Genomic DNA, 71,842 nt, shown 5'->3' with positions numbered 1-71,842 from the left:
AGAAGAAAACATATTAAGAACTTTCTGAAGTGACTTGTGGCAGTGCTTCATTGGCAGGTTCTTAATTCAAAATAGGTATGTTGGCATAGGTGATGACTTGCTCTTCCTCACAGCAGACATGTTGACACAGTTTACCAAAAGCATTGAAAAGACTGGCTAAAATTGCAGAGACTTGGTGAAGGAAAACAAAGACAATGGCAAGTGTGTGAAGCAAACAAGGTAAGAACAAGCACAGACTGATCCACATGAGGAATTTGGGCTTTGTTGGTGGCTGCCTGCCACCGGGCTGTGATGGTATGTGAGCAGACAGCTGTAACAGTAACAGAATAGACTCTGTTACTGCCTCAGAACAGAGAGACAGGCTCTGGAGATGTGACCTGCTGACAGAGATGGTGATGTTGAATAGCTCTGAGCCTAAAAGCCCTCCTTTCCAGACTGAAAGTCTGTTTTCTACTGGGAATGTCCTCTCTCTTAGCTTTGGTGGAATCAATGGTGTAGGAAGCCTCATGATCTCAGAAGAGTGCAAGTAGTTTATAGAGTAGGCTCTTCTAGGTTGAGTCTAAGCTACTGAGGAAGATAAGAGGAGGATACCAATGACTTGCTAGGTAGTAGAAAATGAGGGTAGAGGTGAAATGGCAGGTGAGATGAACCTGGATGGGCCTGGGCTTCTGAGGTGCAATTGCAGTGTGCTATGTCTTGCCCTGTGGAAGCAGCTCTCTGGAAGGATGGCTAACACTAGAGACCTAAAAATTCCATTTCTACAGGCACAGCTGGTACCAACCCTTGGCTTGAAAGCATCTTGTTTTGCAAGCGTAATTTATTCTTGGAATATGTTAAAAAAGGAGATCTCGGCTCCTGGTGTTTTCAAGTAGGCACGAGATCATCCATGCAAGTTTAACGTCTTTGAGACAGAGCTGTGTTTTTGCAATGGAGCACCACAGAAATACCAGGCTGTGTTCCAGCTGGAGTGGCAGTTTCCCTTAAGCTGCAATCCTCTTTTTTTCTTCAGTCCCCACTCAAGTCTATCAGTAATATGTTGCTGTATTCTACAAAAATAGACTTGCTTCCTCTTAAGTATGATGAGTCTGCCAACAGCAGCATTGTTAGTTGGTTTGTAATCCAGCTTTATTAAACCAAGGCGCTAATACCCTTTGATTTATCTGTTTGACTAAAGTGAAAGGCTTAAGACAGGAGGCTACAAAGCTCTGCACTGGATTTGTTTGTAAATGTAGACACTTAATGGTGAAAAAAGGTATGCCATCGCTCCAGAGCCTGAAGAGGAGTATCTAAATCTGCGCCCTCAGCACTTACAAACTGTAATTGAGAGTTCAGGCAGGTTTGGCTGAGGAGGCTTGTTATCTTGGCAGGGGAGGGGGGATTGTTTTCATGGTCATGTTAAAGACTGAGTCCTAATTACCTAGTTGAACATTTGGTGTCATGCATGCTGAGTGACTGAATATAGTGGCTGAAGATACAATTTAGCTTTTGGGAGATGCTTGTAATTGCTTGGCCAGCCAAGTACCTGATGTCGTCACATTTTGCCGCAGGGACACATTCAGATCCTGGAGATCCCAATGTCTTTTCTGCAGCGTGGGAAGGAAATGAAAAGCAAAACAGCAGAACTGCTTGTTTCAAGCATTCCTGGGCTGTGCTGGCTGCTGCAGTATCCCAGCACCATCCCAGCAATGTGTTAGGTGATGTAACATTTATCATGTGCTGTTTGTTCTTTCATCCTCTTCCCAGGGGTGAGCACTGTGCAGTGGCCTTGTTTCCAATGTGCATGCCTTTACACATTTGTTAAAGGCAGGAGGGTTACAGAAATGCATGTCCATCCATAGACAAAGCTGCTCTTGGAACTGCGATGGATGTATTGAACACAAATGCTGTTTACTGGAGAAGGATAATTTTGTGGCTACTGTTACTCTAGCAGAATTTGATTTTGCTTAGATTCAGTATGTAATGCAGAGGAGAATTAGACCTGCTAGAAAAGGAGGGGTGTATAGTCAGGTTTATAGTTAAAGAGCTATTACATTAAGATTTGGGGGTGGCTGAAGGAATCTTGTTGAAGTGGGCTCTATTTCACTCTATTGATTTGAATTAATTCTTTTTGTTGTGAGCTGTCAGATATACTTTGACAAGCTTTGCACAGAATCTGTTGGAGCCATCCCTGGCACAGTCCCTCTCGTTTCACAACCATTACCTTAGTGGGATAGGAAGATATTAAGGCAAATCCCTGCTAGGCTGGCAGGTTGCCTGACAGCTGACCCTAGCCAGAAGGAGTACTGCCCTGGGGATTTAATTGGCTTGTTGCACCAGGGTGGCTGTCAGGCAAGATTGATCACTGAGCTGGGGAGTTCATCAGTTCATGGCAAGTAAGATGGTCCTGTGAAGGTGAGCTAACGTGGCCTCATCTGAGCTCCTGTCAGGAGCTAAAACGCTTCCTAGGAAGGGTGTCTTCAGAAGCAACCTTGAGCTTTTGGCCCTGTCAGCCTCTGAACAACATGTGTGGAGATGAAGGCAGCAGGGACCAGGATTTCTCAGATGGAAGTGATGTTTTAGTCATGCTTTAGTCCAAGCATGACTGCCTTTGGCAAACAGAAGTGTGTCATTTAGGGATGGTCTGAGGCAATTCCTGTATACTAAACTGAAGCTTAAACTGAATAAACTCTAACTGAAGCATACTGAGGTTGAAAAACTTGGGTCAGTGAGTAGTGTGAGCAGGGGGCAAGCTGGGGGGGCCCCAGCAAGGCAGTGCCCTCACCCCCAGGCTGTGGTCCTGCAGTATCTGAACATGGCAGGTTACTACCTGCTAAAACAGGTTCTGTTGCCTCAGACAGGGTGAGGGGATGAACTGTGTCAAGCTGTGAGCAGTAGGAGATGGGATCAGAGACAGGGCTGGAGACACAGACAGTGTGGGTCCAAGAGGTTTGCCCAGGAGATGTGCTGGAGACAGGCACAAGCCTTTGCTGTCATTCAGGCCAGGACTATCTGCCCTAGTTAGAGTGGACATCCTGGCCTGTGGGTGGAGATCCCAGGAGGGGCTGCTCAGGGCAACAGGGGACTGACACTGACCTAAACGCTCATCCATTTGAAATTAACAGATCTCCACCAAGTGAGGAAGCTGGCTATTGCCAGTACATAGTTCAGTGTTAATTCTTTAGGAACAGGCTAATTGCCAAAGGGGTGCAGCATAGCACTGACATGCACAGGAATCTCTATTGCAACTGCAGTGATCTTTCAGTGCTGAAGATAATAAGGTGGGTTTTGTTTTGTTTTGTTGTTTTTTTTCTGGGTTGTAACTTTATCTGAGACTGTGCTACAAATATTCGTTTGGAAAGCTCAGGGATGAAATATAAAAGTAACGGCAAGACTAGACTGTCTTTATTTAAAAAAATAAAAAGGTGTAAAGGATATGAAAGGGAGGTAATGACACCTGTCTTGATGGACTGGGTCTGAATGGGATGGAGTTAATTTTCTTCGCAGCAGCCTGCATGGTGCTGTGTTTTGGACTCGTGACTAATGCAGTGTTGATAGGACAACAGCATTTTGGCTGTTGCTGAACAGCGCTTGCACAGTGTCAAAGATTTTTTTTTCACTCGGTCAGGGAGTAGGCAGGAGTGGGTGAGAAACTGGGAGGGGAAGCAGCCATAACATCTGTCTTGAACCAACCAAAGGGATATCCCATGCTGTATGATGTGGTCAGCAATGAAAGCTAAAGGAAAGTAGGAGGAGGGGAGGATGTTCATGGTTATGGCATTTGCCTTCCCAAGTAACTGCTACATGCACTGAGGCTTTGTTTAGGAGGAAGCAGCTAAACATCTGCCTCCTGATAGGGGGTAGGGAAAAAAATCCCTTATTTTGTTTTCCTTGAGCACGTAGCATTTGTTTCACTTGTTAAGCTGTATCTCTATCCACGAGCAGTCATAGATTGGTTGATGCTGGCAGGGACCATCTCAGGACAGGAGCTGCTTGTCAGGCTGCTGTGCAAGGCCACGAGAGCTGAGTTTTCCCAAAACAGCTGTGCTAATTAGACTGGTGCCAGGTTTCTTTCATTTCTTGGAAGATCTGTTTCCTTGGTAAAACAAATGAAGCTGTGGAAGCATTTGAGCAATCATTTTGCGTGGTTTTCCCAGGGGTAAAACTCGCTTCCATAGGATACAGCTTGAAACTTTGTGTCTAAGAATCTATATAGCTATTTATTACTTGCTTCATACCAGAGAAAAATAAAGCCGGAGTTACCTGCTGTACATCCCTTCAGCTGTTTTCAGTTGTGCTAATGAACATCTACCAGAGTCTGACCTCAGATGCAAGCTAAATTCTTCTGTGCAAATGTTTGCTGTAAACAATGTCCTTGTTATCAGGGAAGTTAAAAAGAAGCATGCTTGATACCGAAGGGAGTGAACATTTGCCAGAAGATAAACACACAGCAGTAGCTGCTTTCCATTCCTAGATTAAGGAAAAAACCCCTCCCTGCTGTATCAAAATATGAGTTGTGTTAGCTAGTGCATGTAAATTATTGGAGGGGGGGTGTGTGGTTCTGAATTTATAGCATCCTGCTTCTAGCTTTTTTTTAAAAAACAAACCAACACAACAAAAACCAAAAACAAACAACAAAAACCCCCACACCAACGTCTTGGTTTGGTATGCTGTCCACAGCAACCAAAAACATCTTGCATAATTCAAAATCCTTCATTGAATGCAGCTGCAGTGAAACCTTAACAACTGGAGGTGACAACATTTTTTTCTGACAGTAAAAAAAAAAAAAAAAATATAATAATAATGGGAAAGAGAGAAGAGGTGAACAAAAAGGAATGAAAAAGTATAGAAAGGGTTCTTATAAAAGGGAATTGATTATCAAAGTGATTCAAGGAGCAAAGAGTAAGAGGAGACATTGCCTCATGGGAGAATTTGCATGGAGAGTGTAGTACTTGGGGGGCTGGCATTGCTACCTGGAAGGAAAGAGCAGCCCCAAAACTGGGAGGTTGAACCTGTTCATTTTTTTTATATTTAGAAAGGTGGGAATTGCTCCAGTGGCTGGACCAGTGTTAGACACTGGGCAGTACCATGGAGACCTCTGTGGAGCTCAGGACATCTGCTGGCAGCTCACATCATTGTAAATGATACCTCTGTGTCCTGCGGGTTTCTTGTAACTTAAAAACTCTGTTTACCCAGTTTCAAAATTGGAGGCTAGGCCACACTTGTGGTCTTGTACCATAGACGGATGGACTCATGTTTCAGTGCAAAGAAATCCCTTGATTTAAGCAATTTTCATCAAAAAATGGGAAAAATATATATGCTTTCATGTACATGTTTTTTTTTTGAGCTTTGAGCTTGAGTTCTTGCTTTGTAGACTATTTGGTGGAAAGGAAGGGGTGTGCATTGAGACTTTGTATGCTCAACCAGCTAGTTGGTCTGTTCTTGCTGCTGCACTGGAAATGTATGAGACATAAAGTGTAATTTGAGTTGGAATTACTGAAGGTACTTCACAGCTGAACAGTGAAGGAGCTTGTGAACCATTTCAAGTCTTTGCTCAAATCAGAAACTGAAGACTGGGAGCACCAGCAGCCTCTGGTGTTCTGCCTTTTGCTTGCTCATGTCTGGTTGCATTTTTTTCGCTTGCATGGAAAAGCAGCCTGGCAAATTAGAAACACTTAGTTGGCATTATGCTGCTCTTAATTATGAAGGAGCACAGACGCTATTCACAACAGTAATAAGAAAACTACCAAAGCAAATACAGCAGACTTAAATGCCAAATTATGATCTGAGCTCTTGAATGTAACTAAATTTTAAAGTCAATACCGTACACTGTAAGCTTGGGGGTCCACATGTCCTGAATAATCCCCTAGCTTTATCTAGTGCATGCAATCCCAGGATGAAAACAATCTTTGTAAGTGGGTTTGTACATGAACTGAAAGCCAGGGGTATAATTAGACTTTGCATTGAGATTTGGTGACATGCTTCTGGATTTCTGTTCTCCCCCAAGGAGCATGTGAATTTCTTCTTTAGCACCAGACCTGCGCATAAGTGGATGCACGTTTTGCTGTCACAGTGTGACTTTGGCTTTGTAAAAGCATATATTTTGTGGCTTTAAATTGGTCCAGGCTCCTGGAGTTGCCCCTTGTCAGACTGTTCATGCAGTTTACCAAGGTTCAGGAGGGGACTGCCCGTGGACTGCTCCTGAATTCTACCAGTGAGAGACCCAAGAGTCAACGAGAGCAATCACTACATAATAAGTCTGAATAAACCATTTTGACCACATCTCAGATTTGTGCATGTTTGTTCTTCTTGTAACATCTGTATTATTGTTTACTATATGTTACTTAAAGCATAGCCAGTGTTGGAGCTTTTAACAAGGTCTTGGTGTGTGCTTGCTATTGTCTGTTGAGGTGTTTTTGGTTTATAGCACTAAAATAGCCACTTCAGTGATTTTCACTGTACAATTATGGCATTGACCAATTTTCTCATTCACTGGTGTTGGCTCTGTTTTCATTTTGTGGCCAAGGTCCATAGCAGAGAGAATTACCTGGACATAGTCCTGGAGTAAATTTATTTTCATTCCAACAGTGCCTGCTGGGATTTCTTAACATGAGGGCTCCACAGTGGAGTGTAATTTCTGTGTTATGTATCTGTAATGAGACTTCAAGTATGACTGAAACAAGAGTTTAATTGCTAAAATGTTTCATGGCAAGCTGATGGGAGAATATGTGTTAGATTTGAGGTGCATATGTCTCTAGTGTGCAGCTAGGCACAGGTACCAGGACTTTTTGAATGGGAAAACATGAAGTAGCTTGTTATTTTTTGAAGGCATTAACTCTGGTAATCCTGAATGCCCAGGCTGCTTTTCTGTAGGTGCCAGGGTATATGTATCTTTACAGACACCTGTCGGGTTTTGGATGTGGTGTGTCTAATCCAGGTGAATGGAAGCTGGCATGAGATGGTAGCTCAAATCCTGAAAAATGAGACTTGTCTTGAATCCCAGTGGACAGACAGACATGGCTTGCTCATGTTTTAGTGGTCAGAATATACACCCATATATTTCTGGGTTGTCTATGAAAAATAACTTCAAAAGCAGTGGAAAGAATGTAGTAAAGCAAGCTCACAACAACAGCTAACTTTACTGCCTGTCTAGTCCTTACAATTCCAGGAAATGTTTTCAAGTTTATATCTAGCTGCTATCAGGGAACCTGTGTGCAGGCTTATTTAGTTGAGATGAATTCTTTTGTTGAGTTTCATCTTGAATGGCATGCATTTTGTGTGCAGTTACCAGCTCAGCCGATGGGGGCTCTGGATTGTTTTGTGCTGATGTGTGCAAGGCTTCCTTTGTCAGAGAGGGGAGCTCTGCACCTGGGTATGTGTCAGAGGATTCCCTTTGGCAAAAAAAGAGCCTTATTTTTAGAATTGGAAACACTATTTTGCTCAAGTCTGGTCCATCTTTGAGATTCTCGAACTCCCTCAGAAGGTAACTACACACCTATTTAATTCCTACCAAGTTGGCCAGGAAATGCTGGTTTAGACAGACCAAATTCAGCAGTATCTCATAACAGGTGAATGAAAAGTCTTTGCCTCTGATTACATTGGGTCAGTTTACCCTATTCTGCGCAACAGAAGCAACCTGTAATGTTGGGTGTGGGTTTCTGGCTCTGATGTCTGGTTTCATTTTTATCTCAGACCATTAGGCTCCTAGTGCGAGTAGCCATAACATCGGTTTCAAAGAAAGTAGGTGCGACTGGCATCTGGTTTCTATTTTGTCCACTGATAACATCATACAATTGGATTTTTAAAATACTCCTAGGAAAATAATGTGGCTGTGTATACTCAAATTTTCTTCCTCTCTTTGAGCAGAGGGAATAATAAAAAGAAGGCTGAAAATCCCTTACCGCATGAAACAAAGCTCTGCAGACTTCTTTTGCCCTTTAGAAGTGGAAGTGGACTTGAAAGTATATAGTTCGATTCAAAGGTAGAGCACTAAACAGGAATACATGATTATTAAGTGTCTTTCTATGTATTTTTTTTCCTCTGCTTAGTTATTGCTATCACTGTTCTACAAACATGGAAATTCCTTCATAATAAAGAAGTGCAGATGAGGGGCAGTTGTCAAATGATTTGTGCATTGGAAAAGCATCTCTATCAGGGCCCTTGTTAGACAAGCTCTGAAAGTACCTTGTTGTGTTTCAGTCTTATATATGAACATAAGGCTTGGTATTTCAAGAAGCACTTTCTTGTGGGGTAAAGAGGGAGAATTAAAAGGACTGAATAATAGCTCTATAGGAACACAGAGCATTTATTGCTCCAGGCACAGCTCCCTCTGGGACAAAGGTAAACCTTGCTTCAGCCTCAATTTCCTATTGGGGAGGAAAAAAACAAGCAAAAACAAACAAAACAAACAAACAAAAAAGAAAAACACCCCATACTTTTTCAGCACTTTTAAGTATTATGTTGCCTTTTTTCACCATTTGAAAGGTATGATTGTTTTTGCCACTCCTAGTTCAGCATCAACGGTTTTGTTCAGCTCTTAAGGTAGACCACATAGTGTTAAGAAATATGAATCTCCCAGGCCCTTGCAAGTGTGTGAGCTGCTGGTTTCTAGGAGATGAAGCAAGTTGTGGAACCCAACTGCTTGTCTTATCTGGCCCACTGGGCAGGTCTTTCAAAATCTCTCTGTAGTAGCTTCTGAGCTGAAAGAGGTGGAACTCTAGGAGTTGCTGCAAGATTCGTGTTTTCCTTGGTGGATTACGGATTAGAGGGAGGAGGCTGAAGTTGGCTGTAAGGCTTTTGTGGCTACTGGGCTTGACCCAGTGAGACATCTGCCCTCAGAGAAATGACACCTGTTGTTGAGATGGAAATCAGAGCTTTTTGAACTGATGTCTGCTGTGGTTTGTGCAGAGCTACTTTGGCAAAGCCATGGGCTTCCTCATTGTAGTTGCAAATGAATTATTCTGCATTTAGCTTGTTTCCTTTTCTTCTGCTTTGCCTAACCTCTGAAATATGGGCATGCCTCCATGCTAGATGTGACATAGCCTGGCAGGGCCAGCACTTGCCTGGGGCTGAACATGGGAGCTCCTGGCTGGAAGGGTTCACTCAGACTGGTCTCATGCAGCTCTTGTTTTCCCCCGGTGGCTCTTCAGCTGGGAGGAAAAGACTATTTTTCTGCTGACGTAATGTCTATGTGGTGTCACACTTGCCAGCTGTTAGCTCCACTGCTGGTTCATATATTTAAGCTCATGTTTTGATTTCTTAAAAGCAAGTGGAGCAGTTGAGAGTGGCAGTGTAGTATTGCTAGATGAATGTTTGCTGTAGCAGGTTTTACAGAAAACTCTGTTGCTTGGTTGTCTGTGATTGAAGAAATGTTTTTGTTGTTTTCCATGGGTGATTCCTGGTAGCACTTCTGCTGGCAACTTGGATTAAAGTTGATCACTTGGCCAGCAGTGCCACAGGATCCTGTTCTCAGCAAGTTTAGGTAACCATGCAAGTGCTACAGTGTACAGAAAATTCAAGAGGATCCCGACTGAGTTGTTACTCATTCTTGTGCAGTACGGAGCCCCCCAGAAAGATCAGTTACATATGCACGTTGTATCAGGCTCTGGTCAGACATCCCTGAAGCCAACTCATTCTTGCATTAACTTTCTGCTTTGACTTTTTTTTTTTTTTTGTTATTTCTGAGCTTGCAAAACATATGTTCAAACAGTTTTGGCCTTAGATATCCTGTTATAAAGGTATAATTATCTATACAGAGATAAAATATGTTGATTTTTTTTTTATTAAAGTAATACAAGAAACCTGCATCTTGGGTGTGAGGGAACACCTTTCTGTTTGGGTCAAACTTACTGGCGCTTTTCTCCAACAAAGTGCTGTAAGCTAGGGAGCAGACTAACTAGGGTAAGATTCTTCTAGGAGCAAATGTGCCACAGGATGAAAATAGCTGTCATTAATATTGCAAATGCATCTTTTGCCAGAGGGTGGCAGTGTGAAAGGGTTTGCATTCACTTTCTGGGAAGGGGAAATGCCTTTTGTCTCAGCTGGGGAAAAAAAAAGTCATCTGCTTCACAGGTGAGTCAGTACATGTACCTGAACAGCTCCAGCTTCAGCCAAATCAGGTGTTGAACAAATCTAAAATAAGTTTTGGGGTTTGTGGGTTAAATTGAATTAAGCTTAAGGGCTGCCAAACCCGTGACCTTCCCTGACACACTGTGCTATCTTTGAAGGTAAAATAATCCACTGAAAAAATATAGTTTTAGTTATAATACAAAGTGTATCTGTTAAAGTGTGGGGGGAGAGGTAAATGTATGTAAGATGATCAAGCTTTTGGGATTCTAACTATAAAGCACTTGAACTCTTCTGAACATTGGGTTTTTTTTTTAATTAATTAGCAAATCTGAGGTCCTATTACTGTAGTAATGCATAAGGAAGCAATAATGCAAAATACATATTTTTTCCTATTTAAATGTTTCTCATCAGGTTGTGTTGGTACGAATTTTAGACTACTTATAGAAATTTTTGTTGCCTGCTTCTCTGTTCAGCTTGTAAAGCTTGTGTAAGTCTAGGCAAGAGTCACTGAAATATGTATTCAGTCTGCTCTTATTACCAAATAGTGTTTTTATTCTGTCTGTAAGGCATTGATCTAGTACTTATTATGTGCAGTGCAAAAAACCCAGACAGTTTTCTTAGAGCAATTAAGGAACTGGACTCCAGTAGGAGCTCCAGCTGTTGGCCAGTCCCCTGTTATGCTCTCTTACATGGGCCCAGGGAAAATTTGGATCACCAGACTGTCAGGGTTGGGTGTTTGGCTGTCCCTGATGAGGCTGCTCAGTGCACTTAAGACCAATTCGTGTCAGAGTCCTGCTGGTTTGTAGTGCTGATCTCTGTGGTTCTGCACTTGGACAACCTCTTCCTTCTGATAGTATTTTTTTCCTTCCCCCATGCTGATGCTCCCCAAGCTTGTAACAATGGGAAAGGTTTTCACAGATAAATATTGATTATGCAATGAAGTCCTGGTTTCTGAGTTTCCACATTCAAGCAAAGTTCTCAGCATCACCTGGAAAATCAAGGACAAGATGTAACAGGCAGCTTTTCTGTTGCTTACGTACATCAGCATCCCAATTTAATGAAGACTGAGATTTCTCAGAGCTTAACTGTGTTTTGGCACTAGATAGTCTTAGGGAGGGCAAAGCTCCTCAGCTGAAGATGCTTTTGAGTTGTTTATCTACTATAGCCAGGATTCTCAGCTGAAGATAATTGTTGCAGAAATAAATCCAGGTTTACTGAGTGAATTTGGCATCTGCCAGCTGAGTCCTGGCCTGAAGCTGGCTTCCTTGTCTACTTTCTCATCTAATCTTCAGCTGGTCATCTCTTATAATTGGATGAAACAGCTAGAATACAAAAAATACAGAGCTGAGACGAAATTCCAGCCTGATAATAGATCACATAAGCCTTCTCTCAAACACTGGTGGTGCGCTGTTTTATCTTCTGCCAAGTTTATTGTGTAGGGGACTTGTGAGGTATTTCCATGTGAGGTATTGCCCAGCTCAGTGCCTGGAGATGAGACACCTTAACAGCAACAGTAAGCTTTCTCAGAACCCAGCTGGGCTTTGTGCTCATAAATAAAACATTTTCTTCCTTGTTTTATTTATGCATGTTGTGTGCTGAGACACGAGTGGCAACAGAAGTAAAATCAGAAGACTGTTCCATGAAATAAAAACAGGTTTTATTTCTACAACTGTGAAATGATTGGTGTCCATGCTGCACTGGAATTATGCACTCCTTGTTGCAGAACATCTCTGCATGCAGGGCTGCACAAACAGTGGAATGTAATGCTGTTGCCTTATGACAGACTGACCAGTTCAGTTCAGGTCAGGCATGATTGGTTTCGAGTCTCTTGTGGATTGAGTTGGGGTTGAGCTTTCTGCTGTCACTTGGGCTGTATTTTCCATTCTCTCTCCTGTGGCCCCTGGGGTCCACTGAAAGACACACAGAGGCCACTAGGATGCTTGTGGGGCTGGGCTGAGAAGCTTTTTGTCTGGGCAGGGCACTACCATTCATTCTCAGTGCCAGAGATTGTGTCCCCTCTTCTCCTTTTTTTTTTTTTTTTTTTGTAGTAGTTTTTAAGTTGTTTTTGTTTTTATGGTACAGCTTGACTGAAAATCCAAATTACCATTAACTTACTGCTTAGCTGTTCTGATGCTCCTGTAGAATAGCTCCTTAAATGTGCACATGCTTTATGTTCGGGACAGATACAAGGCTTTTAAAAAAACAAACTAAATGAAAAAACCCAAACAAACAAAATAACGAACATACACACAAACACAAAACAAAAACCCTGCAAAAAAAAACGAACACAAAACCCCAAAACAACAATAACAAAATCCACAAATGAAACAAAATAAATAGAAATAAACCAAACAAGCAAACAAACCCCACAGCAGGCTATGTTTTGAAGCGATGCTGCTCATTGAAGCTTGCTACCTATTTGGGAAGATCAGTTTAACCATCTGTAACTGTATGTATGTGCAGATTTCTACACCAGGAATTTCCATCATGTATTCTCTATACTGTAACTGCAGTGTGTGAGCCATTAATTATTCAGGTAATGTAAACACAGCAGCAGGTTTTCCTGATGAGTGGTGGTTGTTGTGGTAGGTATCAGTTGAGTATCAGTGTCTGGCTTCTCTTCTTACTTGTGAGACATCTAGTGGCAAAAAGGAGACTGAATCTTAGAAATCGAAATGACATTTAGAAGAGTTATTCCTGTTTTTAAAAAACGCATACTGAATCCTTTTTTTTTCTGCGTGTTAGCTTACAAGGTTGAAAGAACTGCGTGGGTTTTAAGTATTGACATTTGAAAACACTTTTGGGTGCAAGTCACAAGAGTAGTTTGTGTGGAAGCAGCAAGGGAAAAACCGCAACTTGCTTCTGTTGACACTTTTGAGAAATAGCTTCAAGGCTTGCTGAATCAGTTTTACCTGAATAAGATTGTTCTCGGTTCCCACTTAGCTCTGTCTCATTTATGTCACCCAATTTCTCCTTCCAGAAGCTGTTTTTAGCTTTTATTAGACAGTGGTGTTTTTTTTTCTAGTAAATCCTGCTGTTTGCCATAAGGGTCTAAGAGCAGATGTGGAGCTCCTCAGCAGCTGGAACAGACTTCAGCCCAGCTGTAAGCATTGTGGGAATGCAGGTGAGCAGCAAAGCAGGGGTGCAGAAAGCTCTGCTGTTCACAAGTCTTGCTATACTTGCAGAATATTTAAGTGTATTGCTGGCATAGCCTCTGTTGGAAATGCTTTGCAGAAAGAAGCTCAGGCTTGTTACTGGCATGACATGGGATGGTACAGCTTCCTTTTCTGTTCCTATTCCCTCTCTCCAGGCCAGGGAGAGGAGTAGTACAGTCCAAATGAGAGATCCAAGAGGTGCCTTCTATTATAAAAGACAGCAGCCTTGGGTTCTGCATGGCAGTATGATGAGCTTGCACAGCAAGAGGTTTCTTGGGCATCATTTGGCTGATCCGCTTCTTTTCTGTGACTCTGTTAGAATAATTGTGGGAGCAGTAGAAGTTGTTCTTCCTGCCTATGCAAACTTCCTTCTTTGTAGCTGGAAGGGTTAATCTGAACTGCCATACCAGTGTCAGATATTTCATAGCAGAATCAGATCTGTTGAACTATGTAGCTGCCTTCAAATCTCTGCTTTAATGGTGTGTTTTTTATCACCTTTCTAGTAAATTACCTGTTTGAGGGGTTTTCTTTTTTTTTCTATTATGCTCTGTAGCTTTCAGTGCACAGAATCCATTTAGAAAGTAAATTGATATTCCTCTGACCCTAAGTTTTGGGGGTTTATGTAACAGGGTCCTAATGGAAAGATAAGCTGAAATTTCTGAGAGCATTTCTGTGCTTTATCAGTAGGTTTCTACATTTGAAATTCTGAAGAAGGTCATGGCTCTTCCCCTTGCAAAGAGCATATGTCACGTAACACTATGGAATGTGGACTGATGTGCACTTAGATGCTGGGCAGCCTCTTTAGAGAGGATGGAAGACCTGGGAGCCTGATGAAGCTGTCTTCTGGCTTGGCTCCAGTAGGTGTCTGAGCACCACACACTCAGTTCTCCTTACCCCAGCAGGATGTGGAACAAAATAGGAAGAGCAAGATATTCCCCTTGCATTTTATTGCTGAGCATGATGTTACATGGCATGAAATATCCTTTGGGTCAGTTTGGGCCAGTTGTCCTGGTTGTCTCCTCCCAATTTCTTGTACATGTGACTACTTACTGGGGGAGCAGAGCTGGAAAAAGAGCGAGCCTTGATGCTGAGCAAGCAACACCCAAAACACTGGTCTAGTCACAAATTCTAAAGACAGCAGCATATGGGGTACTGTGGAGAAAATTAACGCTGTCCCAGTCAGGCCCAGTGCAGGTTCTTAAGTGATCTAGCCACTCCAGTTCAGCAGAACTGGGCTTACTGGTTGCTAAGCTGTTCAGGAATGAGGTGGGAAGTGCCGGCGCTGTGCAAGGCAGGATGTCAATGTGTGAAGCTGTCTGTCTCTATCTTGATATTCAAGGGTATTTGCCACCCAAGGGACGTTGGAGCAATAATTATTTCAGTTTCTGTTCCAGGAGCTGAGCTGATGCTGTCTGAGGGGAAAGGGAAGGAACTGTGTGTAGGACAGAGGTGTCGTGCCTGGGAGACGATGGCTTGTAGGAGCAGGAGTGGCTGAGGTCTGGTGGCAGCAGTTCTGACTAATAGCTCCTGTTTGGTCTACTGAATCTTTTTCAAAAAGGGAGTCTGGTCTCATGACACCTTATGTTGCTAGTGTGTCACTGTCACTTATGCAGCTGATGTGCTTGTGCATCACGTAAGACTGTAAAGATCCAGTGAGGAGAAAGCAATGAGATGAAGGCTGCAGCAGACACATTGCATATTTTGTTACTTGATTACAGAAGAATAATCAATAGCTGAAGTGACCTCCTTGGGTGAGAGTGGTAACTGAGATGACTTGGATGGTTTTCACTGCAAAACTTAAGTGAGTGTTTCTGAACTAGAACCTCAAAGGTTTATTTCTTCAATTTTGTCATATTAATTGGGCTCGTTTTTGCCAGGAGGCTGATGTGTGCATAAGCCTGCTGAGCTCAGGAAACCTCTGGGCTAGAGAACAGCAGGATTTCATGCAACAGCATACATTTATTTTGGCTGCAACAACAGTGTTACTGGGAATCTGTAAGTGGAAAGGGAATTTCTGTGACTGACAGCAGGAGAGGCACTTCAGCAAGCAGGAGGGCTGATGGAGCTGACTGCTGGGAAGGGAGCAGAGTGGTGTGTGTGGAGGGGATTTGGGTAACCAAAAAGGTCAGCACAGCTGCTGTTGTGCTGAAAACTTGCTTTGGAGATGGGCTTGATTTTCAGAAACCAAGTGTTAAATGGGTCCTTTCACTATTTAACCTCACTGTCCATGTGATGGAAAATTACTGCCCTCATGTACTTTTTGTCCTGTTGTAATACTAAATACTCTGAGAGAGATGCTTATCCATGCTGTTAATGTGTAGTAATGGGATTGCTATTTTAAAAATCAATACAAATATCACACCAAAAATGAAAGGCTTATAGATTAGTCTGTCGAGCTGTTTTAATAGATCTGTCTGACATTTGAGGCACTTTCCTCAGAAGTACTTTTTCAGTTTCAAATTACTTTTTAAATGTTACTGGTTGCAGATTCCAGGCTAGCTAATACAAGTTGTTAGTGTGAAAGCCTCTCTGCAGTTTCAGAGAAGCTGGAAATCATAAATGTGTTCACTTTTTTTTCAATTGATCAGGAATGTATTCTCTCACAAATTAGGGAGTGGCAGCTCCAAACACATGCTTTGTTTTTGTGGTTTCAGCTCTCTGGTAGACTGCAGAAGCTGGAGAGCTGAAGATGATGTTGAAGTTTAGAACAGATCTTTCTGATACTGCCACTTGCCCTGTGGAAAGCTGAATGATGCTGACTTGATTGAGACTCTTTTTGAGATGCAAAAAAAATTGCTAGCAGGTGACATACACCTTTATAATCTACGTATTTGAAGTTGTCTTTAAGATCCTTTCTATATTTTAACAATTTTTATACCTTTCTCAGTTCCTTCCACAGGTCTGTGTAGAATGTCTCAATGGCCCTAGTGTGTCACTGTACTCACAGCCTTTCTTTCTTTGTGGTTCTTGAAGGCCTGTTGGTTACCATCAAGTGCAGTTGTTCATCAAATTCAGGGCCATGTCTTTGGGCTGTGTGTGTTCTGGTGAGAGTGTGAGACCAAAAAGAGTTACTAGTGCTAATAGCTTGAAGACTTGCAAATCTTTGAAGAATTACTGCTATTATGTTTTGCTCCAAGGCTTAGCACTACGTTTCTGTGTTCAAGGGTTGATTCAGGAATATGTTTGATTTGACTCGATCTTAACATCCAGTGCAGTTTCCCCTTTGCAAACAGGGAGGAACTAGGACAATTAATCCTTTCCCTGTGGAGTTCACAGCATCGGCGTCAAGCAAGTAGGTAAATGGAGGGAAGAAGGAAATAAAGGTGATAGACAGTTCTGCTGCAGCTGGGTGGTTCTTCACTCCTTTGGAGTTTCTCCATTATGAGACTGGATAGAAGGTTTTGCTTGTTTATGAGCAACTTTGTCCTGTACCAGGTAGGTAGAAATAAGTTTCACTAGGGATTGCTAAGTGTATTGGTACCTTGGTGGATCAGGACGCTCTAGTGAAAGATTGGGTGATTGCTAAGCTTTGATACAGCTAGCAGGTTTTGCAATGCTCTCAGTTACCTTTGAAGGTTGAATAAATGGAGCTATCCTGCAATTTTATGTGCTTAGAGTATTTTAATCTATGCAACATATCAGGATGTTTTGTCCTTAATATTCAGCATTTTGTGGAGGGTTGCTATAAACTCTGTTTGCCACAGGATCTGTGTGGAATCACTATCTGGTCTAGGCTTGCCCAATTATATGCTTCATCTTAAAGCCTTTACAGCACAAGGCTCTTGTTGTGAACCAGATAAAGATTCCAATACCTCTTTGAGGACCTTAAACTTCAATCATTGTAGAACTGGACATTCAAACTTTGCGTAGTGGCGGTGAGAATTGTAAAGCTGGTGTGTTTCGTAACTGCAGTGAAAGAGCCAAAGAATAGATTTGGCTGTAGGTGTGTGCAGGGCAGTGAGAATGAGACACCTTGGAGAAATGGCAGTAATCCATTGAGCCTTGGAAAATCTGATACTCTTTGAAAGACTGGCAATTGTAAAGAAGGGCCACTTTTAATAGCCTTACTCTTATTCAGGAATATCTGTCTAAAATTAGTCCAGACCTGATATTATTTAACTCTCCATTCTTGATCTTTTCTATGCATTAGGAAGCACAGCAGTTTGTGCAGAATTCAGTAAATGAGCATTTAAAAATCTCTCTTTGGCTTAAGAGCCCAGATACCTTTAGCCTTGCCCTGTTCTCATTTTAAAGTTTGAGTTCAGAGATTTACTGTATGGTTTAATGGCCTGGAGGTAAATTTAAATCAGACAGCTTATTTACCTACAGGCCAAGTCTGCCCTCAGGCAGATCAAGACCAAGCCTAAAGGTCTTAATGCTTGGTGTTGCAGGCAGGGAATGCTTGGTGTTACACCCATATTTTGTGGTTTTATTTCTAGTCTGTTATTTTTCAACAGTTTTCTTACCAGTCTCACTCATGCTGATCCCCCTCAGTAGCTGTTTTTCGGGACAGGTGCCATTCCTGCCTCGTGCTGATCTTGCTGGAAGTGGTGCCTGTGGTTTCTGGCCAGCCCGTCGGTTAGCGAGAATGGTGAGGCTTGTTTCTTGTTGCTGTCTCCATGGTGGTTTTGTCAGGTCTATGTCTGTATATTTTGTTTCTGGTTTGCCCTTTTTTCCCTTGGTTTCCTGATTGACAGGGTCCCCAGTCAGATAACCAGGCTGGATTAAACATTCTCACACTCTGACATGCCCGCATCGATTATCCCTGTCTGTCACTATCTCACAGAACTGCTGCTAATTCTCTCCCTCCCTTGTCATTCCTAAGTTAAAGCCTTCTTTACCAGTTCCCCCACTCTACTGCAAAAAAACCTTTGCTTCAGTGGTGAATCCTGTCTCTCCCACACAGAACCTCATGTGCAAATAGTGTCCCATGGTCATAGATACCAAAACCAACACCAGCTCAGCAAACAGTTGTTGACCTGTATTGGAGCTCTCTTGTCAGTCCATCATGTGGCCCAGATCTGTGGCTTGAAGGCACATTTGGCTCCTCTTCAACCCTGATGGTGGTAAACCTTCTCTGTTCAAGTCTCTTCTAGGTGTAGAAGTAACTACAATTATAAGAAACATTAGGAAAGCAACAAAGTAAACTGTGTTGCCTATGAGAACATAGCTGACAAGTATTTTGTTTAGTTTGTTTTTGGTTTTTTTTAATACTGTGAGGATATTTTCCTTCTTTCAGCCCTTTTGATTGTCCTGCGATGATGCCTTCTTCAGTGTTGTGGCTGTATTGTGAGACTGCTTTCTTCAGGGAATGCGTCCAGCTGGGACTAAGGTTGATAGCAGCACAGAAGACAGAGAGCTGCTCCCAGCTTCACTGTGGGTTTAAGATGGTCTGGGATGGATATAGCACAGAATAAATATATCAGGCTTAAACCTTCTTGCTGTTAGGAGGAAAATTCTGGTCCTGGGATTTTGAGTGATCTTTCACCTTGTAAATATAGTATATTGGAGAGAGAATGAGTGAATGCTTTGAACTGGTGACTTGCTAAAGCTGTGCTGCAAGAAAGACAACTATGATTGAACTGGGAGAAAATGCAAACCTAAACAGAAATGTGTACTGTTGTGTATGCAATACCAGTGCATTCTAGGGAGACATGTATTATTGTTCGGACCAGGGAGAGTAAGAGGGATGTTTCTGGTCCCCTTTTTTTTGCTGGTTGTGACTGCAGCTAGAGATGCTGGTTTTGGTGAAATTGATGCTTTGCATTCTTCTCCACTCCCGCATGTGAAGTCCAGGGGATGTCTCAGAAGCAGCAATGTCTGCAGAAGCTGTCCAGAAGTGTAAATACAGACAGGTTTGTGTACTTTTTGCTTGACCTTAGACTTATGCTGTTCTTCCCCTTAAAGTCTGTCAAAGCTGCCCACCTCCCCAGACACCAAGACCCTTATAGTCTTGGAAAAACAATGAAATGTATAAGTGAGTGCATAGATTTCATGGTTTACTCTAAACTGCTTATTTTTCGTTATAATGCTACATGATGGACATAAAGTGACATTTATAAACTACAGCTATAAAGCACTGATTGCTTAGTGTTTTTAAGTACGTAAGCTTGACAACAGCAGCTGATTAATAATGAATTAAAATAATGGTCAATGAAAGAAATATACCTTTGCTAATCTATTAGTACTTGAAAGCTTCTTCATACATTTTCCATGAGTCTTTTCCTTGTAGGACTCTGAGAAAGTATATTTAGTGTTTACTTGGTTTCAACTGTGGTTTTCAGCGGATATTGACTGAAACAGCATCTTAATCAGTTGGACCTCAGGGGATATTTTTCCATTGACTGTATCTCTTTATCTTCACCTTTCCCTGTGTGCTCAAATTCTTGTCGGAGCTGCCAGCTCTGTCAAGATTTCCTTTATTGCTTTTTATTTTAAGACTCTTTTTAGCTCAAAACTTTTCTGAACATTGCCATCTTGGTGGGCAGTTCTTGCTGACTTTGATCTGAGGTATGTTTTCATGGAAGCAGTTTCCTACTGTCCTCCTACTTTTCTCAAACTGACTTTCAGCAGCAGCTGTGCTGAGAATAAAATACTGAGTGATGTAAAGCATTTTAGGGGGCTTGAGGGGTCAGGTCTTCTGTGTGAAGACCACTCAAATGGGACAATTCAGTCAGGTTTTCCCACCTCAAACCTAGAGTGTGGTTAATCTTTTTTCTTCCTGTGGTCTTGGCAAGAGTTCTTGCATCCTGTTTTGCCTTTTCTGCCTTTACTGCCACCTTTTTTATTTCTGTGACTTCCTATTTCAGCAAGTTTGTTGAATCCATCTTTCTTTATTGCAAAACAAAGGTGTGCTTGGCATTTCATCACTATATTGTTTTTTAGAAAACAAGTTGTTCAGAGTAATCTGGGGTGAGTGGCACAGCTCATTTGAGATGCTTGCAGCTCTGAAGTCCAATTCCTTAAGCAAAAGGCCACTGTAGAAACAAGGTATGGTGCTTCCTAAACCAGGAGCTCACTAACCCAAAGCAAGTGTGAAGAGCAGTTTGTCAAGTCATCCCTTTCCTGGTTTGACTTGTGAAAGATGCAGGGCTCAGGAGGCTGAACAGGGAGTTACTCTGATTTTTTAAATTCTGTCATTTATCAAGAGTCACCATATTGTAAATATGCTATTGTCCAGTGAGGTGTCTGTGTGCAATCTCCTCTTGTCACAGATAGAGAGTGTGATGCTGTGGTGAGGCTGTTGCAGTGCAGAGGTGGCTCATGAGCTGTGGTTGCATGGGAAACCTAATGGGTGTTTGCCAGCATCTAAGAAATGGGATTCTCTGCCTTAGAGAGCCTAATGTGGTTCTCTTTCTCTCCTGTGCATATCAGCCTCAGGTTAACTATAAATCCAGCTTCTTGCTTGTGTTCTGTCTCCAGTTATTGGAATCCTAGAGCATCCTGGGACAGGTTACAGCTTCCTACAAAAAATATCATGGAATTGCATCATTATACAGGAAGGCTTGAGACGGATGCAAGTTAGAATTCCTCCAAACAGTGGCTGAATTGAAGAAAAATGATAAAGAAACACCAGAGGGTCTCTGACAGTCCCAGTTGGTCTTTCACAACTGCTGCATTTGCACCAGTGCTCTTTCCAACAGGCACTGCAGACTGGTGAGTGGATTTAGCCTGTGCCTGCCTCTCTTGTGTGCTGTTGGCTTTAGACAAAATGGACCCAGACTTCTCTGAGATGTGCAGGAATAGGGCAATGGGCACAAGCTGGAACAAAGGAAATAGCAAGCAGATAGCAGAAAAGAAGTATTGGTTTGAGAGTGGTCAAAGACAAGGAAAAAGGTCTTGAGAGGTTGAGGGGTTTATGTACTTTGAGATATTGAGCCGCTTGTAGTTCCATTCTGATTTACCTGGACCTCTAGAGGTACCTTCCCACCTATATGACTCAGATGCTATGATTTCCATGCATTAAAGGCATCTTACTCAAGGTAATCTATTTGGATATTCGATTAAGTGTACCTTTTATGAGTAGGTTAATCAAATGCCTATTATTATACTTTTATCTGTATAGTGGTGTGAAATTTGGATAGGTGTCCAAGGTTTGCACAGTACAGCCAGGTTCCAGAGAACAGAGACTGAAATAGTCACAGGCATGTGTTAATTTCAACTGAATATGATTATATGACTTTGACAGCATATTTTAGTAATACATCTCTGTGAAAACAGACGTACTTGTCCACTGGAGCAGTTTATCTTGATTATATTAAAATTTGTGGAAGCTTTTTCTTCGGTGTTACAGCTTGTCCTTGTGCCATATAGCTTTGATTTATGAATATGATTTCAGTGCATGCAAACCAAACAAATAATATGCATGAAACCCCCTCAAAACTGGACACTATATTGTTTAGCATGTCTTGGTTATGAACTTTACAACAGCGAGCACTACCACTGATTACTAAGGATAATTTTCTCGATCTTACAACGATGTTACAATGAGCTTTAAATAAAATAAATTTTATATTTTCCTTAAACGTTTCTGGGTATATTCAAATATGCTTTATTATTCAAGCATGTACTTCCTTTTCAATAAAGTCATTTTGAGTAAGTTCAGTTTTAATGCAGATGTGAAAAGAAATTAATACTACTTCCAAGTTTTTGGTTTCTAGTTTTGAAAGCTTTTGTCGCTGAGTCTGTATCTTAAAGAACTGCTGTATAAGTGCAGCAGTCTTCCCTGTGATTCTCATCAACTGGGTTATTCCAGATTAATGCCCAGTTTTATTTTGAGCCTAGTTAAACTGAAAGAAATCCATGTATCTTTAGCAAAGCTTGTGAGCGTACTGCACTGAAGCTGGTGAGAGTGAGCCTTCAGCTTCGTGTGTTATTTGGTTTGGGTTTTTTTAACTGATCTGAAGTCTTAGGCTTTTTCTTATCTCTCTGCTCTCTTATTTTTGAAGCTTGATGAACACTTTCTCAGAACATTTCCATCAGATTAAGTGCCTAAAGGCCTGAGGTGCACAATGGCCTACTGACTCTGAACATTCATAACCTGAAAATTACATAATTATTTTGGTTTTATTTTATTTTTAAGGCTTTTACAGAAAGGATCCGAAAGTGTTCTGTTCATACCTATTAATATTTCACACTAAAATGCACTGGGCTAACATGAGTATCAGAATGATTTCACCCGTTGTTCTCCAAATGCAATTCACTCTCACATTTAAAGTACAAGTGTCTGCATTTAGGAATCTAAATTGTTAAAAAGAATTTTAAATGCTTGTGAACAGCAGGGTAGGTAATAAGACAGGACAGGACTACAGCTTTCTGCTCTGTCATAACCCAGCTTTCAGGGTCCCATAATACCAGGGCTCTGTATCTTTGCGAGGTCACATTTATATTTGTCTAGGAGACTGTCCTCTCTAAGTGAGACTAATGGCACACTCGGGCAAGTAAGAGGTAATTCTACTGGATTTGGACTTTGCCAGTCATCTCTTTTCGAACAGTTCAAATACCTGTAATTGCCAAGATATTGCCATTTTGCACTAGGTTATGTTATCTTTAGTGTGCAATTTAGTGTGTCATAGTAGACTTGATAGAATATTCTGTTACATACCTTTGAAAGGCAAATGGCTTAAAAAAAAAAAGGCAAAAAATTGCTTTTAGTAATTAAATGCTTGTGACTTGAGAAGCCAGATGGAAATATGCTATTCTACTAGGTTTTCCATTCAAAATGAGTAATAATCACTAACGCTGGCTCTCTTTTATGAAACTGTGTTTATCTCCAGTGCACCTGCCTTCCTAAATACATGAAGAAATGAGTAACCAGCCTGTTCACAGAAACATTGCTCTTGAGAAGTTGTCTGCACAGATAAGTGCTTTTGAAGCTTTCTTAAGATCCTTAAAAACCCAAGCGAGCTCTGCTATCTGTGTTTTTGCTGCCCAAGTTGTACTGTAATGGGATTCATCTCACCTATGCTTCAGGTAGAATTCTGGTATGGTTTGAATAGTTTTGTTGATCATTCTTGGAATGAAGAATACTTTCTGCCAATGCTCATTTTACTGAGCTTTAACCCAGAAGTTAAACCAACAAAATTCCTGTATTATCTGGAAAGAATGAGGGTTATTGTAGTGGCTGGTAGGTGCATCCCGGTGGTCCACACACACTGAAATAGGAATTGTATCTCTTTCTTTGCTGTGAAAGTGGAAGGGAAGGTCTTTCCTCATCTTTTTGCTCAATTTCAAGAGTTTGCTTTATCTCAATGCTTTTGTGGGGTGCCTGTTGCTAGAATATTGATCTGCCATCCATGTAGTAGCTTCAGATTTCTCCTTAGCCAGAGCTGGAAATGGTAAAAGACACAAACAGGGAACTTCTCACCTTTGCTGAGAACAGCTGGGCATGCAGGGAGCCAGGTGAGGTAGAGATAAGAAGAGCATGGAGTTGAAATAGCAGATAATTATCCTTATTTCTCCCCAGGATTGTAGTGCTTGTGCTAATTCTGTTCAAGGTGCTTTTGTTGATAAGTGATAAAATATTATCTCATAGGTCACACTTAGTCATTTTCATTACTTTTACCACCTTGTTTTTTAACTCTGAGAAATGCAGTACCTGAGCTGGAAACATAATTAAACAATTTTGTTCTCCTCAGTGGTTATGAATCCCAAATCACAACATAAAAAGGGCAATGGGCCACATGAGCTCTTACCCCTGCTCAAGGTGAGTTTCTGCAGTTTAGATAAAAATGGAAAAAGTGGGTGGTTAGCATAAGCAATAAAAGGGGGTACAGAAGGCAGGTCATATGCAGTAAACAAGCTTCGATGTGCAACTGCATCAGTGTCTGGTTCCTGTTCAGAAACAGGAATGGTGTTACCAGCTAGTAGCCAAAGCAAAATAAATCTGGAGGGATTTCTGAAAAAAAAAAAGTCCTTCATGAGCCTCTGTGTAGCACTTTGCTATAGCTTCTGTAATTAGCAAGTACCTTGGCAGTTTTACAGTGGTATTTGGCATTTTGTTCTCTCTAGTTCTCCATGGGGACAATTTAGACTAGGGGTGGACATTGATTAGCACTTGACAGAATAAGCATTTCACCTTTTTGCCCATTTGATCCAGCATGCCTCGATAGTGCTGCAAACCCCATCTTTATTTTTGCTTGGGCTCTTCTCTGAGTTTCAGGTGGGAACAGGTGACCCAACAATACTTTCAGCCATTGAATTCTGTGGTGGCCACGCTGTGCAATCCCACCTGTGAAACACTGGTAAGGCATTGTCTTTAAGCAGTGGGCTAATAATGTGTGGCTCAAAGATCAGCTAAAACTATCTTGTTCCTAATAAAAGATTTAATGGCCCGTAGTGGTGACTTTAATGCTGTCAGCCCATGGCAGTCTCCTTGATGTTAAAAATCCCTCTTGATGTGATTAAGTGAGACTAACATAATAATAATAAAAGAAACCTAACAAAAAAATAAACTAAGTCCCCTTAATAAAACAAAAAAACCCCACAAAACAAACTTTACAAGAGAATTAATAAATTGGTTACCCTAACAGGTACACTGGTCAATTCTGCCTTCACCAATAAAAAGCCACTCTTAAGCTCTTGTACGTCCTGGTATAGAAGGTGATTTACTGCTAACCACTGACATTGAACCCCATAGTACCTGATTTTCTGCAAAGCAGAGGCTGCAGGGTTCAGAAATTCCTGTAGCTCTTCAGGCACTATTTGCTTTAAAATTGCTCTCTTGGTTTATAGGTTTTTTTTGAAAGGATCATAAGGTTTACTGGTGTGCAGAAGCATCTTTCTTCCTTGCAGTCTCTTCTCTGTTCTTGGCACAATGGAAAATGTTTTCGTATCTATGTGAATTTCCATTTCTTAGTGATACAAGTGCTTGCTGTATTTTGATTTCTGCCTAGGTAATGACACTGGTGGTCTGAATGCTGAACCTGAGCATAAAAGTGCTTTTATTTAATTGATCTTAGAAATATAGCTCTTTGGCCAGGATTTGTAGTAACACCTTTTCTGTTGCTCCCAAATATTCACCCCTATTTACTCTAAAACTAGAGTTATATGCTTTCTGTGAATTAGAAAAGACAGCAAATTCTGTGCAGTTTAGCATATTCTCACTGAGATCTCTCTGGAGACAAACCTGCTTTTGCTGGAATACAGTAAATATTAGTGTATTTGTTATCAGTTGGTATCATTACTGCAGGTTTGGAATACTTGCATGTGTCTTCTCAGATCAGGAATGCTGGGAAATGTGAATTATTGCCCGTGGAGGAGCTCTTGTCTGTGGACGATATTGATCATTTTTGCCCAGGTAGATTAAAAACTTCCTAACATGTTCGGAGAGCACATCTGAATTATGCTGGTGGTGCCCACTCTCTTACTGTGGGTAGGGAGGGATTTGCTACTCTTAAAAACCATGAAGTGGCCCCAAAAATCTGCCTGAGCTCCTATTTTTCAAAGTGTAATAGAACCAGGTAGAAGGGCTTGTTTCCCAGCTCTGCAGGTGCTTTTGAAAATGAATGATTGAGCTCCTGATTTATGTACTCATTAGTTTGTCTTCTTGAATGTTATCAGCCACACTAGTTTCACAGGGCAGTGACTGAGGTACTTAGTGCAGGTATAAAGCACAATAAAGATTCATGTTCAGTACTTCAGAAATACTGATGCATGACCAAATTGCTACTGTCTTTTTCTGAAAATTATCTTCTTGTGAAGTCTGACAGAATATGTACACAAGTGATTTTGCTCCCTCTCAGGATTAATTGCATATCTGAATATGTTTCTGCATGTTTCTTAGGAGCAGTGGATAACTTGGATGAGTTATGTTTTGGGCTGAACACATGTGGTAGAGATGGGCAGGATGCTGGTCCCTACTGACTTAAATGAGAGGTCCCAAGCTTATGTTGTTTTAAGAAGAGTTACTCTCGTGGTTGGTGAATGTGTATCCTACATTGTTGGGTCCAGGTTGAGTGAGGAAATGAAATAAAACGTTTTTTGTCTGTTTGGCAGTGCATAGCAAATAAAATGCAGACTGCATAATAGCCTCCAATATTTTAAACTCTTAACTGTTTTTTGCTATCAGCTTGAAGTAGACTTAATGTGAGAATAGGTCTGACAGGACAAGGGAAGTGGAGAGATGCGTATGAAATTACAGACATTATGGCTTTAGTTAAGACTTAGTTTTGTGTGGTTATCTTGTGTTCCTAGTAACATCTAATGTCTAAGCTTCTTCAGTCCATTTGCTACTTATTTCATAGTTGAGCCAATTCTATAACCAAGCCAGGAAGGAAAGATCAATTGGAGCAATGAAGCGTATGGTAGCTGCCTGTTCCTACATCATTAATTGCTGATGTGTGGTGTGTATTGCATGGCAGGCATGGTTAGGTGCTGCAGTGTGAAGTTAAGCCCCTAAGCGAAAACTCATGCAAATGTGGATGTGTATGTGCTAAGGTAATGTGAGATTTAAGGTAAATAAAGCTGTCTCCATCACAGAAGGAAAGATTGCTCTGAGGCCAGGCTGTTGGCTGGAAAAAATTCAGCTCTGTTCCTTCTGCCAATGGCTCTTGGCAGAATGACTTGACTGAGTTGGTTGGGCTCCTGGAACTGCAGGTCCTTGCAGGGCAGCAGTACCTGTCTCACCATGGCTGGAGAGAAAAGTGCATCTGAGGCTTCTCACTCCTGCTCTTGCAAAAGCTACAGAAGTAGCTTTTTTTTTTTTTTTTTTTTTTTTGCTGAGCTTTGGTGGCTGTTCAGTCATATATCCCCGCTCACCGACTGCATGCTGGGAACAGATTCCTGCATGCATCATTCCCTGTATTGGGCTTTTGAGGGGAGAAGAGCCTGGAGCTGGATGAGTGGAGGGAGCCAAGTGCATCGCAGCAGGTTCTTTGGTCTGGATGCTCTGGGATCACAGTTCAGAACACGTTTTTGCACAGTTTGGAGATGCCCCTGATTAGCCAGAAATAACACTGTGAGCTTCTGACCATCAAAAAACTCAAAATGCCTTGGTTTGCTTTTAATTGTTGTGTTTTAGCAGCACCTCTTTAATTACAGCACATACTTGTTTTGTATTGGGCCTTTCGAGCAGCATTGACTTTGTTCTTTCTGTCTGTGACTGATTGCTTAAGGCTAAGAAGCTTCTGCCCTCTACAGCTGGATATATTTTCTCCTTGCATACTCATCTGGTTCAGTGCAAAGTCAAATGGGATTGTGGGGTGGAGTGCTTGAGCTGGTGAGGTGGTGACATCTGCCCAAAGTGGGTGATTAGAAGGATGTAGAAGGTTTTCCAGCAGCACACCAGATGGTTCTGCTTTCTGCCTGGAGAGCGGGCTGGGATTGATGTGGATCTCCAAGGAGTCACTGTGAATATCATAGCAATAGCAATGACTCTTACCAAAGTCAGTAGCAGAAGGCAAGAAGGAAACCAGACTATTTTGATGAGTGTCAGACAAAAAATTAAGGAATTAAGGGTAAGATATTTGTCAAATCAAAATATCAATTATAAAATCCTGTTTCATTATCTTTTGATAAATTTTGTGGGAATAAATAATTGGATTTAAATGTTTCTTCTATTTCTGGCTTTGTAAGAGTGCTGTTGATTGCATAACTGTGGCTTCAGTGTTGTTAGCAGTTTCTGCAGTATACTGGCAGCAGATGAGGCACAAGTATTGCTTTTTTTCTTCCAAATGACCTGTAACTCTTGTTTCCTGTGTCCTGCTAAAGCTATGCCTGCCTTAATTACTGGTGAATAAAGCTGCCATTGCTTGCTCGTGTGCCTTCTCTCGTTTTCTGTGCCCTCCCTTGAAAGGAAAGCATGACACAGATGAAAAAGGTGGGGCTTTGCAAGCTGAAGTATATCAAAACGTTCCTCTTTGAGTAATGATTTCAGTAGGATTGCTGGGGCGTATCCTGGAGACTTTGGTAAGTGCTCCACAGCGGTAGGTGATTAGACATTGGTTTTCTGTACTGAAGAGTGTATACTTTGAATATGCTGAAACTGAGGTGGCTGTGCATCTGAAGTTTGACAACATCCTTTTCTTTTTGGAAGCTTTCACATAAAATGTTAGTTGCTAGAATTATGTTATGCAAATAGTGGTTGGATTTATCTGAAACCTTTCTGAGAATGGAAGCTGGTGTTGCTTATTCAGTATCAGCAAAGTTTTTGAAAGCCTATTGATTAAAGTCTCTTTAGAAGTAGTAATTTTTATCACTTTCTTTTTTGTTAGTTATTTGCAGGATGAAGATTTCTTTGGAATCTTCTCTTTCAAGTGCTGTGGAAGTCAGAGTAATAGTCTTATACTTTGGAGGATTATTCTGGTGTTTATCTAATGGTTATTATGCTCAAAGGTGTTAGTTTAAGAATGTTATGCTTTAATGCACAGATCAGTGCTTTAAAACTGTCTTGCTATATATTTCATGGGTTGGAAATGTGCTAGAAACTGAACTGCGTTTGCCTGTTACATTAACTGCAGCTGTGTCACATCTTTTAAAGTATGTACGATTGCTGTGTTATTTCTGATGCTTATAGAGTTAAACTTTGCTCACACTGTAGTATCAATGCAGCTCTTCAAAAGTTAAATTTACAAATAAGTCCAATGTTTTCAGGGTTCCTTTGCACTTGCTTTTTTTTCAGTTTGCAGTACATTCATTCTTATCAATCATTTACAAAAGCAGTGAGACCAACTTGAAATACTTTAGTGTTTTGAATGAATAATTTAATGTCCATGTTTCCTTTTAATCTTTTTGTTGTACAGTTACATCCATAGTCACTTTTCTGGTGTTAACGTACTAAACAAATCAACAAGTGAAGTAAAACTTTGCCAATGAGCATGTTGCATAGATTCAGACCAAAATGTATTTATTCCTGTGGAACTTTTATCCTGAATTACAGCTTTAAAAGCGTCTTTATACCAAACATCAGTTGTATGAAATAAGAATTGTGTACTGGGTTATTAGGAAATACATCTCCCGATGCACAGTTGACTTTCTTACTCCATTTAAGTAATGTGTGGTGGGGGGTGTGTGTGTGTGTTTACTTTAAATAACATTTTTAGGGACAACATTCTCAGCCATCCTTTTTTTCTTGGTTGTTACCAAAGTTAGCACTTGACAAGGGCAGGATGAGTGCTTTGTGGCTGTAGCCATCTAAGTTCCTCTGGCAGCTTGTCTTTGTAGAAAAGGAACTGCAGGAGCTTCAATAGCTGCTGCTCTGTCTCTGCTTGTGCCTGGGAGCCATCCTTGCACTAGGTAAAATGTGCAAAGCTCGTGTGCTGCCTCGAGAGGGAAGAACTAATACTAAAATGTTTAAGGTGCAGGGTCAAACCTGTCATAACCCCAACACCAAGCTCAGCTGTCTTCTAGTGGCTTGCCCCATTTGGAAATGCAGTGTGGGAGCTACCAGTCTTGTCTTGGTGGACTTTTTCTTTCTGGGGCTCTTCTTGATCTGCTCTGAAGTCAGGGTCATGCAGGGAAGGGGGATGTTACCTGGAGGACCCTGGACTTGTTTGGTGTTTAGATGGTTTGTGAGAAGCCAGGCAGGCCTATAGGTGGGCAACAGATTGTCCTATACTTAAGGAAGGTAAAGCCAGACTGCATTTGACCAGACTATGTAGCCAAACTATAAAGCAAGCACCACTGTGTTTGGTCATCTGTTGGTGAATTGGGTAGTAGCCGAGTCCTGAAGATTTAATGAACAGAAATGGTAGTTTGACTGTTCTTGGCTTCATCGAGTGCTTCACCTGTCTGGAAGGGAGCTGTTCTCTTTGGACCAGGAGGTCACTAGTGCAGGCACTCGCAACACTCCCAGGAGTCCACAAGCATACAGATATTTGCAGAACCATTGAACACTGGCTCAGCCCCTCTGCCTGCCCAGCACCCCAGCGTTAAAAAATATTATATTAAGAAAATAGAGACTGCAGTGATCAGGTGCAGGGCTCAGCTGGGCAAGCCCACTGGCCCCATTTCACATGCTAAGGGCCCTTTTTTGTACCCTCTTCTGCCTATTCCTCCTCTGTTCTGCCTTGTCTGCCTTCCCCTTCTCAGCTGATAGGGTTCCACCAGCGCCATCCAACATCCTTCAGTCTTGGGTTTGCACCTTTATCAGCCACAGAGTGCCAGTTTGTATGATGTGTCTTGCTAACCCACCAATTGCTGTGACTGACAAGGTGTTTTTTCTTGTCTCCATTACATTTGCCTGCCAGGTTTGAGCCTCTGTATAATTTTTGTGTGGCTTCCCCTTTTTCCTTCGTATCCCATTTGACAAACCTGCCCCATCAGATAATGTCTTGGGAATAAACATTCCCGCATTCAATATACCCTTATCAATTAGTATGGTTGACCAGATTTAGGTCTCCTCACTCCCTCTGTTACTGCCTGTCAATCAGGTTTTCCTTTCTTTTTTTTCTTGTTTATGGCTTCCTCTTTTTCTTATCCCTTTTTGCATAGAAAAGGTCCTTGAGCACAACATTTAAGGGAATGGATGCTTTCTCCATCCACAGACCCTTAGAGTTCCTGGGCAAACAAAGCCATGATTCTCTTCTGGAGATCTGAAGCAGGGCCTGATCAGACCGGTGGCTTCTTTGGAGGTCAGTTTATTCTAGTCTCTGGTTCTGATGAGCCATTTTAGTAAACTTACCACAAAGTCTTTTCCTAAATCTGGCACAAAGTTTGCCAGATTTCTACCCTTGCTCTGAAGATGGGGAGTCCTGGAGTTATTAAGGTAAAGGAGGTTACAAACTTCAAAACAGGACTGAGCTTTGTTCTGCAGCTCTAACACCTTTCTGCAGTGCTGAGAGAGGGAATAAATTGGTCTGAGGTAGAAACCTTGAGCAAGTGTGTATAGCCTGACATTTATCTGCAGCTGAAAAGACTTGCCATGGGGAAGGCTTAGGCCAGCACAGCTGTAGCTCTCAACTTCTCAATGTATTTTGAGAAGTCACCTTTGGATCAGTATTTCAGAGTTGAAATTAGTTGAGAGATCATGATGGGAGGTGAAAAGATTGCACACCATTGGGTTTCGAAGGAAAAGAGGTTTTTTGTTACTCCTCTGGGCTGAGAATTCTAAATCTTTGTGGTGGGTGTCTGTGGAAGGTGGTGTGGTGCTTGGAAGGTCAGGTGCATGTGGAGGCCACCTGAATTGTAACCAAACAGCCAGCCTATGTACCAGGTTTTCAGGTTTATGCCTGAATTGCAGTACTATGTGATTCTCTCAGGGCATGCAGTCTTAGTTCAGTGTTGTCTTTGGAGGCCTGAGGTGAAATTTTAGCTGTTTGTTCTGGTTTTTTTTTGCAGAGGGTGTATAGCCTTCCTTTCTTCTTTCTCTGCAGGGAGCCATGCTTTTGGAATAGGCTCTTCTCTTTGTGGAACAGGAATGACAGCCCTGTTTGAAATGCTGTGCTCTTGGCCATTCTTTGAGAGACAGCATTGCTGTTGCCTTACAACACTCATTTGTTTTTCCAGGCTTTTGATGGACTCCACTTTCCAGAGGTGCTAGGTCTATGTGGTCAAATTAAAACCTCTATTTGAATTGATTAACTGAACCAGTTAATCTTGTTCTCCCTTGCATGAAGTGTTTTTAGGCCTCAGAAATTATATTTACACAGGGATGCTTGAGCAGAACTGAATAATGTGTCTGGGAAGGGATGCTTTTTGCCATACCATGGCAGTATCCCCTGGGAGGCAAGCCAGGGGAAAAAGCTGGAGAGACAAGTGTTGGAAGTGGTAGAGTTTGAGTTCACAGCACTAGCTGGTTGCCAGCATTCCTTTCAGGAAAAGACCCTTTCCAATATTATTTTGCAAAGTAACATAAAGGGAATTGAAGTACTTGCTGTTAACATAAATGAAACTTTGTTCTGTGCTTTGGTGCAAATGAAGTGATGCTCCTTCAAAGACAGTGAGGTATCTAGAGGGCAACTCAAGTGTGTTTGTTTCCAAGGTGACTTGATAACTTTGGATCCTATAAACTTTAAATCCACTTTTCAGGTTGCACACATTGAGTGTCCTTGATACAGAAGGGGACAGAGACCTGAGGGATCGGTGTTCAGGTGTTGAGTCTACTGTAAGCTTCTGGTTGCTGCCAGGCCAGCTTCTTTCTACGCTGCAGCTGGTGTTCTCCATGATTTAAATGTTTTTTCTTAATATCCTACTTAATTTGTAAACACGCTGGGTTAGGCTTTGCTCATTGTATATAAATGTGGAATAGCACAAGTTCCTCAGCCCACCCATCAGAGATGGGAGGGGAATTGAGCTGAACAGGTTGGCATATAAGGCATGTTTTTCTCAAAGCACATTGACTTGGGGTTCTATCTTGAGTGGGAAAAGAGAGAGGAAAGTCTCTTTGTGGTATCAAATCAGAGAAAATATTTTCTCTGAGTGTCATTTGCACATTTTGGGAATCAATATTCTTTCCTAATTACTTATACTGGATTTGAATAACCTCTCCCTTCCAAGGGCATTAAGTGTCCTTGCTGGTTTTTATCTAGTAAAAGAAATGACGATTGCTCCTCATTTTCTCCCTCCATCATGCCATTTCAGGTTTCTATGGGCACCATGCGGAACCGAAGAAATGGCAATTTTGAGAGTTCCAGGCTCCTCTATTCCAGCATGTCTCGCAGCACAGATGTGTCCTGCAGTGATGCTGTGAGTATCTGGTACATTCCTGGTAAACTTGGGTGCTGTCTTGAGAGTAGACACCAGAGGTTATTAATAAGTTCATGTCAGGAAGAAGGATGATGGATTTTTTTTTCAGTTTTCTCTTTCTGGAGAAGTTTTCCCAGCCAGGGACACTTCCAGCAGTAGCAGCTTTGTTTACATGGAGAAAGCCTAAGGAGGTATTGCATTTCTTTTGATCCCTGTAACTCTTTATTGTGCTTCCTCAGTCGCTTCTGGTTTTAAATCCTTTTTCACATTTCAGTTAGAGACAAATCCTCTGTCGCTGTAAAGAGGAACCCGAGCCTCTTCACGTTTCTTGATGGCAAAGGCAGACAACATATAATTGTGTTAAACATCCTTTGAAAAGCCTCAATCATTTGCTGATCGCAGCGATTGTCTGGCAGTTTTCTTGCTTCTGGTGGGCTTGCAAGAGTCCTAATGACTCGCTTTTAGGGTTTTAGCAAGTGCTTACCTCTTCCTTTTATTTTTTTTTTTTTTGGTCTTGAATAATTGTGGCTTTTACTGGCTAATTATATTCTTTCACTTTCTGTGTTTTGGATATTATACTGTTTCTGCTTTTCTGCTTGGAGTGACTTGAACTGCTGTTTAACTATAGATGTTCTGTCAAAATGGTAAACTAAGCTACAGCTGTATGCCTTCCTTTTTCATCCCAAACTAAATCCTGGTTTACTAATCCAAGATGTGCTTAAAAACAAACAGAAAAACCCCCAAGCCTCAAAATCTTTATCAACAAGTGAGAAACTTCTTGTTCTGCTTTGCTAGCCTGCAAAGGCAGATCAGGAGTCAATTTGCATCCCCCAGATTTGGAAGCTTCCTGTGCACTTGTGGAGTTTCATGGTTACTATGAGAGTTAATAGTTAAACAAACTGGAGAGATCTTGCATTCCAGTGAGCTCACATAAAGCATGACTTCAGTTGTTCAGGTCTCCTGCTGGGGTCTTTTTGTGTTGAATTAAGGTAGCCCCTACCCAAGAGGACATAAATGTGTATGTGTATATATATATATATATTTTTTTTTTTTTCCTTGGAAAGAGTGTTTACTATATTATTTTAAGCATTATCTAGATGAGAGTTAACTGCTGGTTGAAAAATATCGTCGGTGCTGCAAGTTATTAGAAAACATGGCAACGCATGCCAATAGAAATGTTCTATTTCGAGAAATAGTCTGCAGCCGACCATATTGTGCTGCTGCATTTGTGAAAGGTGTTTTCTATGTTGGTCTTTTGGATTAAAAACTAAAAATAAGCTCTTCAGCAACTCTTAAGGTATCAAATCTGGTTTGCTCTTACAGGTATTTTTTTTGGAGGGGCAAGCCTTATCTGCTGCCTCCTAAATAGATATTGTGTGTCATAGATATAAAAATACTGGTATCAGATGTTTTTTGGAATGCTTATTTGTGATTTTTAAGTCTTGTGTCCTTTTGACTCCCATCAGTACTTTCTAGTTGCCTCCCATCATCCACTTTGAGAAAGGAGACTTATGAATTTCAACTATTCACTTCGTGTTTAAACTGATTATGCTGTTCCTGAGGTTTCGCATGTTGAGTGAGTTATCAAAAGTAATATTTTTCTTTTTGAAGGATTTGGTCAACTTCATTCAAGAAAACTTTAAGAAGAGAGAATGTGTCTATTTTACAAAAGACACCAAGTCAATGTAAGCAGACTTTTTCCCTTGTCCAAGAGGTGTGGGGGATAGGGGGCTGGGAGCTGATGGTATTTCTGCCTGCAAAGCCATGTGGCAGCGATTGGGGGAAAGCAAACTTTTTTTTTCTGGTGAGTTTGACTCCAGCAGGGCAACCTCACCTCTGTTTTGCATGCTTGTACAACTCCTTTCATGGTCACTGCTTGTTTGCAGTGGCTATTCTGCAGGCATGGTCAGAACAGCTGTAAGTCTGATGGTCAGAAAGGCACCCTGGAGTGCTACTCTCAGCTCTAGACCAGCGTTTTCCAAACTGTTTTGATTGCACACCTCGTCAGTAATAATGTTGCAAGCATACCTCCAACATATGTTTATTTATGAACTATACACATCTACTAATGTGCTTATATTTTGAACGCTATGAAACATAAAAATAACAAAGGATTAAATGAAGGCAAAATAAACACTCTTTTTTTTTTTGAAGTTCATTTAATACGTCCCCCACTTTGGTGGCCACTGGCCTAGGCTGTCTGGAGTTGGTGAAAACACTAGAAATATATCAGTTTGACTTATTCCACAAGGAACTTAATGCAAAACTAGGGGCCTGACCTTCGTGCTTACTGTCAGCATGCCTTCCAGCAGCTCTGTTAGAGGGCTTTCATATAAAATTCCCTATTTGAAGCATAACTGTGGCAATACATAGGTGCTTTTAGGGATGCAGTAGCAGCACTAGTATTGGTGTATAACTATGTATGTATCAGAGGTTTGCAGAACTTAAATTTTCCTTTTAAACCCAATCACAAATTTTATGCACAATTTTTTACAGCAGAGGCAGGTGGTTGCTAGGTTTTGCTCAAGGCTGATGTTCTGTTAAGGTATATTATTCTTGCTCCATTTTCAGGCACAGTTACTTATGTGATCTAAGTGTGAGGACTATAATATTGCTGCTTTTTTTTTTTTTTCCTGTAATCTCAGAAGACAAGTGATCAAACTAATGCAGCTGCACAAGTCCTAATATAGAGCTCTGAGGGCTTCTCAGTAACTCCATTCTCCTCTGAAGCTGAGAGGAAAAATGCTTTGGAGAGAGAGAGAGGGAGGGAAATTAGTTTCATTTCAGAAAGTCTTGAGGTCCTTTTCCGCCATCTAAAATGGGATGTCTGGCAAAGGACCAACAATGATGGGAGAGCTGGTTCTTATCAGCTTCCCTTCCTACAAGCCTACTGGGAAAGTACTGCAAGTCATACTTGATACTTGCTGGGTTATTTTTTTTGTCTATCTATTTTTAAGGTAAGCTGGTTTTATTTTCAAGCTACAGCAGAGTAGAAGAAACCATATAAGTTTTTTCTCCTTCACAGAGATGTGGAGTGACTTGCCTTCACAGGAGGGCATTGCTCAATCTCATGTGCAGTCTGCAAGTGAACTGTGAAGGTCACTGTAAGCACACAAATTTATGCCGTCATCTTGGTCATTTTCAGCCAAGGCGTTGTTTGATTTGTTTATTTTGCCCTGAATATTGCCAAATTGCACAGTGCTCTTAATAGTGTTGTTTCTTTTGCCTTGTCTCCCCATCTTTTTTTTTTTTTTTTTTTTTTTTTTTTTGTGCTGTTATCACAAAAATAGCTGCCAGCTCCAGGTTTGCTGCAGAACAACGCTTGTTAGAAATGTCCTAGTTGAGCAGGAGCTTTGAAGGTGGTTTCTGTTTCTGTTTTCGGAAGGAAATTTCTGTTTCTTGTTAACCAACTTCTCAGAACTTATTTATCTGTGCTCAGGGTGATAACTGTGAGGTTTCATGCCTATTCACTCTTCTTTCAGGGGCAACTTATGTAAGTGTGGATACCCTGAAAATCAACACATAGAGGGCACTCAGATTAATAACAATGAAAAATGGAACTACAAGAAGCACACTAAGGAACTTCCTACTGATGCCTTTGGGGACATTCAGTTTGAAAACATGGGAAAAAGAGGAAAGGTAAGTGATTGTATCAAGGGCATGTGCAAGGCCCTTGTTGGGTGAGCCATATTCAGAGTCCTGAATCCAACGCCTCTGGAAACCCCTGAAAAGCTGGGAAAGTCAAGCTGAAGTTAATTTTATTCTAATGGGAAGGGGCTTCCACAGCTGAAACCAGGACAAGGAGTTTGGCTATGAAGGAGACAAGCCGATTTCTTCCACCTTGATAATAAGTAACAAAGAATAATTGTTTCTATGTTATTTGTTTCACAGGCTGATGATGGGAGTGAAAAGAGGTTATCTGTTTCCGGACATGACAGCAGAATGGGTGAATGAGGGTGATGCTCAATTATTACTTTTCTTTTTTCATCTAGCTGGTTTTACTGTAATTGCCCATAATACAATTCAGCACGTCCTGGGCAAGGAGGAAGAAATTTACACTAGATCTGTGATCTCTCTCACAGACTCTGTACTCTGTGTCACTGGGCAGTTACACTGGCCATTTGGTGGTCCGTGTCTACACTGAAAAGTCATGGTGTTGAACAGCAACTTAGCACCATTTTACCAGTCTTAGTGGTGAACCAAACATGATAAGCTGAAGTGCAAGAATGATCAAGCTCCTGATGAAGGTGCATTGTGATTGTCTCACTTCAACGCCAAGATAAAGCTGGGTTTTGGAACAGTGCACCTTTCCAGTGTGGACTAACTTATGCTTTAGAAAGAAAATTGTGTGAGGGTGCACATCAGTGTAACTCTTGGGATGGAAGCATGTGTGATGTGCTTTGCCTTTGGAGGTGCAGTGAGATCCAGAGGTGATATCCAAGTTTGATTGGAAGGGCTCTCTGGAATTTTCTGGGCAAAGCTGTTCCTCAAAGCATGGCCATGTAGAGCAGGTTGCTCAGGCACATGACTGATAGAACTTTGAGTATTTCCCAGGATGAGTAGGCTATAAACGCTGTAATTTCAATGGGGTTGTAGGTATCAGTGGAAATTGAGAGGTTTTGTTCTGCTTGGAGTGTGGTGGTGTTTGTGTCTTATGGTGTGTGGTTTGTTGTGGGTTTTTTGTTTGTTTGTGTGTGTGTTTTTATTGTTATTATTTCCTGGGGTTTTTTTTCTGGGGACAGTGGAAGGGTAGAAAGAAGAAAATAATGTTGCTGCTTCTGGTGATTTATACTGATATTGTGTGAGGAGTCGCATGTGGCTCATCTGCCTCCTCTAAATGACTGATATTTACCACCAGCGCAGCTTGCTTGAAACATTCAAAATAAATGAGGAAGATCAGAGAATGCTATGTAAATTAATTGGGTTTGTTTTATGCAAAGTAGCAGAAACAGGAGGCGTTTGGCTGTTAGGTAAGACTGAAGGTTTTGAATCACTCTTAAAGAGATCCAGGTACTTCACATATTTGTTGATATGCATATTTTAGCTTCATGCCACTGTGTTGTAAGCTGCTGTGTACCTTTATTGAAAGAAGAAATTATGTGCTCTCTTGCAAAATTTCTGAGTTCTCAGAGCTTAAATGTTCTTTCCTTACATTGTGTCCCCCTTCCTACCTTGGACATTTGTTTGTGTGCCCATAGTTGTTTCATGTGGAATCTCAAGGCCACTGTTCATCTTTCAGAACATATTTTGTTCAAATGCTGTATGTAAATCTGCTAATCTATCCCATCAGCACGTTGCCTGCAGTTATGCCTCTATTCCTCATTCTCATTCCCTGTATTGCAAGGTACCTGCTGGTCTTCAACACTGCAAAATGTTTTATTTTGATCTTGTGTACAGTGGGGAGAACTTAAAACTCAATGTAACATAGGAGTTGCAGACTATTATCCATGAAGGATGGGAAGTTTTAAAACCATCATTCTACCTTTTAGGGTGGATGAGTCCTAAAAAGCCCTGAGCAGAACCAATAACATTTCTACATTTATTAAGTCCTGCTTGCACTTTTATTTTTGCAGCAGTGCTTAGATCCTGTAACATCCAAGGACATTGCAGTTGCTATATTTTATGTTCTGGTAGCCCTCAATCTGAAAAAAAATGCTTCTCCTGAATGCCTTTCTGAGTTCAGCTGCTGAAAAACACTCGGTATCACCTGTGTTTGGGATTGGATCGGTCGTTGTTGGGGTGCACCAGCCGAATGCACCAGGAGATGGCACCGTTGTACCTCGGAGAAAGAAAGTGGCTGAACTGAGGGTTTTCCCAGCTTCAGTGAGAGCCTGCAGAGGACTCTGGAGGTGGCAAGTGCCAAATACAGAGTTGCTGGAACATTGAACGCATAGATGAAATTAAGTAATTCAACCGGGAACCTTAATTGTTGATGTAGCAAAGGTTATCGTACAGATACAAGGTACTTGGTGTACCAGTGGGGTTTAGGAGAAATGCCTTCAAACTACAGAGCTAAAAAGATTTGCTGTGGAGCAGTTAGTGCTTCTGTTAGGGATTTCTGTTCTGTGGGGGATCCTCTCTTGGAAAACACCCAAGGCTTCATGTGGGTGACAATTCTTAGAGCAGAAGCTGTGGGAGTCCCTTAGCTCTCCTGTGTGGGTGCTGGAACCTGCTGGGCTCCTCTGGGATGTGCTGTTCTGAGCCAGATGCCGTAACTGCTTCTCTGAACTCATCCTGGAACAGATGAATATGTTGTTTCATTCAAGTTAAATGCCTCTTCTTAAAATTAGTCCCTTGGCTTTGCTCTCCTGCAAATACTGGGCAGCCTATACAAGGTCTGCTGTGATTCAGGTCCAAGTTACTCCCTTTTGTCCCCTAGTGTGGATTGTATAGCTATGACTGGCTTCCAAAACTCCATGTTTAAACTACTAACAGTGACGAAATTGTAAAGGGGGTCTTAAATATAGCATAGCAAAAAAGCTGGAGAGCCTTTTACAGAAGGGGAGAGATAGTAGGTCCATCTGAAGCCAGTTTATCTATCTAGTGTGCTTTTTTTAATACTTCTACAGTGTTCAAGTTTTACCAGAAGTTTGATGAAGTTATGTGTTATACTTAAAATACTGTTATGGGTATATGTTATGATAGGGACACAGTGCACATGGAGCCTGGAATTCATAGCTAGTCAAATTAAAGCTTTAATAATGTAATCAAAATAAGACTGTAATTATATAGTAGTTCACTTATAATGCTACCACTAATCCATAATCCAAGCTATAATTATCTTTGTTACAGTCAAAATTTTTATACTGTGAACTTTTTTGGTGTTGTGTTCATCCTTCCAATGTTCCTCTGAATCCCAAGGTCAGTGCTCTTGCCTGCCTCAGGTGGAAGGAGGGTTCAGAGGCTTCATGCTGACTCTGGTGATTGCTGAAGTGAAGATTTTGATACTGATACCTTCCTCCTTGGTGGTGTTGGAATTATTTTTATGGATTTATTTCAAGACACTCTGTTTATACTTTTTCAGTGGTTCAAAATTACACAGTTCTTTTGGTTGTATTTGTTACTTCTAAAACTTGTTTTACTTGATTTACAAGGCTGCATTCAAATAGTGACCATTATTGGCCAATGTGATTTCTTTTTACACACTGGGACCTCTCTCTTTTGGTGCCTGCATTCTTCCATGTCACCTTTTATTTGGGTCATAAATTGTTCAATACCCACAGAATAACCATTTGTTACTGTTATAAATTAAAGCAAATTGAATGTAGACAATATTTATCGCACTGCTAGACAACTGCTGTTACAACTATACTTAGCTCAGGCCAAAGAGATCCCAGGAGTCTGCATTCTCAGTTCAGTACAAACCTTGTAGAATTTTACTAGTAATAGCAAAATTCATATTTCTGGGGCCACACAATTTAACTTCTGCCATATTAAGGATGTATGCAGCAGAAGGTGGCAGTGCAGCCTGAGTACTGCACTACCCACTGACCAGGGTATTAGAGGTGCAGGCTGCAGTTTTGGAGCTGGACTTGGAAACAGTGGAGCTGGGAGATTTTCAGGCCACCAGTTCTGTTCCTTGCTATGCTCCTGATCTGACACTACTGCTTCTGTTCTGCTCACAGTAAGACTGTGCCTTATCTTCGGATCTGAGTGGTGATCTGTCAAGAGAGGAGAGTACCTTGCAGGTCCTAGTGATAGGTGTCTGGTTGTAAGGAGAGGATGAAGATGCTTTAAGAAATAAAGATTTAAGCTCTGATACTTCATAACTTCACCTTTTGTCTCCTGGTGTTTGGAGTGACAGTGTACATTAGAGAATAAAATGCCATTCCTGGTCTTTTCTCAGCTACCACTATTTATACCTTGCCATATTTATTTCTCTTATTTTTCCTCACCCAAGTACATCCGTTTGTCGTGTGACACGGATTCTGAAACACTCTACGATCTCATGACCCAACACTGGCACCTGAAAACCCCGAACCTTGTCATCTCTGTCACCGGGGGTGCAAAGAACTTTGCGCTTAAGCCCCGTATGCGCAAGATATTCAGCAGGCTGATCTACATTGCCCAGTCCAAAGGTAAAGACCTGTGTATGTGTCTGTATTATTTTATTGCTGCGTAATGCTGTTGGAGCAGTAGCTCCAAGGGTTGCCAGGGAAGCAGGGCATTTGGTTGGTTTCTGCTTGGATGGTGCACTTGGGGTAAATGTGACCTAAAGGTCTGGAAGTAAAAGGGCTGTGAGCTAGTCATCAGGGTGCTCATGATATCATAAATTGTGTAGTGTATTGTTTGTGTTTAACTGAAGAATAAATGTCTCTTTTGAGGGGACTGGGCTGTGGTACCTTAAAGATAATGCTTTAGGAGGGTGGGTATTCCACTACATTCTCTGAGGTTATTGCATGTTGTCCCCAGGGGCCTGGATTTTCACAGGAGGCACGCACTACGGACTGATGAAGTACATTGGGGAAGTGGTCAGAGACAACACCATCAGTCGGAGCTCCGAGGAGAACGTGGTGGCTATTGGCATAGCAGCCTGGGGCATGATTTCCAACCGAGAAAGTCTGATTCGCAGTGGTGATAATGACGTAAGAAACATATACGGGTTGGTGGGGAAGCAAAGAAGAGGCTTGGCTGTCAGTTGTACAGATTATGTCCCTGACTGACCCCTGCTCTCAGCAATAACAGTATCTGTGCTAGGCTGATGCTATCAGCGATGTGATGATGAACTGAGAGGTCAGTCAAACTCTTGTATGTCTGGCAAAGCAAACCTCAGCAGGGTGCTTTCCTGTGCAATGTTTGTGTAGAAGCACATCTGTCTACTTAGCCTGAGCTACTGTGTCAGAAACAATTCAACCTGGGGCCAGCTTTTCTTTAGTACATGTAGCAGTGAGATAAAAATATCAGGTGCTCTTCCCAGAACAGGAGGAAATGTAAGTGTTCTCGTGTCCAAGATGGTTGCACACATCAGGCCTGGTGGGAAGTATTTCAGCTGTGGGCTTAGTGTGTCTGTGTGGAAATTCAGCTGCTCTAATTTCACTTCTGGTAGAGCATTAGGGAATAACCTCTTCCACAGATACTCTATTAATAGCTGCTGTGAAATAGCCAATAGTGGGGATTCCCATGGGCTAAGACATGTTGTACGTGCTGCTGCTGTTACAGATCTTGGCCATAGAATCATTTTGGTTGAAAGATAACCTCAAGATCATAGAGTCCAATGACAGATCATCAGTGCTCTTGTCCTATCTGTTAGATATCCTTGTTTTTTGTCAACTAGATGTTACAGAAAATGTTTAAAGCCCATCCTGCTCGATAAATAAAAACAGCCCAGTTTGCTGAGGGCTCTAAGGAGGGTTGAGGGTCAAACTAGATGATCTCATGAGGTCCCATCCTACCTAAAAAACTGTGTGATTCACTGAGGTGTTGAAAGTTTGCCACAGATGGAATTTTCTAGTGACTGAGGAAGCATGCATTACCTAACAGGACCTTTGAAAAGACCGAACTGTTGCAAATAACTTCCACTGTTCAGTTGGCTGAAGTGAAGTTACAAGAAGATCACATCAAATCAGGCCAGTCTTGTAAAGAGAAGCTTTATCTGCAGATAATTATGCTGTGCTCTAGTATGGGGTTTATCTCACTGTCTTCTGCTGCTGTTGGGACTGCCAGTGAGCAGTGCCTTGAGTCAGGAAATCCAGACTCCTGACTAAGGAGAATAGTTGATGGCTAAGGAGTTCAGCTGTCAGCAGTTTGTCCCTAAAGGATTGTGCATGCTTTGCCCTTGGTTATCTGTTAAATGCTATGCTTGTTCTTCCAGGGGTACTACTTGGCCCACTACATAATGGATGATCTCAAGAGAGACCCTCTCTATTGCTTGGATAATAATCACACCCATCTCTTACTGGTTGATAATGGCACCCATGGGCACCCAACAATAGAGGCGAAAGTACGAACTCAGTTAGAAAAGTACATTTCGGAGCAGGTTATCCCAGGTATGTGTGGGCATCAGGCTGCAGATGTCCTACTCCTTAGTTCTTGCTTTGGGGCTAATTCCCAGTGATGTTCTGGCAACAGGAGAGTACTGATAGTGTCCCATGAATGACAAGCTGGAAGGGATGGTGTTAACTGTGTTGCATCTTCAGCACTTTAAGGAATAACCAAGCTTCTTCAGACCAATACTCCTGCCCTCATCTTCCTTTCTGTATGTGATAGTAGTCCTTTGTAGGACATGACAAATAATCTGTTTTTGGCTATACACCCCTTCCCTTACTTCCTGCTGGGCTGTCTGTTGGAAGCTGACCCTATTACGTATTTCCCACCTGGCACTGATTTCCAGGTAACTGAAGCACAACTACACAGCAGCTGAAATTAGGCTTTTCCTAAAATACTTATTTTTGAGTGTGATTGATCCATCTGAAACCTACTCCTAAATAATTTCTCTTTCAGACTCTTCTTTGTCAAAATGGAAAAAAATCAAAAGCCTCGAGAGGAAATTCTTAGTTAAAGATTTTTACCATGTACCTCAGCTGAAGCATACTTGCTGTTAGTTATGACAAAGCGCCTAGCATCATTATGAAACTTGGTATTTATCTTTAACTCCTAAAGCTATAGGATTTTTAGCGTTCCTTTACAATTTAAAATGTGAAGTAAGAGGTTCTGAATCTTAACTTGTGATAAGAACCTTGCACCTAGACTCAAAATGGTCAAAGCAGTAGGTAAATGAAAGAAAATAACATGTTGTGGGGACTTTGGAGCTAGTAAAAATTATGATTGTTTGGAGAAAAAAAGCATTTTCTGGAGGAGAAGGGTGTCTGAAGCCAGCTATGCAAAATGTCAGGCAAAACTGAGTTTTCATTACAAACAGGAGAAGCTGTTAATATATGTGGCAAGGTCAACAGTAAACTAATATTGTCATGTTTGCTTGAGCTGCTTGGAAATTCTTTTATTGTACTCAGGAAAAATAAGTTGTTCAAACTGCATTAATGGGTTGAATCCTTTTTTTCTTTTCTTTTGGCATGTTTTACAGAATCTAACTATGGTGGGAAGATTCCAATTGTGTGTTTTGCCCAAGGTGGAGGGAAAGAGACTTTGAAAGTAAGTTTATTTCTTTTACTTATTTCCAGGAGTGATAGTAGGGATATTGCTCTAACATTTAAGACAGACTCCTCCACAAGCAGTGTGATAAAGTAGCCAGTCCTATTACTTATTGAAGCTTGATCAGCACTTGATACAGAGATACTTTTTTGCAATTGTGTTTAAACTTATGAAGTTTGTTTTAGTTAAAATTTTCTGTGCAAAGTTCCTGCCTCAGGCTGACATTGTAGAAAATTTTTGACTGGGACAGTTTAGTTGTCTCACTTGTTCCAAAACAAGTCCAGCACAGAAGTGTTTGCTTCTTGTGTTTATTTGAGCAGCAGTCAGGAGAATCATGTAGCTCTTGATCCTTTTTATACAAATTTGCCTAAACTTTTGTTTGGGAAAACTTGACTTGCCCATGCTCAGTGGTGGTTAGTGCTTGGGCCATACAGGGAAGATCAGGTTGTGTTGGGGATGCTCTGGTCTCTTGGCTGTTTATTAGTGTTACTAGTACATGAAGATACTAGTTTCTGCCTGTTGCTTATTTGCAGGTGAAGCCATTTTCTCAAGGAGTAAACTGAGTCTCTGATTAGCCCACAGTGACACAGCAGGTGTCATGCTGTGGATGTCAGTCCTTGCCATGCCTTCTGCTTGGCCAGGACAGACTCCCTCTTTCTCAGCATCTGTGACTGGTGCATGACAGGAATCGGCTTTAGCAGAGGAGAATTGAAACTGTTCCAAGCTTCTGTTTTAAACTCTGTTATGTAAAGCATGCACTTTAGCCAGGCCCTTAAGAAAACCACTTGAATCTAGTTAGCAAGAAAGAACATCTTGCTTTTGTCATGGACCCATTGTCCAATATTGTCCAATTTGTTTTAATTTCATTTTTTTTAATTTTTTTTTTTAGTTCTCATGAAACTGTCTCTTCAGGTAGCTGATAGATGTTCTGTTTTTCCCCCGATTAATCCTAACTTGCATTGTCTCCTTCTGTGCAATTTGTTGGCAGACAGTTTATGTTCTAGTGACTGTCTTCTCAATGGTGGAAATGCAAATTAAATAAATGTCTTCTATTGTGGTCTTTGCAACAGGATGGCTAATTGACTCTTCCATCATTACTTCAGCACCTTTTATTTCTTGCCCATAAGCCATGTACAACATTGTTGTATGAGAAATTACTTAAGTAGCTACTTGGAGACATACAGTAGCATTGGATTTGAGTATTCTCATGATGCTACAGAAGTGATCTCAGCATAAAAGATTGCTGCTTATACCTGCAGCATGTAAAGCCAGAGCTCATGTTCTTAGCTGTGGTGGTACCTGAGCAATGCTGTGTCATGAACCAGCGCATAAAACAGTGTTGTGATGTGTCCTGCATGCCATTTCCACTTGGCAATATTCCTGATCTGCTGATCAACTCTAAAGTATGGCAGATGGTGATTTTTGTTCCTCAGTTAATGTGTGGTTCTTCACAGCTCCCTGTTACTAGATGAATGTAGTTTTAGAGAGTTGTCATTGGTGAAGGTATCAGTGTGTAGTAGTCTTTGTTTTTCTCACCTAAGTTAAACCTACAGTTTCTTGGCTTTCTTACAAAATGGTAGGTTCTAATAACACAGTCATGCTTCAAGTGATCACCTTTCCCTCTTTGGCTCCGTAGTCTATCAATGTGGCCATCAAGAGTAAGATTCCCTGTGTTGTGGTGGAAGGCTCTGGCCGGATCGCTGATGTTATTGCTAGCTTGGTGGAGGCAGAAGGCACTCTTACCTCTTCATGTGTCAAGGAGAGCTTGCTCAGGTATCTGCCTCGCACCATTTCAAGGCTCTCAGAAGAGGAGACTGAAAGCTGGATTAAGTGGGTAAGTGTGTGCTACCGTGGGAAGCTCGCAAGGCTTGGAAGCGGGAGAAGGGTAAAGGAAACAGGAGGTCTGCTGATTTCCAATTGAGGGATGCTGCTATCTAGTGAGAGCTGTAAGGATGTACAGGGATTCTTGCCACGACATGTCTATGGGCATTTAAAAGAAATTCCAAACTCTTTTGACTTATAGGGATTGGAAAAAAGGGGTGGTGGGGCTGTGGTCTTTTGGAAAGGCAGCACATGTCTAGGAACAGGAGAACTAGGGCCATGTGTTTTGTTGCTGTCTGTTCCCTGGATGCTTTGTGAGTGTTTTGGAGCACTGGCTGCTGGATGTGTCTCGTGGCTGACATGCTGGTTGCTGTTGCCATTCCTTTGCATGCTCTGTGAAGGTGGATAAATTGCATATTTGCTGAATCAGACCTCACACTGCAAAATCCTGCTGAATCGCTCAGGGCCAAAGGGTTATTGCTGTTACCCCGTGGACTTTCAAATTGTAGTGATTGTACTTCAGGATTCTCCCACTTGTTCCAAAATTTCTTTTATTTCTTCCTGCATCCCTTAAGTGTTGGGCAGGACAGGGGCAGATTTCCCTTACAGACTAGGAATGGGATGTTTAAGATTAGAGGCTTACTTTGTCAATGTTTTGCCACAGCAGCATCTGTGCTCCATCTCCATTGGGACTCAATGTTGACTTATGAGTATAGTATACATGGGATACAGCTGAAGGTACAACACTACATACAACAGCAAATGCTGCTTTTGCTATTCTTTGACTCTTTAACCAGAAGTAGAGCCTTCAGGATGTAGTCATTGTTGTGATCCCATATGTAACTGTTTGTTAGAGGAGTAGAGTGGTGTGTTTTTTTTTTTTTTTTTTTTTTGGGAGACTGCAAAAACTGGGGGAGTAAGGAGAGCATCTGCTATCTCAAGTTGCATGGCCAGCGTCAGGAAACTCTTGTAATTCTCTGGTTACCTGACCTTTGGATGGACCTGTTTTTAGATATACTTCGGTTATTAACAGGGACAGAAGAAAATGGAGCTCCAGAAAAATCTTAATGTTCTGTTATTTTTTTAAGCAGTCTTAGTTCCAACAACACTTCAGCTCACTTGAACATTCTGTTACCTTGAGCTAATTGATTTTCTCAATTAACTGCCCAATGCTTTACCTGGGGTCTTGTTCTCTTTTTCCTTTCTTGGTTAATTATCTCCTATCCACGTTCACAGTGAGGAGTGGGCGGTAGCTGTGTATTCAAACTTCAACTGAAGTTCATAATTGGGGATGGAAAATGTTATATTTTTTTATGTACACTTAAGGCTTCTTCTCTCAGCTTTCTGCCCCCTCACTCTTCTTTTTTTTTTTTTTTTTTAAATGAATGTACCAGTGCAAGTTGTTTGCAGGCCCTGGAGAGGCATTCAGACACTCCAACTTCTGTGTGTGTTTTCTTTGATGTGAACCAAACAAAGCTTCTGCTATTGTATTTTAAAGAGCTGTTTACTGGTAAGGCCTGAGTCCAAACTCTTAGTCAGAGCTTAGAAGAATGAGTCCATGGGGCAACCTGCAAGTTCCCCTGGGCAACTTGCTCCACTTGACCCTGTTTCGAGCAGCCAGATATCCAGAGCTATCTTACAATCTCAACAATTTTCTGTTTCTGTAGTAAGCTTACAGGAAATATGGCATGGCCTTCTGCAGAGATAGTCCTGTGGAAGCCAAGTCTGAACTTGCACTCTGAGCTTGGGGGCTGTGGCATCCAAACCTGGAGAGGAAGAACTGTCTTCTGAGCAGACCCTGAGCCTCTGGTTTCCAGCAGGAGGTCTGCACTGGGGGCTGTGGAGCTTTTGAAGGCCGTTTTCCCTGTTTGGCCACCTGGCCACACTCTTCACAGCTTCTGCTGAGCTGCCTTGGAGTGGACCTTGTCCTTCAGTTAAGAATAGCTGAGATAATTTGGCTTCAGTGTGTTAGAATAAAAGTAACTCTATAAGGTTTGGTTATGCGAGAAATTATCTAGTTTTGACAAAGCATAAGGAGGTGGAAACAGTTCTCTAGACATTTGAAACTTGCGCTGTCACAATCTGTTTTTACTTCAAGAGTAGTTTCTAATTACCAAGATTGTCTTTTTGGTTATGATGTTCTGCATAGAGGGAATCACAGTTATTTGCTATATGTTCAGAAGATAATTAATCTTGTACTTAGACTTTAAAATAAATCTCATCATCTGCTTCTATCTGAACTTGATTAAATTTTAGCTGTACATGGAAATGGGACTGAGAAGCAGCTTTGCTACAATGTTATGGGAAATATCTTTTACAGATGCTCTAGGAGGAGATCAATTACTAAACAACCTAGATTGCTTTGAAATTGAACTCTTTATTTTTGTAGATCAAAGAAGTCCTTGAGAACCCTCATTTACTGACGGTTATCAAAATAGAAGAAGCTGGAGATGAAATTGTGAGCAATGCCATCTCTTTTGCTCTGTACAAAGGCAAGTAATTATTTTTGTGTGGTGGTGTGTTTTGGTTTTTTTTTAAGAGATAGAAAAAGGGCGTCTTTTTTCTAGAACAGCCTTCCCTAGAGCGGTGCCATCTCTCCACATTTAAGCTCCTGCCGCAGTGTGGAGCTTGTCTTCATCTGCAGTGGTGTGGACAGCCTACAGCAGCATTATGGGATCTGTTAGTGTGGGTGAAATCGAAACTCAGTCCCCAGATAATTGGGAAGGTGTTCAGCAGAGCTTTGGGGATCTCTGAGAGAAGCATGCAAGTATGCAACACAACTGGGAGTCAGTCAGGAAGCCAAGCAACCCCAGTTACTTACTTACTTACTAACATGAATAATTTGGATGCTGGGCTCTCTACTGCTCCAGTGTAGATGGCTGGACAGACCTCATCTTCCTGTCTGTGCATGGAGAAAGCTCCAGAATATTACAGCTTCTCATGGCATTGCTTTGTGTGGGACCCAACTGCAAATTCTGCAGAATTTCTTTTGTGTAGAGGATGCAGGACATTGAGGAGCCTGAAAGAAATGTTCTGCAGGTTTTGGTTGATGGAGTGCTCCTAGCATCTCATTTGTGGTCTGTATTTGGACCATAAGTATGTCTCTAAGCCTCTAGCATCCTCTAAAATCCAAGCAGGAAGATGTACATGAATCTGGGGAAAGACACTTGATAGGGGTCTTGTCAGGTAAAGTGTGAAAAGCAAAGATGAATAAGTATGCCAAGAAACTCTTCTGTTCCTGGTCTTTTACCTAGAGGATTGTTCCTTCTCTGCAGCTTTCAGCACCAATGAACATGACAGAGATAACTGGAATGGGCAGCTGAAGCTGTTGCTGGAGTGGAACCAGTTGGACCTGGCCAGTGATGAGATCTTCACCAATGACCGAAACTGGGAGGTACAGACCACTTCTGTCTGAGTGCAGTGACATGGGATGGGGAGCAGCGGAAAGAGAGACATCATAACAGCAGCCACTGTCTCAGCATCCCAACCTCTGTGATAAAGAAGAATGTTTCTTTCTCCTAGTACTGATTGCAAACGTTATCTGCCCATGCCAGAAATACTCTAGGCTATCCAACAAAGTCAATTGCGTACAGAAGAATCTGAATCTGATGAAAATGTGGTAGCATGAAGGATAATGTGGCAGTTAGCCACAAGTGTCAGGCCCCTAGGTAAGCTTTGTGTGTCTCATGTATTCCCTAACACTTGTGTTTTGATTTCTTCCTAGTCTGCTGACCTGCAGGATGTCATGTTTACAGCTCTAGTGAAAGACAGGCCCAAATTTGTCCGTCTCTTCCTGGAAAATGGCTTGAATTTGAGGAAATTCCTTACCACAGAGGTCCTTAGACAGCTGTACACCAACAACTTCAGCAGCCTGGTGTTCAAGAACCTGCAGATCGCAAAGAACTCCTATAATGATGCACCCCTCACGTTTGTTTGGAATATGGTTGAAGACTTCCGAAGAGGTCTCAAAAGAGATGACAAAAATAGCAAGGATGAGATGGAGATATGTCTTTCAGTAAGTGACGAACAGTTTGATTCCACTGTGTATCCACTGAAAGGGAAAAAAAAATTGCTTCTGGTATATCAGGATTTACTTTAATAGTCTTGTTCATACTTTACATTTAACATATTGCTTCATTTTACAAATGCATGTAAGGGTCATCTAACTACAGGAAAAATGGGTGAGTTTGAGTGTTAAAATATTTTCTATTAGAGCAATCAATGCTCTAGTTATGCTTGTAATTTATACAAATATAAATTTAGTCTGGTATAAAGTTGTCAGCTGAACGTGAGGAATTTTGACTCTTATACTTTGGTACAGGCTCTTGTATCTTAAACATTGTTTGTTGCAAGGGTGTTAGGCACCTTCTGGACTTCATTTCACTGCCAGGTGCAAATGGATTTCTTAGCTATCACAGCAGAGTAGGTCCAAACATCAGATCCAGATCTGAGTTTCAAAATGGGAGCTCAGATATCACGTAAGAAACTTTAGAAATAATTTTTTGACTTCAGAGATGCGATGCAACACATGTGACATTCAGGGGAAGCTTGGTTTAAAAACGCTAGTTAGCTCTGAGAGTTTCACCTAAGCCTTCTGGTTCTTAAAATTTTGGTTGCTCAGGGGTGATTTTGTGATGACTTTGCCATCCCTGGGTGCTAACTGCTCTAATACAAAGAAGATAGTGGTATGTAAGTTCCTGTCTGATTAAAGTTTTTGTGAAGTTCAGGGTCTTGCTTAAACACAAAAAGCATATTGGTATAAATTTAATATTCCTTTTAGAGGATGTTAATCTGTGTTACCTAAACACAAAGTCAAACTGTGAATAAGGCTATCTGAACTGCATGGGTTAGAGCAGAAGGTGACTCTGGAACAAATATCCTTTAATGCCCACTTCAGGAAAAACACAGAAGCTGTTTCTTCCACACTAAAGAGAAAAATAGAAGGCTTTAATATAAATATAAAATATAAACTCACGTTAATGTAATACGAGTGGCAGATAGCTGGGAAGGAGGATGGGTGAGATGGTTGTAAAAGAAAGAAAATATAAAAACAAGAGTGGCAGGCTAAGATTTCCAGTTGGAAAGAGTTTGAGCTTAGGTCTGAGTTGTTGTTGCTCTTTCTTTCAGGACGAGTGTCCAATCACGAGGCACCCATTGCAGGCTCTATTTATTTGGTCAGTCCTTCAGAACAAGAAAGAGTTGTCTAAAGTCATTTGGGAGCAAGTAAGTTGAATTCTCCTTTATTCCTCTTTGCAAACAGCAGTGATGTTCCTTTGGTTTGTAGCCATTTTCAGATTCAAAACCACAAGAGATAATTGCTTAGATGGCTTTGTAAGTAGGTTTAGTATTACCCATATTGTGTTTGGATGTGCATTTCATACTTTCCTTTCCTAATGTCATGTGAGTCAGCAGTCCAGCTGGCATTTGCCTGTAGCACTATGTTCATCTGTGTTCAAGCTTGGATGCCAAGTTCCTACCCTTTCCACCATATGGATGTGTCCCAATCCCAGGTACTTGGTTGAAATCCATTTCTAATTTTGATTAGACAGGTCACTTAGTGATAATTGTATCAAATAGATTAGCCATGGGCTGTGTGAGGCTAATGCAGGCAAAGCTAATGAATTCTCCTGGTCACATTAGTCTTGGTGTCCATCTTGGAGTGCTTATTCCCTGCACATGTAGATGTTTTGAATGGAAGGGACTAGCAATCTGGGCAGTTGTGGATACACCCAGCTGGTCCAGACTGGTGGACATAAAAAATGGTAGTGTAGCTTGTGGCAGAGCAGGCCCTCTTTTGTGAGTCTTCAGCCAGAGAATAAAAGCTGAGATATAACTGTTAAACACAAGACCTTTTCAGATTGATCACAAAGTTATCACACCAGTACACTGATGCTGTGCTTTATTTTTTTTTGTGGAACATCTTCATTTGCAAGTCTTGACTAGGAACTTAACAGTTGGAAAAAAAAAAAAAAAAAGGGAAAACTTGTAAAGAATATGTCCCATTCTCTTTGCAGAGGTCTTTGCCTGACTTAACTCTCTCTCCATAGACCAGAGGTTGCACTTTGGCAGCTCTTGGGGCCAGTAAGCTCCTGAAAAGCATGGCGAAGGTGAAGAATGATATAAACGCTGCTGTTGAGTCTGAGGAACTCGCTAATGAGTATGAGACAAGAGCGGTAGGTGAGTGCCTTCTTTAAGTCCTTCAGAAATTTAATAGAAGGGGTCAGAAAATAGTTTCCTTTCTTGGAATGTTAATTGTTTTAATGATCTCCAGGTCTGACATATAGCAATGATTGCAATAGTGATGTTTTTATTTTGTGCAGAAAAACAAACTGATAAACCTGGTTTTGTTCAGCAAAATGCAAGGCCAGATAATTAATTCAGTTTACCTGAATTGCTGCTTAGAAATTCATTATGATTATAAAAAAAGAGAAATGGTATCTCTGAAGGAAGTAGAAAGAAATCTTTATTTAGAAATCTAGATATCCAACATTAAATGCTTCCCTTTAATGTCAAAATGTGGTTTTACTACTTGGAAATCTCTTCCACACCATCTGTTCCTGGTAGAAACTGTGTGTCCTGTCTGAACAGTTTGCCTCAAAAAATAGGGGTGGAGGTTGGTAGAGAATTTCTTCCTTTAGGAATAAAAGCTACCCAACTTTAATAGCAAGGCTGAAGAAGGGTGCCCAGAAATAATAAGAACAGAGAATAAAAGAAGCTTTCTACATGAGTGCTGGTAATATTGAGGTTGAAAAGAGCCATCCTTCAAATTTGCAGATGTGCTTTTGGGGACTGAGAATAAATTGCAGGTTAAAAGTGGATCGGATTAGTGAATTCCGAACTGCAAAATCATATACCTTCCTTATTCTAAGATGGCAAGCAATACTGTTGCTCATTGAGAATGCAGATATAGCTCATTTTTATTTTTTTTTTCTTCCTATGTATGACCTTTGTTTTTTTCTACTGCAAGGACTGTCAGTAATTCAGATTTGAGCCTTGCATCTCATGGGCTAGAGTAACCAGTAGTTTCTTATGTTATGAAGGTAATTGGTGCCAGGAGAGCAGGGGGATGTTGAGTTTTTTGGGTGTGTTTTTGGTTTTGTGGTGGGTTGTTTTTTTTTTTTTTTTTTTTTTAAGACTTCAGTTTTCTGGAGCAATAATGATGATGTTTCCTCAGTGTCTAGGTATCCTGCAAATTATTCAGAGAAACACGCAAATGCAAGCCAGCACAGTTGGTAGATAGCAGAACACGTATTCATTTGTAGCACCCACAGCTTACCAAGTTGAGTTTATCTGGTGTGCGCTCTGTGGAGCAGGACCTCGGTATCACAGATATACCAACAGAACTGCCTTCGAATGGGAAACATCCAGAGCTGGAAATAGAAATAATTGTTTACTCTATGTGCATTGGTACTGGCAAAAATCTGTGGGCAGAATAAGATGCTTGTAGCTGTTCTAAAACAGCTATGTTCACAATGCATGTCCCAGTGAAAAAGCATCAGGTTCTGCCCTTGTTGTTCAACTCTGCTGTTAAGACTACTGTGATTAAGTCATTAGATCAGTGCTAAATGAGTGAAAAAAAGATAAAACAAGCAGATGCACTGAGTCATTTGAGTAGGAGGAGTTCATATTTTTTACTCAGTTTTATAGTGCAGAACTTAATACTGTCTCTGTGTGAGATGAATATTACTTTTCCATCTAGACATGAAGTTTAATACATGCAAGTGGGTTTGTAATACATGCAATGCATGCATTGCTTTACTGTGATGAAAGTGTGGGGAGAGTTCTTGTATCTGCATGCTTTGATATTGTAAATGTTCTACTTTGGAAGTCACTGAGCACAATTGCATTCAAGTTGGTGGAGAAATAGAGTCTGAAGTTGGAGCTAAGTGTGGGGCTGCCTCTTTCCTCCAGAGCTGTTCACCGAGTGCTACAGCAATGACGAGGATCTGGCTGAGCAGCTGCTGACTTATTCCTGTGAAGCCTGGGGAGGGAGCAACTGTCTGGAACTGGCAGTGGAAGCCAAAGACCAGCAGTTCATTGCACAGCCAGGGGTGCAGGTAATGTTGGTGAAGATGGTGCAAAGATTACTGTAACTCTTGTCATCTGGGCAGCTTTAAAAAAAGAGGGAATATCCTTGCTGTAGAAATGCTACATCCATGTGAAGAGCCTCAGACACTCCTCGTGGAAGTGAAAGCCTCCAGGCAAGGCTTCCCAGCCCTGTGAGCACTGAGTTTTGCACGGCAGCGGTGTAGCTGAGTCCTGCAGCTTGCTCACAGAAGCAGCATCTGCAGCGCTGGGAAATGCATCCCAGAGAATGGCTGTGGCTGGTGGGGGACAAATCAGCAAATCAGCCACCTCCTAAGGTGGGAGGGGCAAACTAGATTTAGAGCTGTAAAGCATAAATTAACTAAGTGGTAAAGACTGCCTGAAGTGACTTCTCCCTTAGCACGACTCCTGTGTATGTATGTGTGTACGCATACGCAGGCACGTCGCAAGAAGAGCCAGAGGCCACGAATGCATTTGCAAAGAGCAAGTTTTATTTTAGTTACCTCTCTACTGGGGGATCTCTGAAGCCACACCTGAGCTCCCAGGCAGAGGTGACACCAGCGGGGATGCAGGCGCTGGTCAGTTCAGCCCTGCTGGAAGATCCCTGGGCCCGCTGAGCTCACCTGTATTTCAAGGCTTCAGGCAGGTGCAGCCTCCCGCTCTTTCTCACAACCAAGCAGGAATCTCAGACATAGTGATAAGGTGCCTGGAGTTTCTCACAGGCTTATGTTATCTAACACAGAGGTTCTACTCATCAAGCACACAAGGTCAGTAAAACAATTAGTGTGATGTATGTGCTTTTTCTACAGACAGGTGCAAGTCACTTGAGTGTATTTACATTTAACTAACCTCCTTGCCAAATCTTCCGTTATGTCCTCATACAGTATGGATGTATGGCCCAGCATAAAGTGTCTTATAGATCTGGTCAAGTCCTGCTCAGCCTGACTTCTAACTCCTTGTCAGGTAGATTGGAGGATGACTGGTCTAAGGAACCAGCACACTGTTACTGATGCAGAAAGCTTTCTGTATTGTTGAAATGGGCATCTCAGTTATTTGGACTGAAACATCAAAATGTGTTATCTTTTTTTTCTGAAGTCAAATGTTCTCTAATAGCATTCCTAGGTTGTTTTGCTGCTGCTAGAACAAATGAGGTTACGTTGTTCTTCCTTGCAGAATTTCCTTTCCAAGCAGTGGTATGGAGAGATTTCAAGAGATACTAAGAACTGGAAGATTATACTGTGTCTACTCTTTTTCCCTTTAATAGGCTGTGGTTTCATCTCATTCAGGTAATCAACTGGTTTCTCATTAGCAGAAGTATAGCACGTCAATTACTCATAGAATTGTAGGGCAATTCAGACTGGAAGGGACCTCTGGAGATCATCTAGTCCAACCCCCTGATATTAAAGCTGGGTCAGCTGGAGCAGATTGCCAAGGACTGTCCCATTGGGGTTTGAGTATTTCCAAGGACAGAAGCTCCACAGCCACTCTGGGAACATGTTCCAGTGTTCAATCGCTTTCAAATACAGATATTTAGTAGCTGAATGAGCTTTTGACAGATCCTGTCCTCACTCTGATCTGAAGTTAACTGATTTACATGTGTGCCTGAAGTCAGTGGATGCAGGAGGGCATTACCTTTGAAGTAATGTCCTGTGCTAGACATTGCACCTCTCGGATTTTCACTTTGACAAATAGCACAAACATTTCTAGGTATAACAACTGTGCTTTGAGACGTTTTCTTTCTCTTAATTCCTCAGGAAAAAGCCTGTGGAGAAAACTAAGAAACTCTTCTTGTATTATGTGTCTTTCTTCACCTCACCATTTGTGGTCTTCTCCTGGAATGTCATCTTCTATATCGCTTTCCTGTTGCTCTTCGCCTACGTGTTGCTTATGGATTTCCAGAAGGAACCTACAGTCCTGGAGATAATCCTTTACGTGCTGGTCTTCATTCTACTTTGTGATGAAGTGAGACAAGTAGGCAGCGCTTGCAAACCAAAAATGTTTAGTGCTAGATTAAAAGCCTTGTGTTTTATTGCCTCCTAGTACCGCAAGGCAATGCAGGCTGCTTTTGTGTTACAACAAAACCCCATCTTGGTAGATATGTTCAGGCAAGTCAAGGCACAATGGGTATTTTTTTTTTTTTTATCCTGGTGTTTAATTCCTACTTATACGCAAATACCTGCAGTGTCCAGGCACCAACAGGAATGTGTATTGACTTTGAGGCTGTGTAGATAAGATGATTACTATGGAGATATTTCTCAGGAATGGTTGTCTTGAGGTTGCCAAAGCAGTTGAGAATGGGTTAGATTAAACACATTTATCTGGATGCATATCTCTGAATCAGTTGATTCCTGCCTCTATTCTCCACATCCCACCCTTATTTTTTTTTACCAGTGAGCAGCATCATTATGCATTTCTGTTTATTTTTTGTCATAAATACAGTTTTTCTAGTTTCACATAGTCTCAAGGGGTAGCTTTGGACTGCTTGCATTGCTTATGGTGATGTGGGACTGTCTTTATAGCCAGCCACATAGTTGATATTCTGCTTACTTCGTATGTCAGGGGACGTATGAAATATGTTGGCTTTCAGGCAAGCTGGTCTCTACCAGTCAGTGTTCAGAGTAGTGGGAAGATGCTGGGGAAATTGTATGAGAAATGAGCACGTGGTTTCAGCACAGTGCTGCATCCTGAGTGTCCTGTCAGGCGTTAGTCTCCACATGGTGTGTGTGGGTGATGTGCTTGATCAGACCACCCTGCAGCAGCATGTCTTAAGTGAGCTCAAATGACACGGCTGAGTGTTGCTTTTACTCTGCTGAACTTGCTGTGTGTTTTTTTTCCTTCCTGATACTCAAGGTGGTTACCCTCTTTAAGGCAACTTTACTTGCTAAGCAAAATGGGGGAAAAGTAAAAGACTCTGTTGCAATGAAAACACTAATGGAGTGTTTGTTTCTGCTGATTTAGGTTCTGTTGTCTCTGGACCTGTTGTTGCACTTGCCATGTGTACCCAGCAAAAGTCCTGGTGAAAGCTGTAGGGATTGAAACCTTTTTTTCCCACCAGTGTCGCTTTTTCTCACTACCCTGAGCAAATGGAACAGCATCACCTCCCAGTAATCCCATTAGTAGCTGATGGTCAGACTGTATCAGTTTGACTGTGGGAGTAGAGGCAGCTAAAACTGAGACTTTATTATAAGATTTGAATTTATCTTAAACCACTGTCTTGGCTTCAAACCTCTTTTGCTAAGGAGAACACAGAGCAGTGTCCCAGTCCTCTAAGCTTCTCAAACTTTTTCCCTGGCTTCCTCTAGGAGAAACTGGGTGTGTGTTGGTCTAACTCTGCAGTCAGAATAGTATCTGTGTCCTTAATATTTAAAAAAGGGGGATGTCTCAGGTTGTTTTTACTTCAAAGGAAAAGTAAGAATAATGTTGCTTGAGGTCCCACTGTAACTGCTGCAGTCAGATAACTAGTTCTGGGGATAAACCAGCCCTCTGATTAGAGTGCTGTGTCTATGGAGATGACAGCTACAAAAATTTGTTCCGAATTTAAAGCAGAATGTTTCTCTGCACAGGAGAACTGAACTGTATCTGAGCCATAAGCCACTGGCTTAAGCATCTTCTAACTTCTGATGGTCCTAGAGATTTTTAACTGTCCGGAGCTACTTTCTGATATCACATTTAGAGCTGTCATGGCAATAGTGAAATTGGAGATGCCTTTTTCCTGCTATCTTCTTAGCCACATGGATGTAGCCTCCAGCCAGGTGAGTGGGTGGACTTGTGGGGTGTACAGGAAAGCCCCCTTTTCTCAGAGAAGGAATCTGGACTTAACCTCCATGCACATTGTCTTAGCCATGGGACCTATTTGATATTTCAAGGACTGAACTGCCCTGCAATCTCAGTTGTTCTCACCTGTTTACATGCATCTGCCTGTTTCTCCCTTTCTGCTTTAGACCAAAATCTGTTTCCTTTCCTCCATCTGCAAATGTACCCTTAGTAGAAGAGGCATCAGGCTTAAACTTGCTGCATTTAATACAGCTGTAGTGCAGTGATATGCTTATTGCTTTGTGAAAGACATTTGGACCATATGCATCCAGTTATTCTCATAAAATGCTAATTCACTGTCAAGTAGACAACTTATACTTGATGTAGGGAGTTACTAGGCAGAAACAACCCAATGTTGTGGGTGTCAAGACATACTGTCTCCACTCAGTGCTCAGCCTTTGGTACCTTAAATAAGAAGAATGATGTGTGGGTCCCAAGATCCTGAAATAGTGTCTGGTAATATCTTGAGCCTGACACCCTGGTAGCTGCTGCATACTCACCTGTCCATCTTTAGCAATATATCTTATCATGTGAAGCAAATGCAACAATTGTGCATTTAGAATAGCAAAGTGGGACTCTCTACTCACAGCTCCTTCTGCTCTTAGGCCAAAATTCCTCTTAATCTCTGTTTCCCTTTAAAGTATGAGAGCAGAATTGCCTTCCTTGAATATGTCAGTTATAGAGAGATTCACTGATTACTGTACTAAGTTTTGATTATTTCAATACTAATTAGAAAGAACTGTAGTCAGGGACTCAATCTATTTCTTCAGGCCTGGCGGAGGTTTCTCCTGGTTAAGCTACTCGTCCTAATGAGTCACCTCTGATTTGGATCCAGAAGTTGGTTCTTGTACAAAGTTTGGATCCAAGTGCATTACCAGTAATTCAGTCTGGGAAAGGAAAGATTCTGACTAGACTTGCAATTCAGAAATAGAGACACAGATAATTAAAAGAATAAATCAAATCTGCATCTTTGATCAAAACCATGTGTGTGTAGCCAGGGACAGATTACCAAATGAGGAAGAGGAGCCAGAATTCTTCAACTGCCTTAAAACAGTGACCCTCCTGCCTCCTTCCAGTGTTTCATGTGCTCTTAGTAGATCAAACCAAGACTCCTTCGACCCATTTGGCAGCAGTTCTACTGGAGTTTACCATGATCTACCCTGAGGTCCCCTTGGCTCTTGTCAGGGATGTTCCTTCCTCTCTCCATGAACAAGCCCATGTGTGGTTGGGTTATGTCCTTTGAGCACCACGCTGTGGTGCAATGTTTGTGTCACCAGTGTGCTTAACTGGTCCCAGTGCAAGAACATTAGCCTAGAACATCTGGACTGCAGGAGAAAATGAGTTAAGGAGCTCTAAACACAGAAAATCTTGACCCATAGTGCGATTAAAGTTAGCAGTAAAAACACATCAGTGACTTCTGGTATTGCTGGATATATTAAACCCCCTTTTTTTGGGGAAATTAAAATAAGTCTGAACTCTGGTGTACCTATTATGCGTGACAAAAAAAAAATAATTGGGTAAGGAAACAATCCTTACTGTTGCTTTGGGTGGAATATTTACCTGTGAGGACATCCAGTGGGAAGAGATAAGGGGAGGATGGATGGGCTGCCATGTCACTGGCCAGTGCCGTGACACGGTTACTTTCTGTTCTTCTTCCTTTCCAGTGGTACATGAATGGCAGTAAGTATTTCTCAGATCCGTGGAATGTTATGGATACACTAGCAATCTTCTACTTCGTAGCAGGGATTGTGTTCAGGTGAGTAGTATTTTTTTCTTCTGGCATGTTACAGCTTTGCTTCCTCTCTGGGTTTTGACTACAACATGTAACTAGATTTTTGGGAAATTACATGTTTGTGACACTTCCTATTATTTATGAAGGTCCCAGATATTGCCAAGTCTTGACTCTAAATCTTTGTAAGCAAATAAAGAAGTTGAGCCTATCCCTAGAATCAGACGTGGCTTTCCTAAACTCAGATCTTTTTGGACTGGCAGGACAGCCCTTCTTAATAGTTAGGTTTGTGTGAGCGTGTTTAAAAAATTGAAATAGCCTTAGGTTTCATGACAGTGCCTTCCAGACGGACTGTATAGAGATTATCAGCCAAAGCTGCAAGATAGCTGATATCTCAGAGTCAGAAGTTATTTGAGATTTTCCCTGGCTCCTATTATTGACTATTTAGGATGGTCATCTGGAGTCTTTAAGCTTCAATGTGTTGTATTTAAGAGAACCGTAATTGTACCTACAACAGTCTAACAGAATGTCATTAGCTCACATAAGCTGTTTAATGTGAATGAGTGAGTCACCAAGCGTGAAAAAGAAATGATGGAAACACATTTTACAGTGTAATTGTTCAGTCAGCTGTAACTTAGTTCTTGTTGCCTTGGTGCAGCAGAGTGGTCATTGCACTGATGTTTTTGGAGGGCTGTGGGAATACCTAAAGGGACAAGATTTGCTTGCTGTTAATAGTTTTAGGGGGGGAGAGGAGGCACAGCGATGGTGTATTTTTACATGACTTCTGCATGCTTTACCCAACATTTGTCTTTATTTTCTTTTACCGTCTCCATCAGGCTTAACTCATCTGATGAAAGCTCTTGGTATTCTGGGAGAGTCATTTTCTGTTTGGACTACATAGTTTTTACTCTGAGGCTGATCCATATTTTCACAGTTAGCAGAAATCTAGGACCCAAAATTATTATGCTGCAGAGGATGGTAAGATTCTGGCAACAGTTTAAGAGAGTCTAAATAAATGATGTGATGCTTTGCTTTTTCCTCAAGAGTAAAAGTTGCCACCATTCTGATGATGGCAGCAAGTTCTCCCCCTCTCTTAAATCTGCTAAACAGGATTAATTAAGATTTAAATAGGACCTAATTAAGAGCAAGGCTTCTTTCTCTCCCTCTGCATAGGGAGAGAATAAAGATCAGGCTGAAGAACAGAAGAGGAAATTTGTTTCCTGGTAGCTTTTGTCTTGCATGTCTCAAATATTTCATTGGTATAGTCCATCACTTTTGTTGCTCACATGAACATTGCCCAAACAAGACAGTAATGAGAAATGCTATAGGAGGAGGATTTCTGTCTTCTACTGCATCCATCACACAAGTAACTGGAGAAGCGGGTTGTGAGGAGCCTCTTGTGGAGTGGCCTGGCTGATTCTATCCTTTGTAGCTGGAAGGGTTGTTTGCTGGCAGACTGGGAAAGGTAGCTGGAGGAGACTTGGGGTTCCATGTAATACCTATATGGATAATACAAATATGGCTTGCTGCAGGTATGGGAATGAGGAACATTAGAGAGCTGGAGTATGTCTGCTTGAATCTTCCTTCCAGTGATAACTGTGTACACACACACACACACACACACATATATACTCCAAAGAAAAGAGATTTCAAGTGCACTTGACACAGGGAGCATTTGGGGAATGGCACTCGAAGGGTACGTGAAGTGAATATTGCTAGATGCTCTTAGAAGCTTTCCCTGTCTTTCTGCATTTCTGCAGGAGTTGGGTTGTATTGTGCCTTTGCAAAGGATTGGCATATATGGAATTTAAAACCAGTTGTGTGGTGGCAATAGGAGTAACAGCGTGGTCTGTAGCTTATCCAGAAAACCTTTATTTTGTCTTGAACCACTGCTGCAAAGCTGAAGTCTAGAGATTACCTGGTCCTAGAGTGCCTTATGATATGGAAGCAACAACACAGGATTGTTTCCTGCGCATCTTTTTCTTGTTTAGCCTTTTTCAAAAGGGGTGAATTTTTGAGTCAGTCTAATAATAAAAATGCTTGGGGCTAGTGGAAGGGCAGAATCTCGGTGGAGGTGGATCTGCAACAAACGGGAAAGCTCAGCTGGGACACTGCCAGTCTTCAGTTATCTGTATATTGTTTGGAGCCAGAAATTAATGAAACTGTTGGCCAGAGTGTCTGGACTATAAACACTGGTTTGAAGCCACCCAGGGTGGTATTTTCTCAAGTAGTGGCTGCTTTTATCTGACGTTTGACTGTAAGATACAGTTGTTGCATGAATAATCTTTACATGTGGATCTGGCTTTGTGGGTGGACCCTGTCTGATGCCAGGGCAAATCCTATATTCTGAAATATGCCTTGGTTTTCTGGTTGCATAAATATTTTTTGAAGTTCTATGAGTGAGAAATAGTCAGTTACTTGTTTGTATAGGTTGGAGACTGTAAATTTATGAAGCAATGATCTAAAAACATGCATTCAAATGATACAAACTGTGTAGGCTTTTCTAATATTTGTTCTTACTCAAATATCAAATCAGGGAGGAAAAAAAAGGTGTGCGTGTGGGGCACTGATGCGTTTGCTTGTTGTCCTGTTTCAGATGATAGATGTCTTCTTCTTCCTCTTCCTCTTTGCTGTGTGGATGGTGGCCTTTGGTGTGGCCAGGCAAGGCATCCTGAGGAAGAATGAGCACCGCTGGGAGTGGATATTTCGATCTGTTATCTATGAGCCGTACCTGGCTATGTTTGGCCAGTACCCTGATGATGTTGATGGTACCTATTTTCTGTCAGAAGCTCTCATGAGTGGGTGAAGACTATCTTTTCAGTGTTTGTCCAGTCCCATGTTGACCCCTTTTCTCCAAGCAGCAATGAGGCCAGTTTTTGTCTGATGGGGAGGTGGGGAAGGAGGAGAGCACACATATTGTGGGCAGTGGTAGCACCTGGGGCTGGACACAACGAAAAGAGGGGGAGAGGGCTCACTGTTTGCTCTCCTCTCCTGCTTTCTGAGGTACCACCTACAACTTTGACCGCTGCACCTTTTCTGGGAATGAGTCCAAGCCCTTGTGCGTGGAGCTGGATGCCAACAACCAACCGCGCTTTCCTGAGTGGATTACCATTCCCCTTGTCTGCATTTACATGCTCTCAACTAACATCCTTCTTGTGAACCTACTTGTGGCCATGTTTGGGTATGTAATGGAGGAGCGATCACTTGTTTGTGGTCTCTGTATCAATATCCCTCTGTGAAAGGGGATGAAGTCCTGGAAAACAACAGGAAGCCAGCCCTTGGATTCTGCCTGTGTCTTTTGCAGAGGATTTGCTGGGAGTAGTCCAAACAGGGTTCTCAGCTTGAAAAAGACCTCTCAAGTGAAGGGTGGTGGACAAAGGTGAACAAAGGCCAGGTTATTCGGCATTTCTCACAGCAGTCCGATCAAAACTAGTACGATGTCCTGGAGATGGATTGCTGCCTGTCCTTTTACTGTTTCTCTAATCATCCTTTGCACACTGGGCTCAGTACAAACGCCTGTGGCTCACATGGGGTCAGTGCTTTACAAGTGTGAGTTGCTGCACAACAGACTTAGCTCAACTGAATGAGAGTTATTATCATAGTCTTTTCACAGCACACTGGCTTTTATTAACCAGAACTGCCATGTGGTGATGATGGGTGTGTTACTGCTCTGGTGGACCTGCTGTTTATTCTTCTGACTTACACCACAGGCAATGGACTGCATCTCCTTGGGATATACAAAAGGACTTTGACTTGAAAAATGCCATCACATCTGGTTTTATATGGTAATTTATCTGTAGTTGGGTCTACCAGTCAAGAGGTGTGTTCTGGCATCTTGTAAGGTGTTACACCATGCAGATGGATCAGACACCTGCAACGTGATGCTGGTAACTGCTGACTGTATCACATAGCCAGCACCCATTTGCAAAATAAAAACAGTTGCTGTTGCACACGTTACCAAAGATATATTCAGTGCATTGGGACCAACCAGAGCAAACCCTAACTGGTCCTCAGGGATAAGTTTCCTCAGTTTCTTCCAGAAATGCCTGGTGTTTATACTCCAAGCTCTGACACAGAGTTGAATTAATCATGGAAAGTCCTTAAATCAGACTTCTAGACTGTATTGCTGTCCTGTCTCACTTCCAACTTGTGAACACAGTTGGATTGGTGCTGTGGCTCTGTTCTCCTTCTGAATCCTGCTGCTTTTCTGCTTTATATTCCCTTGCAGCCTAACAAAAATACTTACAAGCCCTGGGCATAATTCTTTAGGTCCACTACATTTACTTTTGTGTGTTTTGATGGTACTTTGGCACTTGACAGACTTGGCTTGCTTGGAATTTGCTTTGGCAACAAGAATATTTGCAGGAACTGCTGAGGACTCTTGGTTTGCATCAAGAGGATCTCCCTTCCGAATGCTAGTGCCAATTTTTACTGGCCTGAGATGTGTTAATGTGATGAGTTGGAAATGCCTCAGCTTTGGTATCTGCTCTGAACTCTTCTTCCTGTGCAGTGCTGGACAGTCAGAAATGAGTTGTTTTGTTTTTTTGTTTTTTTTTTGTTTTTTTTTTCCCCCAAAGCAGCTGTTGTACCTGAGTTTTCTTAACTTGCATGGGATCTGGGGACAGAAATCAGTGCTTATATTCCGTAGAAAGGGTGTAAACATTTCACATTAATAAAGCAAAATATAGCAGCAAGCCAGTTCTACTGCAGAAGTGTTTTATATTTGTTAGAACACTTATTTTAAAAGCACCTAATAATAAATGCACTGCTTTGTACGGTTATGCCAGTAAAAACCTGTTTAGTGCCAGTTGAGCTTTTTTTGTGGAAGGACCCAGCATGAATTCTCCATTGACACGCTTGGAGCTTTGCATTGGTCATTTTAACAACAGACTGAATTATCTGATCAAGCAGGAGCACTATACTGTACTGCACTTGGGAAGCCTAGTAGGCAAAAAGCAATCCCAGATGTTTTTTTCTCGGTCCAGGTAGAAATGTGTGAACCTGCGATGTCTCCTCCTAAAGCCATTGTGTACATAGTATATGCCAATGTTTTATGATGCCTATGTCTATTAGACACCAGTCCAATCAGTGTCTTTGTTGTAATTACAATTATATATTAATTTTTAAAAGAGAGAATCCTACTTTTTCTTTGTATGCAGTAGCTGAGAAGGATGAATATTATATTTTAGATATTTCTGAAATTCAGGGCTATATTATGTTCTAAAGCAAAAGATAATTCCTACCAGGTGAAGGTTTTAGCTTATCTCATGTAAGGATCTGTTAGGATCTCAATACAGACATTTTGGAAACATCCATCTGCCACTTAACATCAGCAATAAAAGGTCAGGCAGACTATGAGCTGTTTGCTCTTGTGGTTGTTGCTTTGCTGGGTTTGTACAGTGCTTAGTACAGTAGGTCTGAAATCTCAGGAGCTCTTAATTTTTTTTATAAATTTTCTATTTTTAGTGTTGTGGGTTTCGGTTTGATTTTGGGTGTTTTTTTTTTTTTTTTTTGCTTAGAAGTTAGCTGGTGAATTAATGAGACATAGTATCTGGCAAAGAAGCATCCTGTTCTCATGTGTCTAAGCTGGAAGACTATTGCCTAGAGCTAAGGTAGTGAAAGTACGTGGAGTATTTTCTCCCTGTTCCTATATTTTCTAGTTTATATGTGACTTCAGGGGTTGGGAGGGGGGGGTGTTTTGTTTTGTTTTTTTGGTGTGTGTGTTTTTGTTGTTTTTTTTTCTGGTCTTAGTTCTTCCCATATTCAAAGGTCTTTCTAAAACGGAGAGTAAAATCAGAAAAAATTACCAGCTTCAGAATGACTTTGTGAAAGCATATCCTGGTATAATACAGAGAAACACTATTACTTGGCTCTGATGGAGTTCTAATGCTGTATGTATTTTCTTTTTCTTTGCCTGTTAGTTACACTGTTGGATCAGTACAAGAGAACAATGACCAGGTGTGGAAGTTCCAGCGTTACTTCTTGGTCCAGGAATACTGCAGTCGCTTGACTATTCCATTCCCTTTTGTCATTTTTGCCTACATCTTCATGGTGATGAGGAAATGTTTGAAATGCTGCTGTAAGAAGGAAAGTAAAGAGCCATCTATTTGTTGTGAGTAGGATTATTCTCTGTGGCATTGCAAATCTTCCATGTCATATGGTGTGCTTAAACCGCAGGCAGTGTTTGTTCTGGGAAATTTTCAAGGGCAATGTAGACCTTGGGAGGAGGTGGTTGTACTGGAAATAAGGAGCAGCTCATTCATATTCTCCATCAAATGGAAAACCACTCTGTTGCTGGAAATCTCTTCAATAAGGTTCAAATCAAAGCCACTGGCTGCTTCTCAGCCATCATTTTCCTTCAGTACTCAAGGGGTGTGTTCTCTGAGATATGGGGAATTGTATTCTTAAGTCCGTATGCCAAAAGTCTTGTTGAGCTTTGTGGTGATCCCAACCCTTAATTAACTTCAGTTTTAGTCTAGCTAGAGACCTTTTGTGTTCTACCATGAGACCTGCTCTGCTTGATTATTGTGCAATTATCCAGTGCTTTCTTGTCCAAGCCATTTTGAGGCAGAATTACCTCATGTATGTACATCAGTTAAGTCTTCAAATTAATCCTCTCAGGTTTAGGGCTGTCTATGCTGCTTTCTAGCTTTGAAAGGAGACTTTTGTGTTGGGGTACTGAATAGACACATCCAGAGCCTGCAGCAGCTGAAAGTCATCTTGATGATCTGCATCAAAAATTTGTCCCATTTGTCATTAGCATCTGATGGTGCTTCTTTTCTGCACTCGTCGCGAGTGGCAGAGATCCTTCATCTTGCCTGCTCTTAATGGTTTGGTAAATTGCCCCAGAAGTGATCTTAGTCTCTGCTTGCTGCTTTACCTTCTGGAATTGTGTTTCTTTTTGTCCTTCCATTACAGTCTCCCAGCTAATACAGCTAGTAGATGCTAGGGCAACCCAGCAGAACACAGTTGTCAGAGGTTCTTCTGGTGGGTGACTGAAAGAGAACACAGTCTCCAGGCCCTCTGGGCATGGCCAGGTAGGCAACCTGCCTCAAAAATGCAGGAGTGGCTCAGTCAGCCCTCTGGCTATTTCTACCTTATTTACTCTGACAGAGGGCACAGATATGAATTGTTTTAACAGGCTTTTTCCGCTAAAGAAGTGGAGTGGTTTTTTTTGTCTTTTTTAAAGTGCCATCCAGAAGCAGAAGAGAGAGGCTAAATTGAGTTAATTGACAGATTTATTCCCATCCATCAGCAACCTGACTGTTGCCCTGCAGCACAGGCTGGAGTTGTTATTAGTTCAGGAGGAAGATGCTTGCTTTGGGGTATAAAATTCCATAGCACTGACTAAATCATCCTAGCTGTCCAAATCACTGTTTGATTTCCTTGCTGAGGAGGTTGTTTAACTGCAGATATTTCTGCCCAAACAATGCGCAGTTGATGTTGAAGTTGTAAAAGCAAATGGAAGAATTCATTAGAGCCAGAATATCACTGTGCTTGAGCTGGTGACAGGAACTGAGAACTGCATGGGAAAAGCACACTAATGTATTGACCTTTGCAGAATCCTGGCTTCCCCACTTAACTCATAGAAATGGTTGAGATGTGGGTGCTTAATTGCCTGATGGTATCTGGGAGAACAACTGAGGCTCTCAGAGGAGCACTGCGTGGAGAAAAAGGGACTTCAGTCATTTGCCAGCTGTGGGCTGCTTTTGTCTTGGGTAACTCTTTGTTTTCAATTGAAATCCCTGTGTTTTGTGCTGTCCTGTTGGAATAGTAAAAAAATGCAGAAGTATTATCTTGGAGGACTTTGCCTCCAAGTCATTTGCTCTGTGTCACTCTTGAATTTACAGCATCAACAGGAGATGCTGTTTAGAGAAAAGAATGCTTCATCATTTTGAAATCTTTTAGTGACGAGTAATACAACATGCTTCTTAACACATGTTACTCTTAATGATCCAATATCGGATAATGTAGAAATAAAAGGAAAGCTCAAACCCAGGTAGGAGCTCTCTGGAATGTCCTAACCTGTCAAAGTGGGCAGTGCCACAGGTGGGAAGTGGGGCTGCAAATGCTCTGGTTGCAGCAAAGGGAATCATTAACCTCTGAATGCAAGCACTAATCTACTCTTTCTGTATCTTAGCATTGGAAAGACAAAGTCACTGAATCTAGTATTGTTGCTTGTCTTCACACATATTTTCCAGGCTCAAAAAATGAGGACAATGAAATTTTGGCATGGGAAGCTGTCATGAAGGAAAATTACCTTGTTAAAGTCAATACCAAAGCAAATGATTCATCAGAAGAGTACGTCTGCCCTTGTCTTTGCTCTACTAACATTTGTTGAATATTTTTAGCCAAGTTTTCAGCAGCTCTTAAGTGTTTACAAACTATAGTGAGTAGATAAATAAACTCAGCATAAACATGCCTTTTCATTTTTTGAGTAGAAAGATGACTTCTTTGTCAGCAGTTGCAGACTGTCTTCAGAAATAGTTGATTGGACTGAAAAAATGCTAATGACAATATTGCAATGGTTATAATGGTATATTATGCACACAGCTGGGCAGATATATTAAACACACTTGTCCAAATGCGTGTCACAGTGTTTCTCAAATGGTTGTACTTTTCTGTACTTGAATGTTTCTGTTTTTCCATTGGAGGAGAAAATGTTGTCTTCTTATATTGTTTTGAGACCTCATCATGAAAGTGGTGCTATAGCTGACTAGTTTTGCAACATTAGAGGTTTAGATTGGATATTAGGAGAAAATTCTTCCCAGAAAAAGTTGTCGGGCATTGAAACAGGCTTCCCAGGAAAGTGATTGAGTCACCATCCCTGGAGGGGTTTAATGGAGGTATTTAAGACATGCTTAGGGACGTGGCTTAGTGGTGGACTTGGCAGTGTTAGATTTATGGTCAGACTCTGTGATCTTGATTGTGCAGTTAGTAGAGAATATTTATTGTTAGACCTGGAATATTAAGGATCCTTTCAGTATCAGTCTATATGGAGGTCTGCACTTAATAGCCCAGGTACGAAAAGACCTCTGCGGAGGGGAAGATGCTGTTTGGAATGATGGTATTTGAAGTTAGACTTATACTGCTCTTCGACTGCCAGCTCAAAATAATTTGTCTTAGGGATCTGTCTCAGTGTCTACATAGTAATAGCAGAAGAAGAGAAACATAAAGAAAGCTTGAAAACAGCAGCAGTAACCTGCTGTGTGATGGCTTAATTCTGTAGCTAGCTTCCTGCAGCTTGAGTATTTCCCTAAATCAAAAGAAAAGAGCTGATAAGAATGGGCAGGAAAGACCAGACTTCCTTGCCCCTCTGTTCCCACTGTGCACATTGCTGTCCACAAGTTAGTGTTTATGTTAAGACTACCTGGAGGCACACAGTGTTGGATAAGAAACCAAACACCAACAATGACATAATTAAAAAAAGCTTTTATCCAGAAAGCATAAGTGCCTTGACAAGGAAAATAGAATAGTGCAGCACTACTGGTAATTCATATGTTAGTTCATATAATTGTAATAATAACCAGATAGACTTCTGCAAGGCAGCTTTGCAAAGAAGGGGAAGGAAGTTAGCCAGTGCTTTTCTAATACCTGCACTTAGCCCATTCTTCTGTGTCTTCTTTCTGTTTTCAGGATGGTGCATCGATTTAGACAACTGGATGCAAAGGTACTTGTGTTTGACTTCTCTGGGGGATGTGCTGCTATCTGGTAAAGCAGGCAGTGGTCCACAGGAAAAAAAAGTGTCACAGAGTCATGTGCATTCTTTGTTGCTGTCACCAAGATCCCACTTTAATTGGGCTTATTTAATGTGCTCTTTTGCGCCTTTAATTCTATATGTAGCTTTATATTGTTCTGGAAAATGAAGCAGAAACTTGGTAAGCATTGAAGTGTTTCTCAGTATTTTTTATTGGATGGGATAAAAGCAAAAATAATTTCTGTCATAAATCTGCAATATTTTGTGTAGAAGGCCCATGAAACACTGATGGGAAGAAGGGACATTACATACTTAGAACATGTTTGAGAAGGGTATGCTCTGTTGAATTTAACTTCTAGTGCTGAAGGCATGAGGTAATTAATCCTACTTTTTTGTTGTTTAACCTCAGCATATAAAATTAAGTGGCAGTTCAGCTATATTGTAACAAGCTTGATGCTGCTTCATATAGCCCAGGCAACACTTGCTGGGTTAACAAACAGTGCTCTGTGCACAGTGCAGGGTGGGAAGACCTTTAATTATGATTGAAATCACCAATTCTCATCTGAGTTATGGAGAAATCCTGTGTCGAAGCAATATAAAGTTAACAACCTACCAGAGAGCATGTTGTTATCAGAATGGTCACACAGTATACTTTTTATGATTAATATTGAAAAGATTTTTGAGATTACTCTTTTTTGAGACTTGATTAAATTATGTATTTTGCTTTGAAGTGGGAAGTTGCTTCAGTATGAAGAACAGACTTTTTGGAAGTCCAAGGGTGAAAAGGCCCACATATACTTAAAAATACTACTTTTGATTGCTGTCAAATAATTTGGATGGCAAAATAATAGCTTGTTTTCAATATTGAAATGGAAATGGTGAGTGCCCAAGGATGTGTCTAGTGATGCTCCCCTTGAAACTGAAAGTAAATACAGTAGCTTTAACTCTCTAGTAAAAACTAAGACCCAAATTGTACCTCTTATTCTGTGGAGGAATACCTTACAGCAGGCTGTTCTGTGTATTTATACCTTCAGCTTTGGTGGCAGGAATGTACTGAGGCCAGTGCTTAGGAGAGCGGTGCCCTGGGGATATCTTGTGGGCTTTCACTTGTCCTAAAAACAAGTCTAAGGATGTACTTGAGTCCTAGGTGTGAGCCCTCATCATGGAGTAAACTTTTCTTTAAACTTGATAAGGATGTCCCAAGGAACAGTGGACTTCAGTTAGGGCACAGGAAGGGTTTGAAGGCAGCTGCATGTGTCAGGATGAATGCTCCACAAAGCTCCACTGATCTGCAGTCTTTGCTTTGAAGGAGCATGAGGAGCATAGATGGGAACTTGTAGTTGACTGATGTCTGCTTATTAACTAAGTGAAATACACATGCAGTAGTGCTCCCTGCATTAACTGCATTAACAAAAACTGTAATTGGGAGTGTCCTTTCAAGCACTATTGCATTTGATATAATATTTGAAGAGGCAATTACTTGTTACTCATATTAGCATTCCTTTCCTGTGAAAAGCAATATTAATGCTGCTTCATTTGCCACCCCAGTGTGACTACTGAATACAAAAACCAGTCAGTTATTGCCTTCAAAGTAGTGGCTGATGTCCACAGGGTAGTCAGAGAGGCAGGAGTTCAGGTAAGGGATTTAGTGCCTGTTGTTGCTGATGTTGTATGGCATTTTACAGGGTATTTTAAAGTACTTATTACTGCTTGCTTGTTTTGTTCTTTTCCTTTCCCTTCATTCCAAGCTGTGATCATCTGTTGAAATGAGTTAGATTGACTTTGCATAAATAAAGCTCTTTTTTTAACTTTTATTTTTAAGCTCTCTGATTTGAAAGGGCTTCTGAAAGAGATTTCCAGCAAAATCAAATGAATGCAGCTGAAATCCAAGATCAGCTAGCTGAGCAGGGTAAGCCAGCCCTCTTTAAATCCATTCTCTGACTTGAATAAGTTATCAGCATTTTTGATCTTAACTTGATATAGCTCTGGAAGCGAAGTTAGTGTTAACTATTGATGCTTCTATTGATGCTGTCTAATATTGGAAAAAAAATGAAGAGCTAAATTATCTTTTTTTTTTTTTTTTTTTTCCTGGAATGTAGAATTTTCCATCTGATGTTTCTAATGATTTTAGGCATGGTTTAAAATACTTTGGCTTGCTCCTTTGCCTTTGAAAAACTGTGAATAACCCAAGGTTGTTCTTGTTGTTGTGCTGGAGGTCCCCTAGAAAATTAGGAGCTGCTGTGATGGGTCCTTTACAGTTGGGTGATTTTAACTCTGAAGAACATAAAAACCAAATAGAACAGAAAGAATTATGGGTAGGAATAAAGTTTATTTTTCTGTTGTCAAAATAGGGCATTATGGTGGATCGCTGTGGCTTTCCTGTATGATAAAGTGCAGAGTGAAGCATTTACCTGAAGTCTCCAGAACTGCAGTTCAGTGTTTAGTCATGAGCTTAGTGTCCTCCTTCATCAAGTTCTGTGGAAAAACTGGGATGGAGCCACAGGTGTTCAGGTGGGATGTGAAAGCCAGGCAGAATATTGGTGGACAGAGAGAACTGTCTTCATTAAAAGCAGCAGGTTAAGAAGTGCAGCTGTTGAGGAGGATAATCTGGAATGAGTTGATCAGCCTGGATGTTAGAGCCTGGCTCCTTCTCCCATAGAGAATTTCTCTGTGAGACAACTCACATGTGTGTCAAACATTCTTTAATCAACTTTCTCACCATTTTTCAGGGATAACTTCATATTCACTTGTCCTGAAGCTCAGTTTAGTTATGAATGACTCGCAGACACCTAGTAAAATCTACAGGGCTCATCAGTTACTGGAGTT

At 41.3% G+C, this 71,842-nt stretch overlaps 1 protein-coding gene across 1 annotated transcript; it reads left to right on the top strand.

Annotated features, from left to right (window-relative positions):
• Positions 1 to 32,705: 32,705 nt before the first annotated feature.
• On the top strand, positions 32,706 to 70,889 carry TRPM8 (transient receptor potential cation channel subfamily M member 8; the record flags this gene model as incomplete). The annotated part of the gene is made up of 24 exons (XM_082056383.1): positions 32,706 to 32,822; positions 34,434 to 34,507; positions 36,305 to 36,461; positions 40,723 to 40,900; positions 41,235 to 41,407; positions 42,634 to 42,808; positions 43,843 to 43,910; positions 45,547 to 45,744; positions 48,121 to 48,223; positions 49,007 to 49,125; positions 49,456 to 49,746; positions 50,859 to 50,954; positions 51,779 to 51,908; positions 53,643 to 53,788; positions 54,951 to 55,063; positions 55,532 to 55,748; positions 59,255 to 59,346; positions 60,156 to 60,297; positions 61,916 to 62,087; positions 62,323 to 62,500; positions 65,241 to 65,431; positions 67,521 to 67,620; positions 68,956 to 68,989; positions 70,839 to 70,889. 24 exons carry the CDS (start codon positions 32,706 to 32,708, stop codon positions 70,887 to 70,889), a joined length of 3,315 nt encoding a protein of 1,104 aa, XP_081912509.1.
• Between the last annotated feature and the right edge of the window lie 953 nt (positions 70,890 to 71,842).

This window comes from Streptopelia decaocto (assembly GCF_964273445.1).
Source record: "Streptopelia decaocto genome assembly, chromosome: 6".
Classification (NCBI taxonomy): Eukaryota; Metazoa; Chordata; class Aves; order Columbiformes; family Columbidae; genus Streptopelia; species Streptopelia decaocto.
This window is presented reverse-complemented; position numbering and strand designations above follow the sequence as displayed.